General features: G+C 43.9%; 1 protein-coding gene across 2 annotated transcripts; it reads left to right on the forward strand.

The window, feature by feature from the left end:
* The first annotated feature begins 10,955 nt into the window (after nt 1-10,955).
* LOC141082230 (uncharacterized) lies at nt 10,956-23,445 on the forward strand. Of its 2 annotated transcripts, none has more exons than XM_073566167.1 (6): nt 10,956-11,101; nt 17,993-18,172; nt 18,256-18,379; nt 18,463-18,560; nt 18,759-18,849; nt 22,287-23,445. In XM_073566167.1, the coding sequence occupies exons 1-6, from the start codon at nt 11,024-11,026 to the stop codon at nt 23,306-23,308; spliced, it is 1,593 nt and encodes a 530-aa protein (XP_073422268.1). In that variant the 5' UTR covers nt 10,956-11,023; the 3' UTR covers nt 23,309-23,445. The 2 variants fall into 2 exon arrangements, with proteins under 2 accessions (XP_073422268.1, XP_073422269.1); XM_073566168.1 differs by having other exon boundaries at nt 22,290-23,445.
* The last annotated feature ends 48,644 nt before the right edge of the window (nt 23,446-72,089 follow it).

Here is a 72,089-nt window from a genome sequence, read left to right on the forward strand (position 1 = left end):
ACACACAGTATAATCTTCTCACAGTATCACCATCCCCCCACACTAAGTATAATCTTCTCACAGTACCACCATCACACCACACACAATATAATCTTCTCACAGTATCACCATCCCCCCCACACAGTATAATCTTCTCACAGTATCACCATCCCACCACACACAGTATAATCTTCTCACAGTACCACCATCCCACCACACACAGTTTAATCTCACAGTAACACCATCCCACCACACACAGTATAATCTTCTCACAGTATTACTATACCATCACACACAGTATTATCTTCTCACAGTATCACCATCTCACCACACACAATAAAATCTTCTCACAGTATCACCATCCCCCCACACACAGTATAATCTTCTCACAGTATCACCATCCCCCCACACTAAGTATAATCTTCTCACAGTATCACCATCCCCCCCACACAGTATAATCTTCTCACAGTATCACCATCCCACCACACACAGTATAATCTTCTCACAATACCACCATCCCACCACACACAGTTTAATCTCACAGTAACACCATCCCACCACACACAGTATAATCTTCTCACAGTATTACTATGCCATCACACACAGTATTATCTTCTCACAGTATCACCATTTCACCACACACAATAAAATCTTCTCACAGTATCAACATCCCCCCACACACAGTATAATCTTCTCACAGTATCACTTTCCCACCACACACAGTATAATCTTCTCACAGTATCACCATCCAACCACACACAGTATAATCTCACAGTATCACCATCCCACCACACACAGTATAATCTTCTCACAGTACCATCATCCCACCACACACAGTATAATCTTCTCACAGTATCACCATCCCACCACACAGTATAATCTTCTCACAGTATCTCCATCCCACCACACACAGTATAATCTTCTCACAGTATCACCATACCCCCACACACAGTATAATCTTCTCACAGTATCACCATTCCCCCTATGCAGTATAATCTTCTTACAGTATCACCATCCCACCGCACACAGTATAATCTCACAGTATCACCATTCCACCACACACAGGATAATCTTCTCACAGTATCACCATTCCACCACACACAGGATAATCTTCTCACAGTATCACCATCCCACCACACACAGTATAATCTTCTCACAGTACCACCATCCCACCACACACAGTATAATCTTCTCACAGTATCACCATCCCACCACACACAGTATAATCTTCTCACAGTATCACCATCCCACCACACACAGTATAATCTCACAGTATCACCATCCCACCACACACAGTATAATCTTCTCACAGTATCACCATCCCACCACACACAGTATAATCTTCTCACAGTGTCACCATCCCACCACACACAGTATAATCTTCTCACAGTACCACCATCCCCCACACACAGTATAATATTCTCATAGTATCACCATCCCACCACACACAGTATAATCTTCTCACAGTATCACCATCCCACCACACACAGTATAATCTTCTCACAGTGTCACCATCCCACCACACACAGTATAATCTTCTCACAGTATCACCATCCCACCACACACAGTATAATCTCACAGTATCACCATCCCCCACACACAGTATAATGTTCTCACAGTATCACCATCCCACCACACACAGTATAATCTTCTCACAGTATCACCATACCACCAGACACAGTATATTCTTCTCACACTATCATCATCCCACCACACACTGTATAATCTTCTCACAGTATCACCATCCCACCACACACAGTATAATCTTCTCACAGTATCACCATCCCACCACACACAGTATAATCTTCTCACAGTATCACCATCCCACCACACACAGTATAATCTTCTCACAGTATCACCATCCCACCACACACAGTATAATCTTCTCACAGTATCACCATCCCACCACACACAGTATAATCTTCTCACAGTATCACCATACCACCAGACACAGTATATTCTTCTCACAATATCATCATCCCACCACACACAGTATAATCGTCTCACAGTACCACCATCCCACCACACACAGTATAATCTTCTCACAGTATCACCATACCACCAGACACAGTATATTCTTCTCACAATATCACCATCCCACCACACACAGTATAATCTTCTCACAGTATCACCATCCCACCACACACAGTATAATCTTCTCACAGTATCACCATACCACCAGACACAGTATATTCTTCTCACAATATCATCATCCCACCACACACAGTATAATCTTCTCACAGTATCACCATCCCACCACACACAGTATAATCTTCTCACAGTATCACCATACCACCAGACACAGTATATTCTTCTCACAATATCACCATCCCACCACACACAGTATAATCTTCTCACAGTATCACCATCCCACCACACACAGTATAATCTTCTCACAGTATCACCATCCCACCACACACAGTATAATCTTCTCACAGTATCACCATCCCACCACACACAGTATAATCTTCTCACAGTATCACCATACCACCAGACACAGTATAATCTTCTCACAATATCATCATCCCACCACACACAGTATAATCATCTTACAGTACCACCATCCCACCACACACAATATAATCTCACAGTACCACCATCCCACCACACACAGTTTAATCGTCTCACAGTACCACCATCCCACCACACACAATATAATCTCACAGTACCACCATCCCACCACACACAGTATAATCTTCTCACAGTACCACCATCCCACCACACACAGTATAATCTTCTCACAGCATCACCATCCCACCACACACAGTATAATCTTCTCACAGTACCACCATCCCACCACACACAGTATAATCGTCTCACAGTATCACTATCCCACCACACACAGTATAATCTTCTCACAGTACCACCATCCCACCACACACAGTATAATCTTCTCACAGCATCACCATCCCACCACACACAGTATAATCTCACAGTACCACCATACCACCACACACAGTATAATCTTCTCACAGTATCACCATCACACCACACACAATATAATCTTCTCACAGTATCACCATCCCCCCACACACAGTATAATCTTCTCACAGTATCACCATCCCACCAGACACAGTATAATCTTCTCACAATATCATCATCCCACCACACACAGTATAATCATCTTACAGTACCACCATCCCACCACACACAATATAATCTCACAGTACCACCATCCCACCACACACAGTTTAATCGTCTCACAGTACCACCATCCCACCACACACAATATAATCTCACAGTACCACCATCCCACCACACACAGTATAATCTTCTCACAGTACCACCATCCCACCACACACAGTATAATCTTCTCACAGTATCACCATCCCACCACACACAGTATAATGTTCTCACAGTACCACCATCCCACCACACACAGTATAATCGTCTCACAGTATCACTATCCCACCACACACAGTATAATCTTCTCACAGTACCACCATCCCACCACACACAGTATAATCTTCTCACAGCATCACCATCCCACCACACACAGTATAATCTCACAGTACCACCATACCACCACACACAGTATAATCTTCTCACAGTATCACCATCACACCACACACAATATAATCTTCTCACAGTATCACCATCCCCCCACACACAGTATAATCTTCTCACAGTATCACCATCCCACCACACCGAGTATAATCTTCTCACAGTACCACCATCCCACCACACACAGTATAATCGTCTCACAGTATCACCATCCCACCACACTAAGTATAATCTTCTCACAGTATCACCATCCCACCACACACAGTATAATCTTCTCACAGTATCACCATCCCCCCACACTAAGTATAATCTCACAGTATCACCATCACACCACACACAATATAATCTTCTCACAGTATCACCATCCCCCCACACACAGTATAATCTTCTCACAGTATCACCATCCCACCACACACAGTATAATCTTCTCACAGTACCACCATCCCACCACACACAGTTTAATCTCACAGTAACACCATCCCACCACACACAGTATAATCTTCTCACAGTATTACTATACCATCACACACAGTATTATCTTCTCACAGTATCACCATCTCACCACACACAATAAAATCTTCTCACAGTATCAACATCCCCCCACACACAGTATAATCTTCTCACAGTATCACTTTCCCACCACACACAGTATAATCTTCTCACAGTATCACCATCCCACCACACACAGTATAATCTCACAGTATCACCATCCCACCACACACAGTATAATCTTCTCACAGTACCATCATCCCACCACACACAGTATAATCTTCTCACAGTATCACCATCCCACCACACAGTATAATCTTCTCACAGTATCTCCATCCCACCACACACAGTATAATCTTCTCACAGTATCACCATACCCCCACACACAGTATAATCTTCTCACAGTATCACCATTCCCCCTATGCAGTATAATCTTCTTACAGTATCACCATCCCACCGCACACAGTATAATCTCACAGTATCACCATTCCACCACACACAGGATAATCTTCTCACAGTATCACCATTCCACCACACACAGGATAATCTTCTCACAGTATCACCATCCCACCACACACAGTATAATCTTCTCACAGTACCACCATCCCACCACACACAGTATAATCTTCTCACAGTATCACCATCCCACCACACACAGTATAATCTTCTCACAGTATCACCATCCCACCACACACAGTATAATCTCACAGTATCACCATCCCACCACACACAGTATAATCTTCTCACAGTATCACCATCCCACCACACACAGTATAATCTTCTCACAGTGTCACCATCCCACCACACACAGTATAATCTTCTCACAGTACCACCATCCCCCACACACAGTATAATATTCTCACAGTATCACCATCCCACCACACACAGTTTAATCTTCTCACAGTATCACCATCCCACCACACACAGTATAATCTTCTCACAGTGTCACCATCCCACCACACACAGTATAATCTTCTCACAGTATCACCATCCCACCACACACAGTATAATCTCACAGTATCACCATCTCCCACACACAGTATAATGTTCTCACAGTATCACCATCCCACCACACACAGTATAATCTTCTCACAGTATCACCATACCACCAGACACAGTATATTCTTCTCACAATATCATCATCCCACCACACACTGTATAATCTTCTCACAGTATCACCATCCCACCACACACAGTATAATCTTCTCACAGTATCACCATCCCACCACACGCAGTATAATCTTCTCACAGTATCACCATCCCACCACACACAGTATAATCTTCTCACAGTATCACCATCCCACCACACACAGTATAATCTTCTCACAGTATCACCATACCACCAGACACAGTATATTCTCACAATATCATCATCCCACCACACACAGTATAATCGTCTCACAGTACCACCATCCCACCACACACAGTATAATCTTCTCACAGTATCACCATACCACCAGACACAGTATATTCTTCTCACAATATCACCATCCCACCACACACAGTATAATCTTCTCACAGTATCACCATCCCACCACACACAGTATAATCTTCTCACAGTATCACCATACCACCAGACACAGTATATTCTTCTCACAATATCATCATCCCACCACACACAGTATAATCTTCTCACAGTATCACCATCCCACCACACACAGTATAATCTTCTCACAGTATCACCATACCACCAGACACAGTATATTCTTCTCACAATATCACCATCCCACCACACACAGTATAATCTTCTCACAGTATCACCATCCCACCACACGCAGTATAATCTTCTCACAGTATCACCATCCCACCACACACAGTATAATCTTCTCACAGTATCACCATCCCACCACACACAGTATAATCTTCTCACAGTATCACCATACCACCAGACACAGTATAATCTTCTCACAATATCATCATCCCACCACACACAGTATAATCGTCTTACAGTACCACCATCCCACCACACACAATATAATCTCACAGTACCACCATCCCACCACACACAGTTTAATCGTCTCACAGTACCACCATCCCACCACACACAATATAATCTCACAGTACCACCATCCCACCACACACAGTATAATCTTCTCACAGTACCACCATCCCACCACACACAGTATAATCTTCTCACAGTATCACCATCCCACCACACACAGTATAATCCTCGCACAGTAGCACCATCCCCCCCACACATAGTATAATCTGCTCACAGTACCACCATCCCCCAACACACAGTACAATCTTCTGACAGTATCACCATTCCACCACACACAGTATTATCTTCTCACAGTATTACCATACCACCACACACAGTGTTATCTTCTCACAGTATCACCATACCCCCACACACAGTATAATCTTCTCACAGTACCAACATTCCACCACACACAGTATAATATTCTCACAGTATCACCATTCCACCACACACAGTATAATCTCACAGTATCACTATCCCACCACACGCAGTATAAACTTCTCACAGTATCACCATCCCCCCACACACAGTATAATCTTCTCACAGTACCACCATTCCACCACACACAGTATAATCTTCTCACAGTATCACCATCCCACCACACACAGTATAATCTTCTCACAGTACCATCATCCCACCGCACACAGTATAATCTTCTCACAGTATCACCATCCCACCACACACAGTATAATCTTCTCGCAGTACCACCATACCACCACACACAGTGTAATCTTCTCACAGTACCACCATACCACCACACACAGTATAATCTCACAGTATCACCATCCCACCACACACAGTATAATCTTCTCACAATATCACCATCCCACCACACACAGTATAATCTTCCCACAGTATCACGATCCCACCACACACAGTATAATCTTCTCACAATATCACCATCCCACCACACACAGTATAATCTTCTCACAGTATCACCATCCCACCACACACAGTATAATCTTCCCACAGTATCACGATCCCACCACACACAGTATAATCTTCTCACAGTATCACCATACCCCCACACACAGTATAATCTTCTCACAGTTCCACCATCCCACCATGACCACACACAGTATAATCTTTTCACAGTATCACCATCCCACCACACACAGTATAATCTTCTCACAGTATCACCATGCCACCACACACAGTATAATCTTCTCACAGTATCACCATACCCCCACACACAGTATAATCTTCTCACAGTATCACCATACCCCCACACACAGTATAATCTCACAGTATCACCATCCCACCACACGCAGTATAATCTTCTCACAGTATCACCATCCCACCACACAAAGTATAATCTTCTCACAGTACCACCATACCCCCACACACAGTATAATCCTCACACAGTAGCACCATCCCCCACACATAGTATAATCTTCTCACAGTACCACCATCCTCCCACACACAGTACAATCTTCTCACAGTATCACCATCCCACCACACACAGTATAATCTCACAGTATCACCATCCCACCACACAGAGTATATTCTCATAGTACCTCCATCCCACCACACAGAGTATAATCTTCTCATAGTACTGCCATACCCCATCACACAGTGTAAAGTTCTTACAGTACCTCCATCTCACCACACATGGTATAATCTTCTCATAGTACCGCCATACCTCCACACACAGTATAATCTTCTCACAGTGCTGTCATACCCCCACACACAGTATAATCTTCTCACAGTGCTGTCATACCCCCACACACAGTATAATCTCACAGTACCGCCATACCCCCACACACAGTATAATGTTCTTACAGTACCGCCATACCCCCACGCACAGTATAATGTTCTTACAGTACCGCCATACCCCCACGCACAGTATAATGTTCCTACAGTACCTCCAAAAATAAAATTAGAGATGAGCGAATATGTTCGGAAAATGATCGCCAAACATAAATTCGAATGAATATGGTACATTCTGATTCATGATTGGTAAAATGAGGATTTTCTTAACATCGGAAAAAGTCAGTAACATTCAGTAAAATATATAATAAAACCTGGTAATACATGTGCCACGTTTAGTAAAATCACAGCCACCAATGTGGGAAGCTGGGGTACAAATTCTGGCTCTGCCCTGTTTGACATAATATACCAGTAGTGGCCCATAACACTATGGTGCCTACCTCAATAATCATGAGAGTGTCTTAAACAAAAAGAGTCATGCCAGCTGGGACGTTGCCCAGATTACCAAGGTCCGCGTCAGATGTCGAGGAACCAGGACAATCTGATGATAAATGGGCTACTGGACCAAGCCATTCATGGACAAGGCAAGAGAACCTGGATCTGATGAAATGCTACTATAACAGCAGACCAAATGAGAAAGAATCTATGAAGCGTATGAGGAAATTCTGTGTGGATACAAGACCTGCATGTCCACTAACTGAGAAACAGCTAGTCACCCAACATTTCAATGTCATACAACTATCAGAAATACAGAAGAGTGTAAAGATCATGGTTAAGACCAAGCTGGACAAAGGCCTGACCCCAACTGAAGAGACTGCTAAACAAAGGCTTACAGCACTCGCTGCAAGACTAGGGAGATACACTAGAGAAGCTGAGGCCAAGAAGATAAATGCCCTGTTCTCCAAAGAACCATCCAAAGTGTACTCCCAACTACAGAGGAACAGCACAATGGCAGCAACTCCACCAATAGCAGTGATTGAACAATACTGGAGGAACATATGGGAGAAGGAAAAAACACAACACCATTGCATTGTGACTGCAAGATCTGAGAATGAAACATAGCCACCACCTAGAGCAAGAACCAATTACCATTAAAGAAGCAGACATCCATCAGCGGGTCAAGAACATGAAGAGTTGGACAGCACCTGGCCCAGACATGATCCTCACCTACTGGCTAAAGAAATTAATAGCGGTACATGAACGCATGGTGAAGCAGGCCACCACCCAGTTTGGCTAACAGAAGAACAGTGCTGATCATGAAGGATCCTAACAAAGGAACAGTTCCATCCACCTACTGCCCAGTAACCTGCCTAACAGCAACATGGAAACTTCTGTCAAGCATTATAGCCACCAAGCTACAGAACCATATAAACCAGTACATGAATCCAGCTCAGAAAGGTATTGGGACTTACACCAGAGGCTCTAAGCCCCAGCTCCTAGTAGATAGAGCAGTCGCTCAAGACTCAAGATCCAGACAGACCAATCTCAGCACAGCCTGGATTGACTACAAGAAAGCCTATGACTCAATGCCACACATGGACCAGTGAATGCTTGGCTCTCAACAATGTCAACAAATTAAGAACCTTCCTCCAAAACTCAATGGGGCTATGGAGAACAACATTATAAGTCAACTCAAGACAACTAGCTCAAGTGACCGTCCAATGCGGCATATACCAAGGTGATGCACTGTCCCCATTGCTGCTTTGCATAGGCTTGAAGCCCCTCAGTCAGATAATTACAGAGTCTGGCTATGGATACAAGTTCAAGAGTGGAAGCACCATCAGCCACCTCCTCTACATGGATGACATCAAGCTGTATGCGAAAAATGAACGAGACATCAATTCACTGATCCAACTGACAAGGAACTACAGAGAAGACATCGGGATGTCCTTCGGAGTGGAGAAATGCGGCCGGTTGGTAATAAACAGAGGCAAGGTAGTCAAGACTGATGGAGTGGAATTATCAGCAGGGCACATAGCAGATATCCAGACATGCTACAAGTACCTCGGCATCTCACAGGGATACGGTAACCATGATGAGGAGGCAAGGAAAGCAGCAATATCCATATACCATCAAAGGGTAAGACGGGTCTTGAAGAGCCAGCTCAATGGGAAGAATAAAATCCGTGCCATCAATATATACTCACTGGCTAACTGCAGAGTCAGGAGATATGATTCTGCCAAATATATATATATATATAGATAAATCAAGAAAAAAGGGCAGCACTACCAAAATAATATAGTAGGTGCAAAACCTATTCAACAGTGTCCAAACAGCCAAATTATCAAAAGGAAAAAAATAGGCAGCACTCAAATTAAATGTGAAAACAGTGGATACGTTACTGATCCTCAGGTGGCAACGGTTCAACGGTAACCCGTCTTTGTCAAGCCGTTTTCCTTTAGATATATAGATAGAGATTTTTTTTCTTTACGTTGGAGGGTCCAATTCCAGCTATTGCTGTGGGATCTGTGATTTCTATCTACTCCACTGTGTACAGGATAATAGAGTTTAATAAAGTAGTTATGGACGAGACGTAACTAACATTGTGCAGTGACTCTGCTTTCCATATAGTGACGGATATTTCTTGTTGCTGAAACTGTGATCTTTTTTTTCCACTTTAAACCTTTTTTAAACCCCTCTGATCAGTGCGATCATACAACATACAAGCCTCTAATGGCTCCGGTGATGCCCTGTACTGCTGTAGTGCCGTGTATCATCACTGCCTGTCAGTGTAATACTAACGGCCCCATACACATGAGATCAGAGTTGGCTGAACGGTCATTTGGCAGACGGCTATCTCTCCCGACTGCCCCATACACACAAATATTCCAGCTTTCCTGTGGTCTGTATGAGAGAGTCGCCTCCAGACTCCTCTAGCAGAGGATTATCTACAGGAAGAACACACGGATTATCCTCTGAAATTCAGGATGCCAGATCCTTCTCTGCCCTGACATCATCTGTCGGGAGGCCCCCAAATACATTATATGGTCGGCCAAACCCCCCGAAATCAGTGCTTTCATGGAGCTTTAGTCTAATGTGTATGGGGGCGTTATAAGGTAACTTATTGGACGCTGCCTCTGGCCCGACCTAATAGACCTTCGTACATTGCAGCCCAGACACCATTATTAGGCATGTAAGTATAGTAGTAACTAGGCCGCCTCATACTATCGAGTACTTGGAGGCGGGGAGCATTCAGCCAAACTGTCACACCTTCTTAGACGTCATGTTTGCTTTTCACATCAGCAAGTGGATTCTTATGATGCTACATCAGCTCATCTTCTCATTCAGGTCTCTACAATATCGGATCCTCTCAGTGAAGATCTTCTATAGAAGAGAATTTTCCTGATTTACCCATCAAAGATGGATATGGACAGAGACAAGATGGCGGAGAGGATATTACACCTCACCCTAGAGATCCTCTTCCGGCTTACTGGAGAGGTGAGAGATTCTGATGACGTCACATTGCATCATTTATATCTATGGGAATAACACATTGTTAGGTGCTGAGTTTCCCCCACTGTACAGGGGGAATCTCAAGCCATGTCCTCTGCGGTCTCCCATTCCTCTGCAGCTGCAGAGATTCCTGCTCAGCAGAGGCATCGGTCCAGGCGTCTTTCCCAGGATGATGCTAGGCATCTGGTTGCTCCTTCTGGCTCTGCTATAACTCCATGCTTGAGTCAGCAGCAAGTAGACACTTCTGGGACTAAGTCCTGTCTTTTGGGTACTTATCATGCCTATGGGACGACCTCACATTGGAGGTCGGAGGTCACATGCGCAGGTCCCGTTCCTGCTCGGATTTGTCCACTACTGGGAAGGTCCTGGAAGGACACCGCTATAAAAGAGTCACATGGCCACTCGGCCATATGCTAGTATAGACTCTTGTGCCTTATGGTGTGCATGATGACGGATGCTTTTTACTTCGAATGACTCATGAAACCCCTACCCTTGATTGTGTATGTTGTTAGGGTCTAGTGGTTGAAGTCAGGTCTGTCAGTGGCTAAGCTATATGCCACAGTGCATCCCAGTCCTCTGCACTTGCTAGCTTCCAACTGTGCCTCTCTGCTTAGGGCACTGTCCTACTGCGCCAGGTAGCAGTAACCGCCAGTGCGGCGCCGTGCGCAAAGCTATCGCTTTCCTCCCTACTCTGGGTGGTTAGTGGCTTCCGCCAGACTGGTGCAGTGCACTCTGGTGCGTTATTTCTCATTTGGTCTCTTGCTGGCTCTGCTACAGTGGCACCGAGCGCTAGAGGGGCTCTAATCCCATGTCCTTGGGGCGGAGTCCTGTGTTTGTATACTAGTGCTCATCCGGCCAAGCCCTGTGAGTTTAACAGGCTTCGGCACCTACATTGTGCGGTTCTGTGAATCAACAGCCCTCGTGTGTCTCTTTATTACTTGCCATATAGTCACCGCCATTACTGCGCAGCTGGTTTCCATCTCTGCACGGTGACCCCGGTGTTATGATTGAGTCACCGTAGGAGGCAAAAACAGAAATGCTAGCTAAGTCCAGAAAACCAAAGAGGTTGGCAGCTATCGGATTGCAGACCCCTGATCCTATCCACAACAACTAACAGTAGCCATGGGGGGTTCCTACGATGCCCTAGACCCCTCGATCACAGCCGGAGAATTAAATAGGCCTAAAGAAAGAAAGGGGAAATCTAAACTGCCCCAGAGCAGACCCCAAAGCAATAGGCAGCCCCCAACATATAATGACGGTGAAGCAAGATGAAATCACTAACACAGACAGAAAGATAGACTGAGCAAAGACAGGGCCCAAGCTAACTAGATAGGAAAGTACAGGAAGGCTGCTGTCTGCAATCCGTGAAAAACCCTATGAAAATAAGAGCCAACAGACTGACAGTAAAAAAGGCCCTGAAGACGCTAGGCTTCAAAAAAGCTATGTCAGTACTCAGGAATATTCTGAAGACAGTGCAACAGGCAAAAGGAGATTCAGCTCACCCCAGCAGGGAATGGCAGAATCCAGAAAAGCAAGGAAAACAAAAACAAAACACAAATGCTAACAGGCAAAGCAGAAAACTTAGCTTTAGAGGAGCAGGAATCAGACTGGTGTCCTAGAAGTCCACAGAGAAATCACCCGCAGGGCAGAAGGGTGTCGGCAGCCTTATATCCAGTCCGTGACTCCACTCAGCCAGTCATCCTCATTAGGCTCAGGTGCCTGATAATCAGGCTCATTACCTTCCTTTACCAGAATAGGGAGTTCACCAGACCTCAGTGACGAAGGGGAAAATGAACTCACAACAGTACCTCCCCCTTGAGGAGGGGTCACCGAACCCTCAACCACGCCACCAGGGCGATCAGGGTGAGCCCGATGAAAGGCACGCACCAATTTTTTGGCATGAATGTCAGAGGCAGAGACCCAGGAATTATCCTCCTGACCATAACCCTTCCACTTAACCAAATACTGGAGTCTCCGTCTAGCCAAACGGGAATACAGTATTTTCTCTACCTCATATTTCATGTTACCTTCAACCAATACAGGGTCTGGAGGTGCCACCCCAGGAACAACTGGTTCAACAAACCTCTTCAACAAGGACTTATGGAACACACTATGGATTTTAAATGTGATAGGAAGAGCCAATCGAAAAGAGACCGGATTAATAATCTCCAAAATCTTGTAAGGTCCAATAAATCTAGGCTTAAACTTAGGAGAAGCCACCTTCATAGCAATATTTTTTGATGATAACCACACCATATCACCAATCTTAAACTGGGGACCAATGGTCCTATGTCGATTGGAAAACCGCTGGGCCTTTTCCTGGGAGAGAGATAACTTATCCACCACTTGGTCCCAGATCTGGTGCATTCTCTCCACCACAGTGTCAACACCTGGGCAGGCAGAAGGCTCCACCTGCCCTGAAGAAAATCGAGGATGAAACCCAAAGTTACAAAGAAAAGGTGACATCAAAGTGGCAGAACTAGCTCTATTATTTAAAGCAAATTCGGCCAAGGGCAAAAATGAAACCCAATCATCCTGATCAGCGGAAATAAAACATCTCAAATACGACTCCAAGGTCTGGTTTGTTCTCTCTGTCTGCCCATTGGTCTGAGGGTGAAAAGCAGAGGAGAAGGACAACTGAATTCCCAGCTTGGAACAGAAAGTCCTTCAAAATCTAGACACAAACTGAACTCCTCTGTCAGATACAATGTTCTCAGGAATCCGGTGTAAGCGATCCACCTGTTGCAAAAACAGGGGCACCAACTCAGAGGAAGATGGCAACTTAGGGAGTGGTACAAGATGAACCATCTTAGAGAACCTATCACAAATCACCCAAATAACAGTCATTCTTTGAGAGACCGGCATATCAGAGATGAAATCCATTGAAATATGGGTCCATGGCCTCCTGGGGACCAGCAAAGGCATCAACAACCCACTAGAGCGAGAACAAGATTTAGACCGGGAGCAAGTCCCACAGGACTGCACAAAATTCCTGACATCATGAGACAAGGTGGGCCACCAAAAAGAGCGACTCACCAGATCTCTAGTACCAAAAATACCTGGATGACCAGCCAATACAGAGCAATGAACTTCAGACATCACTCTCTTCTTCCACTGGTCAGGAACATACAACTTTCCACTGGGACAACGCTCACGTTTGTCCTCCTGGAACTCTTGCAGAGCAAGTCTCAAATCGGGCGAGATGGCAGAAAGAACTACCCCTTCGCCTAAGATGGTAGCAGGCTTGGTCACCACAGGAGAATCAGCAAAGAAACTCCTAGAGAGGGCGTCTGCCTTGACATTCTTAGTTCCAGGAAGAAAAGAAACCACAAAATCAAAACGTGTAAAAAACAAGGCCCACCTAGCCTGTCTAGGGTTCAAGCGTTTAGCCGACTCTAGGTAAATCAAATTCTTGTGGTCAGTGAGGACCACAACTTGATGTTTAGCTCCCTCCAACCAATGTCTCCACTCCTCAAATGCCCATTTCATGGCCAACAGTTCCCGATTCCCCACATCATAGTTACGTTCAGATGGAGAGAACTTTCGGGAAAAGAAAGCACAGGGATTCATTTTAGATGTTACAGGATCCTTTTGGGACAAAACAGCTCCTGCACCAATCTCAGAAGCATCCACCTCTACCTGGAACGGGAGTGAGACATCAGGTTGCCGCAAAACCGGGGCGGAGGTAAATCTTCGCTTCAGCTCCTGAAAGGAAGCAACAGCCTCCGGAGACCAATTCAACACATCAGCACCCTTCTTAGTCAGATCAGTCAATGACTTGGCAATACTAGAAAATTTTGCTATAAATTTCCGATAAAAATTAGCAAAACCCAAAAACTTCTGGAGGGCCTTCAAAGAAGTGGGCTGAACCCAATCATAAATGGCCTGTACCTTGGCCGGGTCCATTTCAATAGTTGACGGAGACAAAATAAATCCCAAAAATGAAATCCTCTGTACTCCAAAAAGGCATTTCAATCCTTTGACATACAGGGAATTCTCCCTCAAGATCCGGAACACAGTCCGAACATGTTCCACATGAGAATCCCAATCCCTGGAGAAGATCAAAATATCATCCAGATAGATAATCAAAAATTTATCGACAAAGTCTCGGAAAATATCGTTCATGAAGCACTGGAAGACAGAAGGGGCATTAGTGAGCCCAAAAGGCATCACCAGGTACTCAAAATGTCCCTCCGGAGTATTAAACGCTGTCTTCCATTCATCCCCCTGCTTAATCCGGATAAGATTATACGCCCCCCTGAGGTCAAGCTTGGTAAACCAGCAAGCACCTCTAACTCTAGAGAATAGATCCGAAATCAGGGGTAACGGATACTGATATTTAATAGTAATTTTATTGAGGGCACGATAATCAATACAAGGCCTTAAAGAACCATCCTTTTTGGCCACAAAAATAAAAACCGGCACCTAAGGGTGAAGAGGATGGTCTAATATGACCCTTCTCCAACGCCTCCTTAATATAGGACTGCATAGCCTCGTGCTTGGGTACAGATAAATTGAAGAGCCGACCCTTGGGAAATTTACACCCCGGGCTTAGTTCGATTGCACAGTCATAACTCCTATGAGGAGGCAAAGACGCAGACTCATTCTCACTAAATACATCATAAAAGTCCGCCAAATAGTCAGGAACATCATGCGACTGAGGAGAGGTGGAAAAAACCGGAGCCTCACTAAAGGCACACCGACAACCCCAACTCACCACAGACACAGATTTCCAATCCAAAACTGGATTATGAATTTGCAACCAGGGAAACCCCAGAACAACGGCATCATACAGACCATGCAACACCAAAAATCTGCAATTTTCTTGATGGTCTGGGGCGACCCGCATGACCACCTGGGTCCAAAACTGAGGTTTATTTTTAGCCAAAGGAGTAGCATCAATCCCCCTCAAAGGGATAGGCGTCTGCAGAGGTGTCATCGGAAATCCACAACGTTTAGCAAAATCCAAGTCCATTAGGTTTAGCGCTGCAGATCAGAGTAATTGCCAGAAGAAATTTAGGTTGAACACCACCAACAGAAAACGTGTGTGCAAAGCGTTTCTCTCGTTTAGGACAAACAGAAATAATATGCGAGGCATCTCCACAGAAAAAACACAGCTTATTACGCCTTCTGAACTCCTGACTTTGCGCCTTAGACAAAACTCTATCACATTGCATAGGTTCAGACGTCTGTTCAACACCTCTCGTGCAATCCTGCGTTCACGTAAACGCCGATCAACCTGAATGGCTAATGACATAGAATCGTCCAGACCAGAGGGAACAGGAAATCCCACCATAGTATCTTTTATGGCTTCTGACAAACCCTTCCAAAAGAGAGCAGCCAAGGCATTATCATTCCAGGTAGTAAGGACCGCCCACTTTCGGAACTTTTGACAGTACAACTCTGCAGAATCTCGACCCTGGTTCAATGCCAACAGGGTCTTTTCAGCTTGATCAATAGCATTAGGTTCGTCATACAACAACCCTAAAGCTTGAAAGAATGCGTTCTTATTAGTCAGAATAGGATCATCTGGTTTCAAAGAAAACGCCCAATCCTGGGGATCGCCACGCAGCAAAGAGATGACAATTTTAACCTGCTGCGTGGAGCTCACTGACGAGTTAGGCTTCAAGGCAAAAAATAATTTACAATTATTTTTGAAACTCAAAAATTTAGATCGATCCCCAAAAAATACATCAGGTGTAGGGATCTTTGGTTCAACAGCATGCGAACGAGCAAGGTAGGGGGAAATTCCCCGCACTTCCGCAGCGAGTTGCTCCACACGATCAGACAATTGCTTTATCTCCATTGAGAGAAAAAAAATTTCCCCCTACGGCCTCAGAGATATAGAGGAAAGAATATACACACACTTTTTTTTTTTTTTTAAACACAATTCTTTCCTGCTATTGAGTACCCTAGGATCTGCGGTATGGCGGGTGATTCTGTTATGATTGAGTCACCGTAGGAGGCAAAAACAGAAATGCTAGCTAAGTCCAGAAAACCAGAGAGGTTGGCAGCTATCGGATTGCAGACCCCTGATCCTATCCACAACAACTAACAGTAGCCGTGGGGGGTTCCTACGATGCCCTAGACCCCTCGATCACAGCCGGAGAATTAAATAGGCCTAAAGAAAGAAAGGGGAAATCTAAACTGCCCCAGAGCAGACCCCAAAGCAATAGGCAGCCCCCAACATATAATGACGGTGAAGCAAGATGAAAACACTAACACAGACAGAAAGATAGACTGAGCAAAGACGGGGCCCAAACTACCTACATAGGAAAGGACAGGAAGGCTGCTGTCTGCAATCCGTGAAAAACCCTATGAAAATAAGAGCCAACAGACTGACAGTAAAAAAGGCCCTGAAGACGCTAGGCTTCAAAAAGCTATGTCAGTACTCAGGAATATTCTGAAGACAGAGCAACAGGCAAAAGGAGATTCAGCTCACCCCAGCAGGGAATGGCAGAATCCAGAAAAGCAAGGAAAACAAAAACAAAACACAAATGCTAACAGGCAAAGCAGAAAACTTAGCTTTAGAGGAGCAGGAATCAGACTGGTGTCCTAGAAGTCCACAGAGAAATCACCCGCAGGGCAGAAGGGTGTCGGCAGCCTTATATCCAGTCCGTGACTCCACTCAGCCAGTCATCCTCATTAGGCTCAGGTGCCTGATAACCAGGCTCATTACCTTCCTTTACCAGAATAGGGAGTTCACCAGACCTCAGTGACGAAGGGGAAAATGAACTCACAACACCCCGGGCTGTTAACGCACCTCATACCACCATACCGTTCCGCCAGCCCTTAACATAGATGGGCAGAACTAGAGAGGTGAGGACTCTGGAAATATATGTAGTGAGATTTATTAATGTGTCTCTCCATTACCAGGATTACACAGTGGTGAAGAAGACCTCTAGTGATCGCTGTCAGGACCCTGTGCCTGAGGGATGTGGAAGACCCCTGAGCCCAATCACGGAGCCTCCACCTCTCCCCCTGATCCATGAGGACATCAATGACCAGAATATCCTAGAACTCATCTACAAGATGATTGAGCTGCTGAGTGGAGAGGTGACACTGCTGGGAATGCTGGGACATTATACAGTAACACTATGAAGGGTTCGGGGGGATGACGGTATCATTGTATGTGTCAGGTTCCTATAAGGTGTCAGGATGTCGCTGTCTATTTCTCCATGGAGGAGTGGGAGTATTTAGAAGGACACAGAGACCTGTGCAAGGACATCATAATGGAGGTTCCCCAGCCCCTCACATCACCAGGTAATAGACAGGACTAAATACACACGGCCTATAATTATCTGTATGTAGAGAATGAATTCAGTCCCTGTATGTGTTTCCTCCAGATCTATCCAGTAAGAGGACAACACCAGAGAGATGTCCCCATCCTCTTCTTCTACAGGACTGTACACAAGAAGATCCCAGTGCTCCTCAGGATCATCAGGTAGATGGATAGAAGGTGTCAGGAGATCTCCCCTATGATGTGTAGACGGCTGTGAAGGTCTTGTGCTCAGTCTTGTTTTATCCACCAGTATTATATGTTTTATACTTGTGTAATGAGAACGGTGGAGATGGCAGGATTAGAGCTGATCATAGATGGGACTTCTCCATCTGTCTGTGACTTTTACAATATTTGTTTCAGGGTGAAGATCTGACCCATATTAAAACTACAGAGACATATGTGAGGGGTGATGAGTGGTGTAAAGAGGAGATTCCCACATATGACTACCCAGGTGAGTAGTAACAACTAAATGCAGAGAAGTCACAGATTCTTCTCAGTCACCGGCTGTGGCTGCTTTATCGGTGGTGTAGTCCAGCCGTATTACCATGATCACCATTTTGCCTCTAGACCACAACATTCTCCTCCACCCAAAACTGTTCAAATGACTTTGGACATCGAAAGCCCTTTTCTATAGAACTTACAACCTGGAGGATCCACCTACCTCCTGGTATTAGTGTGAGGGTGATCCCTTAAAGCAAGATTTATATGATACCGTTACCTGCTCAGATCTATAAACTACAAAGCCAAATAACAGCGTACGTAGAATGTGCTGACAGTGTTCAGAAGGGAAGGAGCGCCATTTAGCTATTTGAATAAAGATCTAGCTGGAATAGTTTGCAGACACAATTAGTCATGAGCTAGTATACTCGTTGCTCGGGTGTCCTCCAAGTATTTTGGCGTACTCGGAGATTTAGTTTTCGACATCTCAGCTGCATGATTTGTGACTTGTAGACAGGACAAATACATGTGGGAATTTCCTAACAAACAGGCATTACCAGATGTATTCAAGCTGTCTAGCAGTCGCATATCATGCAGCTGAGACGACAAAAACTAAATCTCCGAGCACACCAAAATACTCGGAGGACATCCGAGCAATGAGTATACGCGATCATCAAAAGATATCCACCATGAACATGCTTGGCACTATCTTTTCTGCTTTCCATATCCCAAGGATTGCCTTCCTCATCGCCCTTTAACACCGTTACATGGACCTACACTTACACTGGGACCCCTAGGCTTGGCCCATGGTGTTACCTGCTTTTCTGTGGTATTAGAGGGCAAGAAGAATAGTCAGGTAGCTGGGTCAGACCCAGAAGGACAGAATACAGAAACAGAAGACACAAGAGTAGTCAGTAAATGGGCCACGGTCACAGCAGAATACAAATACACAAACCAGGAGCTGAGGACTGAACCAGAGGAGAACAATGCTGTATCTGGCAGATTCCGGCCATGTGCTTTGAGCTTTAGTAGGGTGTTGTACTTTCCAATTGGCTGAAGTAGGGAGCAGATTACTCCAGCTGGACAGCAGGACCAGATCCCAGATTAGATTAGACACACCATATGCAGAAGCCCTAATATAACTAAATGACAGAATAGTCAATATCCCCATATAGTGATTCAATTTTATAAATTAATTCACTGAGGGTTATAATCTATACACATGTGGTCAAAATTGTTAGTACCCCTCGTTTAATGACAGAAAAACCCACAATGGTCACAGAAATGACTTGAATCTGACAAAAGTAATAATAAATTAAAAATCTATGAAAATGAACAAATGAAAGTCAGACATTGCTTTTCCACCATGCTTCTACAGAATTTAAAAAAAAAAATAAAATACATGAAATAGGCCTGGACAGAAATGATGGTACCCCTGAAAATAATGTGACAAAAGGGACATGTTACATCATGGTGTGTCCACTAATTTGCATCACAGGTGTCTACAATCCTGGAATCAGTGAGTGGCCTTTATAGAGGAGGCTACAGATCCTCCCTGTGCTGTTTGGTGACATGGTGTGTATCACACTCAACATGGACCAAAGGAAGCGAAGGAAAGAGATGTCTCAGGAGATTAGAAAGAAAATTATAGACAAACATGTTACAGGTAAAAGTTATAAGACCATCTCCAAGCAGCTAATGTTCCTTTGACTACAGTTGCACATATTATTCAGAAATTTAATATCCATGGGACTGTAGCCAACATCCCTGGACGTGACCGCAGGAGGAAAATTAATGACAAATCAAAGAGACGGATAATACGAATGGTAACAAAAGAGCCCAGAAAAACTCCTAAACATATTAAAGGTGAACTTCAAGCTCAAGGAACATCAATTTCACATTGCACCATCCGTCATTGTATGAGCCAAAGTGGACTTCATGGGAGACGACCAAGGAGGACACAATTGTTGAAAATAATCATAAAAAAGCCAGACTGGAATTTGTCAAACTACATGTTGATAAGCCACAAAGCTTCTGGGAGAATGTCCTATGGACAAAAATGGAACTTTTTGGCAAAGCACATCAGCTCTATGTTCTCAGACGGAAAAATGAAGCATATCACAAAAAGAAGACTGTCCCTACTGTGAAACAAGGAGGAGGCTCTGTTATGTTCTGGGGCTGCTTTGCTGCATGTGGCACAGGGTTTCTAGAATGTGTGCAGGGAACAATGAAATCTCAAGACTGTCAAGGGATTCTATAGAGAAATGTGCTGCTCAGTGTCAGAAAGCTTGGTCTCAGTCGCAGGTCATGGGTCTTGCAACAGGATAACAACACAAAACAGACAGCTAAAAACATGCAAGAATGGCTAAGAGGAAAACAATGGACTATTCTGAAGTGGCCTTCTATGAGCCCTGACCTAAATCCTATTGAGCATCTTTGGAAAGAGCTGAAACATGCCGTCTGGAAAAGGCAACCTTCAAACATGAGACAGTTGCTCTTGAGGAGTGGTCCAAAATACCTGTTGAGAGGTGCAGAAGTCTCCTTGGCAGTTACAGAAATTGTTTGATTGCAGTGATTGCCTCAAAAGGCTGTGCAACAAAATATTTTAGTTAAGGGAACCATCATTTCTGTCCAGGCCTATTTCATGAGTTTTATTTTTTAAATTCTGTGGAAGCATGGCTGAAAAGCAATGTCTGACTTTCATTTGTTCATTTTGATAGATTTTTGATTTATTTATTACTTTTGTCAGATTCAAGTTATTTCTGTGACCATTGTGGGTTTTTCTGTCATCAAACGAGGGGTACCAACAATTTTGACCACGTGTGTAGGAGTGAATATTTTGACTCCACAGCAACTTTCCGGAAATTAACACACAGTGGATGTTGGAGAGTGAAAATTACACATTTGCCATTTTCTTACCCAGCACATAGTGCCCAGATTGTGCTCCAGGAGACACACACCACAAATTAAGTGGGTTCTTCTCACTATAATATTGCTAAATACAGGGATCCCAAATGTTGTTTGCGCACACTGCAAGACTCCGAAGTGAGAGCGGATTTTGCTGGATTGGTTTATGGCAACCTTGTTGATTTTCAATAGCCTTTGAGCCACTAATAGTGTGGGAAACTCTGTTTTTCCACTGACAGATGATGGACCTGAGTGGGATCTTGTTTTTTGTGATATGAGAATTGGTATTATTTTCGCCTACACAACATTGATTGGTTTCTTTTTATTCAATATTTGGGAGGCAGAATGAACAAACAGTTGAACACCGCACACTACTGGTTCATCCAACAAGGTTTTCTATTAGACTGTGAACTGTCATTGTCTTGGTAAATAAATAAAGTTTTTTTACATAGCTTGCTATTTTTATGGACAGTGTAAGTAGAAATGTTCAAAAATATAAAACTCGGATATTTTATTAAAAATAATAATTGCTTTTTATCTTAGCAGATGACTGTAACAGTAGATTAGAGGGACAGCTGACATCTTCAATTTTTAAATCCGAAGATCTTGAGATCCTACAAGATACAACTGAAGTGATTACTATTACTCTAGATATGCCATCATCCATTCAGAGCAAAGATCTGTCATCTGATCTTATGAAACAGGTCCCATCTTCTGATTCATTACTGACTACTAAGGAAAATCAAAGTCACAAAAGAGGCAATAAAAAACAAACTGCTGCTAAAGGAAAGAAGTCATTTTCATGTTCAGACTGTGGGAAATATTTTACATGGAAATCACATTTTGTTAACCACATGAGAATTCACACAGGGGAGAAGCCTTTTTCCTGTTCAAAATGTGAGAAATGTTTTGCACGTAAATCACATTTTGTTACTCACCACAGAACGCACACAGGGGAGAAGCCTTTTTCTTGTTCAGAATGTGGGAAATGTTTTAACCAGAAATCACATTTTGTTAATCACCAGAGAACTCACACAGGGGAGAAGCCTTTTTCCTGTTCAGAATGTGGGAAATGTTTTAGCAATAAATCAGATTGTGTTAATCACCATAGAACTCACACAGGGGAGAAGCCTTATTCTTGTTCAGAATGTGGGAAATGTTTTGCACGTAAATCACATTTTGTTACTCACCAGAGAACTCACACAGGGGAGAAGCCTTTTTCCTGTTCAGAATGTGGGAAATGTTTTAACCAGAAATCACATTTGGTTACTCACCAGAGAGCTCACAAAGGGGAGAAGCCTTTTTCCTGTTCAGAATGTGGGAAATGTTTTAACAATAAATCAGATTGTGTTAAGCACCAGAGAATCCACACAGGAGAGAAGCCTTTTTCCTGTTCAGAATGTGGGAAATGTTTTAACAATAAATCAAATTGTGTTAAGCACCAGAGAATCCACACAGGAGAGAAGCCATATTCATGTTCAGAATGTGGGAAATGTTTTAAATGGAAAATAAGTCTTGATAGCCATCAAAGAACCCACACAGGAGAGAAGCCTTTTTCCTGTTAATGTGGGAAATGTTTTAACCAGAAAGTGCTTCTTGTTAGGCATCAGAGCAGTCACATAGAGGAGAAGCTTTTTTCATTTTCTTAATGTGGGAAATGTTTTACTTGGAAATGAACTGTTAATAAACATCAGAGATGTCACATAGGGGAGAAGCCTTTTTTGTGTTCATAGTGTTGGAATAGTTTTAACCAAAACTGAATCTTCTTAAATGGGTTGTCTCTTGTCATTCCTCATGTTTACTGACAAAAGTATAAAACTAAACTTTATTCCAAATGTAAAACTATACCCATAATTCACCCCCTGAAGGTTAGTCAGTAGGTGACTAATAGAAAAAATATGTACCCCACGTCTCAGTATATAGGGTGAGGTGACATATACACACTCACTCTCCAAGCCTCTCATTTCTACGGGTTTCATCGTCCTCACCAAAGGCGACTCATCAGGACACTATTTAGTTGAGCGAAACGGGTAGAAAAATTTCAAAAGTCGCCGACTTTTGGCAAAGTCGGGTTTCATGAAACGAAACCCGACCCTAGGATGAGTTCGGCCACGAGGTCGGCGACTTACGCACCAAAGTCGCGTTTCAAAAGTTTGTTTTGCGCTCTTTTTCAGCCAATCAGGATCCACGGACACTGTGGGCAACGTGATGACATAGGCACGGGTCACCACCATCTTTCAGAAGGGCATGCAAGTGATTGGCTTGCTTTGGTGGGCATCACAGGGGGTATAAAAGGGCGTGCACGCCGACCGCCATCTTACTTCTGCCGATCTTAGCATAGGGAGAGGTTGCTGCTGATTCTGTAGGGAGAGCGTTAGGCAGGGAAGAAGAAAAAAAAACTGCTTCTGCTGCTAGCGATTGTGCCTGTACAACACACCAGTCACTGTGTGTGCAGTGCAAGGGGAGGCTATATTGTGGTGTATCAGTGGTGTTGGTTGTTGGGCTGCCTTCTAAGGCTTCCTGACAGCTGCATTGCTGTTTACCCACTGCTCTGCAAACTGTTTTTTTAAAAGCAATCCCAATGTTTTTTTTGTCCTGCTGAGGTACTGAGCGTGCATTTTTTCACACCATACAGCGGTGCACGCTCCTCACACAGTACCGTGTAACGGCTGTTATCACAGCCACAGTGAAGCTATCTGTGTCACTCTGTGAGAATAAGTCGAGGACATGTTCCGTTCTTACAGACCTGCACTCTAGGGAGATTCCTACTCTGCCCAATTCTACATACACCTTGTAGTTTGTGATACACTAGCCAATTTCTGCCTGTGACATAGCGCTGTGATATTCAGTGGGCCTCACACAATCCAAAAGTGTCCAGTGTCCACAAGTGTCTGCAGAAATTCAAAATCTCCCTTATCCTCTAGTCACTTTGGTCACAGCTGTGCCATCGAGCCTGTGACATAGCGCTCAGATATTCAGTGGGCCTCACACAATCCAAAAGTGTCCAGTGTCCACAAGTGTCTGCAGAAATTCAAAATCTCCCTTATCCTCTAGTCACTTTGGTCACAGCTGTGCCATCGAGCCTGTGACATAGCGCTCAGATATTCAGTGGGCCTCACACAATCCAAAAGTGTACAGTGTCTGCAGAAATTCAAAATCTCACTTATCCTCTAGTCACTTTGGTCACAGCTGTGCCATCGAGCCTGTGACATAGCGCTCAGATATTCAGTGGGCCTCACACAATCCAAAAGTGTCCAGTGTCTGCAGCAATTCCAAATCTCACTTATCCTCTAGTCACTTTGGTCACAGCTGTGCCATCGAGCCTGTGACATAGCGCTCAGATATTCAGTGGGCCTCACACAATCCAAAAGTGTCCAGTGTCTGCAGAAATTCAAAATCTCACTTATCCTCTAGTCACTTTGGTCACAGCTGTGCCATTGAGCCTGTGACAGCGCTCAGATAGTCAGTGGGCCTCACACAATCCAAAAGTGTCCAGTGTCTGCAGAAATTCAAAATCTCACTTATCCTCTAGTCACTTTGGTCACAGCTGTGCCATCGAGCCTGTGACATAGCGCTCAGATATTCAGTGGGCCTCACACAATCCAAAAGTGTCCAGTGTCCACAAGTGTCTGCAGAAATGCAAAATCTCCCTTATCCTCTAGTCACTTTGGTCACAGCTGTGCCATCGAGCCTGTGACATAGCGCTCAGATATTCAGTGGGCCTCACACAATCCAAAAGTGTCCAGTGTCTGCAGAAATTCAAAATCTCACTTATCCTCTAGTCACTTTGGTCACAGCTGTGCCATCGAGCCTGTGACATAGCGCTCAGATATTCAGTGGGCCTCACACAATCCAAAAGTGTCCAGTGTCTGCAGAAATTCAAAATCTCACTTATCCTCTAGTCACTTTGGTCACAGCTGTGCCATCGAGCCTGTGACATAGCCCTCAGATATTCAGTGGGCCACACACAATCCAAAAGTGTCCAGTGTCTGCAGAAATTCAAAATCTCACTTATCCTCTAGTCACTTTGGTCACAGCTGTGCCATCGGGCCTGTGACATAGCGCTCAGATATTCAGTGGGCCTCACACAATCCAAAAGTGTCCAGTGTCTGCAGAAATTCAATATCTCCCTTATACTCTAGTCACTTTGGCCACAGCTGTGCCATCGAGCCTGTGACATAGCGCTCAGATATTCAGTGGGCCTCACACAATCAAAAAGTGTCCAGTGTCTGCAGAAATTCAAAATCTCACTTATCCTCTAGTCACTTTGGTCACAGCTGTGCCATCGAGCCTGTGACATAGCGCTCAGATATTCAGTGGGCCTCACACAATCCAAAAGTGTCCAGTGTCCACAAGTGTCTGCAGAAATTCAAAATCTCCCTTATCCTCTAGTCACTTTGGTCACAGCTGTGCCATCGAGCCTGTGACATAGCGCTCATATATTCAGTGGGCCTCACACAATCCAAAAGTGTCCAGTGTCTGCAGAAATTCAAAATCTCACTTATCGTCTAGTCACTTTGGTCACAGCTGTGCCATCGAGCCTGTGACATAGCGCTCAGATATTCAGTGGGCCTCACACAATCCAAAAGTGTCCAGTGTCCACAAGTGTCTGCAGAAATTCAAAATCTCCCTTATCCTCTAGTCACTTTGGTCACAGCTGTGCCATCGAGCCTGTGACATAGCGCTCATATATTCAGTGGGCCTCACACAATCCAAAAGTGTCCAGTGTCTGCAGAAATTCAAAATCTCACTTATCCTCTAGTCACTTTGGTCACAGCTGTGCCATCGAGCCTGTGACATAGCGCTCAGATATTCAGTGGGCCTCACACAATCCAAAAGTGTCCAGTGTCCAGTAGTGTGGGAGAAATTCAAAATCTCCCCTGTCCTATAGACACCTTGTACCTTGTTTTACATTACTATATAGTTTGTTGGATTTTGTCTACATTTCTACCAAAAATGAAGAAGGCTGGTGGAAGAGGCCGTGGAATTGGGCGGGGGTTGGCAGCTGGTAATGATGGTGTTGGTAGTGGATCTGATGGTAGTGGCAAGAGCAAAATAGGACCGAATGCAGGAGGTGTTGAGCCTGCGTCATCGTCTGGCTCCAAAAGGCTTCGAAGGCTTAGTTTTCTAGGAGTTGGCAAACTGCTTTTAAAGCCAGAGCATCAGGAAAAGTTTTGTCTTACATTGCTGACTCAGCCTCCAGCTCTATCGCCTCCTCTTCTTCAGTTGTAAAAAGTAAAAGCACTGAGTCGTCATTGGAGGCTCATGTTCATGAACCACACCTTTCCTTGTGTCCTTCACCCCAACCAAGATTGAAGGATGACGCAGGCCATACTACTGATTACTCCATGGAGCTGTTTTCACATACCATGCCTGGATTATCAAGTCAAATGGTGAATTACCCAGGCCAAGATGAATCTGACATGGAGTGCACTGATGCACAGCCGCTGATGGATGATTCTGCTGGTACATTCACTCAGAGCACTACATTGTCCTCGCAGTGTACAGAGCCAGATTCTGACCCTGATGAGACTCAGGTGCCCCTTCCCGCACACTATACCACCATACACGGTGACACAGAGGAAGGTGCACATGACATTGAAGAGGAGGTGATGGATGACCCAGTTGTTGACCCAGATTGGCATCCATTGGGGGAAGAGGGTGCTGCTTACAATAGCTCAGATGAGGAGCATCCACAGCAGACATCGACATCGCAACAGCTGTTATCTGGCAGGCCCGGAGCACTCCAAAGACAGGTTCCAAAAATCAAAAGAGTTGCTGGACAGCTTGTCCAGAGGGTCAAAAGATCACAGCGTGCTAGGCCGCAAAATGTCTGCCAAAGTAGGAAGAGTGCAGTGTGGCACTTTTTTGAAAAAAAAATCCTCATGATCAGGCCAAGGTTATCTGTAAGAAGTGCGCAAAGACTTTTAGCCGAGGGAAAAATCTGAAAAATTTGAATACCAGTTGCATGCTTAGACATTTAAACACCATGCACTTGCAAGCGTGGACACAACACCAAACCTCAAGTGCCACATGTGCAACTGATCACAACGAAGGTAGTCAGCAAGGCTACATTGTTTCCCCCACTGTAAGCCCACCGGTTAGCACAGCAGCAAATGTTGAGGTGTCGTTGCAAGGCCACAGCAGTCAGGGAATCCCACTGTTATATCAACGAAAGACTGATTCTAGGCCATCAGAAAGAACACCAACTCCATCACCATCATCAACCCTCTCTCAGTCCGCCCTGTCCACCGCTACTTCCACCATATGCAGCTCTCAAGTCCAGCTCACCCTCCCAGACACTATGAGTAGGTCAAGAAAGTACTCAGTCTCTCATCCGCGTACACTGGGTTTGAACGCCCACATTGCCAAACTAATCTCGTTTGAGATGATGCCCTTTCGGTTGGTGGAAAGCGCAGCTTTCCGCGAACTCATGGCCTATGCAGTACCACGCTATGACCTACCCAGTCGCCACTTCTTCTCTCGCAAAGCCATCCCAGCCCTCCACCATCATGTGAAAGACCGCATTGTCCATGCACTCAAGCAGTCAGTGAGCGGAAAGGTGCACCTCACAACTGATGCATGATCCAGTCGGCATGGCCAGGGCCATTACGTGTCCATCACTGCGCACTGGGTTAATGTGGTGGATGCAGGGTCCACAGGGGACAGCGGTGGTGGGACAGTGCTGCCTAGCCCACGGTATAGGAAACAGTTGGCTGTAGGCGTTCGACCCTCCTCCTCCTCCTCCTCCTCCAGAAGCGAAAGCTCGTCCACAGAGCGCAGTCGTACGAGCAATCCATCTGCAGCTGCCACTGTTGCACATGAGGTGTCCCCCTATCGAGCAGCTAGTGGAAAGCGTCAGCAGGCTGTGTTGCAGATGATGTGTTTGGGCGACAGACACACCGCCGAGGTGCTGGCCGAGTACTTGAAGCGACAAACTGAGTCATGGCTGGGCAGTGTACATCTTGAGGCAGGCAAGGTAGTTAGTGATAACGGCTGTAATTTTGTGGCAGCCATAGCCCTTTCAAAACTCAGCCACATACCTTGCTTGGCTCACACCTTGAACCTGGTGGTGCAGTGCTTCCTCAAAAATTATCCAGAGTTAACAGCCCTGCTCCAGAAGGTGCGAAGACTGTGCGCGCACATCCGCCGGTCGCCTGTACACTCCGTTCGTATGCAGAAGCTGCAGCGATTGCTCCACCTTCCCAACCACCGCCTCATTATCGACATTGCAACAAGGTGGAACTCCACCCTGCACATGGTGGAGCGGCTGTGCGAGCAGAGGCAGGCCATAATGCATTTGTGGGAGGATACACGGCCAGGCACTTTGAGAGCAGACATGGAGTTGACAGGTGTGCAGTGGTCGAAGCTGAAAGACCTCTGTAAAGTCCTTCAGTGTTTTGAGGAATGCACACGGCTGGTAAGTGCAGACGACGCGATCCTAAGCATGAGCATCCCACTTATGCGTCTGCTCATGCAAACTTTGACGCACCTTAAGGAGCAGGCTTCTGCAGCCAATGTTGATGAGGAGGAAGAGGAGGAGGGAATCCTTGATGACATTCAGCCATTGTCTGCTCAGGGACCTCTCCTGGACGAGGTGGAGGAAGAAAAGGAGGAGGAGGAGGAGGAGGATGATGGGGATGATTACTTAGGGGAGGAGGATGCATCTCGTGGGGCAAGTGAAAATGTTGGCGTGGCAAGGTCTGGTACAGGGTTTGTGCGTGACTGGAGGGATGTGGATTTGCCAGAAAGTGCTCCTCCACCCAGCACTCGCAGTGCATCATTGACACCGGGAACATTGGCCCACATGTCAGATTATGCCTTGCTGATCCTAAAAAGGGACCCCCGCATTGCCAAAATGATGAACGATGACGACTACTGGTTGGCCAGCATCCTGGATCCACGCTATAAAGGCAAATTACAAAACATCATGCCACAGGAGAACCTTGACCTAATATTGGCTAATAAACAAGCAACTCTGGTAAATCGGTTGCTTGAGGCATTCCCAGCACACAGCTGCGGTGATGGTTCTCACACGAGCCGTACGGGCCGGGGGCAGCTTGCCAGAGGTGTTTGTGGTGCACACAGCAGAAGTGGCGTTGGAGACAGGGGTTTCATGACAATGTTGTGGACTGATTTTTCAAGTACCGCTCACACAACTGGTAATACTGCATCGATGGAAAGTGACAGGAGACAGCAGTTGTCAACTATGGTTACAAACTACTTTTCCTCCCATATCGATGTTCTCCCACACAGGTCATTCCCCTTTGACTATTGGGCCGCTAAACTGGACACCTGGCCTGAATTGGCACAATATGCCTTACAGGAGCTCGCTTGCCCAGCTGCAAGTGTGCTATCGGAAAGAGTCTTCAGTGCAGCTGGATCAATCCTGACAGAAAAAAGGACCCGTCTGTCAACCCAAAATGTGGATGATCTAACCTTCATTAAAATGAACAACGCATGGGTTTCCAAGGATTTTGTCCCACCTTCCCCTGATGACACATAGGGTGACAGAAAAATGGCTTGCTTTGGTCCACCTCTTCCTGGGACTTGACCTATTTCACCTTTTGCATCAGCTGAATGTCCAACATCAACATATGCCACTTTCTAAAACTCCCTAACTGTGCTGCCTCCCCCCCATGGCCGGGGTCACCACCTAGCGCACGACACCGTGCGAGTGCCGTTGCCCTGGACAGGTGGGTAGGCCGACTCTTGGGCGCGGGCACTGGCACAGGGTCCCTCATAGTGCAATCAAGTGTTTCTGACGGTGGTGGTGCACACCCGCCGTCAGACACACCGCCGTACTATGAGGGGCCCAGTGCCAGTACCGACGCCCACGAGTGGGCCCCCCTTGCTTGGGCAGGGCCCCAGCATTTGAAATCTTTACCTCTCCCTGCTCCTCCGCTGTGTAGTCTGGGCCGTTAAATCCATACTGTGCCTGACACCGTTTGAGCCTGCCTCCTGATGAATAGACATATATTTTGAATGTGTACGCTATCCATACATGTTATCCGGGGATACGGTACCCTTTCTAACCTTTGTGCAATCACGTGCAATCTATACTGGGCCTAACACCGTCTGAACCTGCCTCCTGATGTATAGACATATATTTTGAATGTGTACGCTATCCATACATGTTATCCGGGGATACGGTACCCTTTCTAACCTTTGTGCAATCACATGCAATCCATACTGGGCCTGACACCATTTGAGCCTGCCTCCTGATGTATAGACATATATTTTGAATGTGTACGCTATCCATACATGTTATCTGGGGATATGGTACCCTTTCTAACCTTTGTGTAATCACGTGCAATCCATACTGGGCCTAACACCGTCTGAGCCTGCCTCCTGATGTATAGACATATATTTTGAATGTGTACGCTATCCATACATGTTATCTGGGGATACGGTACCCTTTCTCACCTTTGTGCAATCACGTGTAATCCATACTGGGCGTGAGAACGGCTGGCGAGCTGTTAAGCAAGCTACAGCACCTGTGGTTTGCACACGTAAGTTTTTCATTTTTTCAGGAATGACGGTTAGGCCTAATTCCGGAACTGCGGTTGACCTGCACTTACTGGGAAATCATTGTTCGCGGGTAATAATTGTAATCAGTGATCCCCATCACTAACGTTGTTCAGCGGGTTATCTGCACCTGTAAGCGACAAACGCTGGCCTTTTCAGTGTAGCGCACATGCAGCCACGGACATGTAAGGGCATGACACACCAGTTATTGGCCAATCTCATGTGCCAGAGCCTCACGTGTCCCTCTAGTAAGCCGGACTCGGACCGCGGGGCATGACGGAGTCTCGTTCGTTAACGGAATTAAGCTTGCAATGTGTGCATCTGTTCTGTAGCTGGCATGTTTGAGGTTTCCCAGGTGGAGTCGAATTTAACTGTAGGCTCCACTCCTGGTGGTGCCCTTCTGGACAATCCTTTAAGGTTCAGCTTTGCAACCATACTGCCCACGTAAAACAAACACTTTGCCTTCATGAACGCTGTTTTGAGGGTCATGACTCGTGGGAATAACGCCGCCCAATCAGTTAACCTGCTAGAGAGATCGTTCATTGCTCCCAAGCATGACATCACACTCCCTAGGAGGAAGGTAATGCCACTGTGGCGACCGTACTCCTGGGGGCGACACAAGTGCACTGATGCCCAGCCACTGCTCGATGAATCTGCTGGTACATTGACCCAGACCACTACATTCCCCTCGCACGCTACACGGCCTGAATCTGACCCTGATGAAACTCAGGTTACCCTTCCCATATACAGTTCCATCTTACACGGTGACAAAGAGGAAGCTGCAGATGAAAGTGCAGGTTCGGCCCACCCGCCATCAGACACACCACCGTACTATCAGGGGCCCTGTGCCAGTGCCATCGCCAACGAGTGGGCCCCCCCTGCTTGCTCAGGATCACAGCACTTGCAAAGTTGAAATACTGTGCAGTGAGATGGAAGATGGGGATGACGAGGAGTCCAGACAAGTACAGGGATTCCCTAGCGAGGAGACTTATTTGATTGTTTTCAATGTTGGGACAGCAATTTTTGGGGAGCACTATACTCTGGAGAATGATAGATGGGGCCCACCATACACTGGAACATTCCAAAGGTGGACATCAGACACTGGAGCAGCATTTACAGGGCCCATTATACACTAGAGCATTAGAAATGGGGCCCATTATGTTTGGAGTATTATTTGGGCCCATAAGACAGTGGAGCTTCATCCATGGGGACCAACATATACTGTAGCATTATGTGGAGCTCATCATATACTGTTTCAAACATTATATGGGACCAATGATTCTGTATGGAGAAATAGATGGGCCTCGTCATGAGATGTAAAAAGTGAAGTATTTTTCATTGTACTATACCGCTATTTCTCTGCCGTATCGGAGCATGATGAGTTGTGGTATGTGTTAAAGGGGCGCTCTTTCGCCCAGGGCACATGAAAACCTGGAGCCAGCCCTCCCCCCACAACTGTAGCCAAATAACCCCCATTTTTCAGTGCGTAACTTGTATTATGAAGTTAATTAAGGTTGACAAGCTTAAGTAAGAAGAATTGATGCTTTTGACATTCAAATGAGCACTGTAGGTGTGTTTCCTGTCCTCCTCTCACTGCCGACTTTTATTCCCCATTGACTTACATTGGGTTTCGTGTTTCGGGACGACCCCGACTTTTCCCTATAATCGGACGATCTTGCTCGACCCGACTTTTGGAAAAGTCGGGTTTCATGAAACGAAACGCGACCCTAAAAAACCAAAAGTCGCTCAACTCTAATATTGACCTATATTCAAGCGAGACTAGACAAAAAAAACTAAAATCATGTATCATGTTATGCGAAACAGTCAGAAAATTAGCCACATATTGGCAGATCCCAGACCTCAAACTATATACTTGGTAAGTTTATAAGCCACTCCAGTGTCAGGAGTAGATAGTATGTGAAAATACAATATAATTCTTGTGTTTTTCTCCTATAGGGATTGCCCTAGTTTGGTAATGTAACTGCTGTTAATTAGTAGTGCAGACAAATTGTCCTAGACTAAACTTAGTCTTCATATAAAACACAAGCCGCGGAGACACCATCACATGTTTCTCAACGCAAGCAATGACTAGCCAGGTCTTTCCCCGGGAAGGAACAACCACGGGAAGGGCAGTCTCCAATGAAGGAAACCACCTATGCCAAAACATGGTATCCATCCACAGACAGCTGTTTCAGGGTATTGCCCCTCATCAGTGTGGAGTAGGAAACTGGCCAGTAGGAGCAATGCCTAGTAAAAGACTATGAAAAATGAGGATGAATGAACTCATGGAGATCAACATCCAACACTGCGGAGACACCATCACATGTTTCTCAACGCAGTGATTCTAGAGCAATGCCCCCATCCCTTATGGGAAATATGCAAAAACAAACAAAACAAGCCACGGAGACACCATCACATGTTTCTCAACAAAAGCAATGACTAGCCAGGTCTTTCCCCGGGAAGGAACAACCACGGGAAGGGCAGTCTCCAATGAAGGAAACCACCTATGCCAAAACATGGTATCCATCCACAGACAGCTGTTTCGGGGTATTGCCCCTCATCAGTGTGGATTAGGAAACTGGCTAGTAGGAGCAATGCCTAGTAAAAGACTGTGAAAAACGAGGATGAATGAACTCATGGAGATCAACATCCAACACTGCGGAGACACCATCACGTGTTTCTCAACGCAGTGATTCTAAAGCAATGCCCCCATCCCTTATGGGAAATATGCAAAAACATACAAAACACAAGCTGAGGAGACACCATCACGTGTTTCTCAATGCAGTGATTCTAGAGCAATGCCCCCATCCCTTATGGGAAATATGCAAAAACATACAAAACACAAGCTGCGGAGACACCATCACGTGTTTCTCAATGCAAGCAATGACTAGCCAGGTCTTTCCCCTTGAAGGAACAACCACGGGAAGGGCAGTCTACAATGAAGGAAACCACCTATGCTAAAACATGGTATCCATCCACAGACAGCTGTTTCAGGGTATTGCCCCTCATCAGTGTGGAGTAGGAAACTGGCCAGTAGGAGCAATGCCTAGTAAAAGACTGTGAAAAATGAGGATGAATGAACTCATGGAGATCAACATCCAACACTGCGGAGACACCATCACATGTTTCTCAACGCAGTGATTCTAGAGCACTGCCCCCATCCCTTATGGGAAATATGCAAAAACAAACAAAACAAGCCACGGAGACACCATCACATGTTTCTCAACAAAAGCAATGACTAGCCAGGTCTTTCCCCGGGAAGGAACAACCACGGGAAGGGCAGTCTCCAATGAAGGAAACCACCTATGCCAAAACATGGTATCCATCCACAGACAGCTGTTTCGGGGTATTGCCCCTCATCAGTGTGGAGTAGGAAACTGGCCAGTAGGAGCAATGCCTAGTAGAAGACTGTGAAAAATGAGGATGAATGAACTCATGGAGATCAACATCCAACACTGCGGAGACACCATCACAAACAGCTGTCTGTGGATGGATACCATGTTTTGGCATAGGTTGTTTCCTTCAATGGAGACTGAACCCCCAAGTTCTTCACAGAAGTTTATAATGCAGAGCCGTGAAAGTAAAAAATAATTTTTTTCCACCAAAATCGCTTTTTTCCACAAAAATGAATTTTTAGCCCTATTTTCCCAAGGGTAACAGGAGAAATTAGACCCCCAAAGTTGTTCACCAATTTGACCAGAAAAAGATAGCAGCGCCCACCGGAGGGCCCGAGGACCACCGGGAGGTACGGGAGGATCGGGGACCCTAATTCTCTCTCATCTGATGTGCGATCACATCAGAGGAGAGAGAAATTAAATGGCACATCAGATTTTTTTTTGTGGTCGCCTTTATAATGTTAATAACGGTGATTGCAACCCCAGGGTTGGTAAAAAACTGACCCGAATCATGTTCTCTAGGGTCTCGGCTACCCTCGGTAATCCAGCTCTGGGAGGGGCTATACACTTTATCCACAGCGCTGTGGTTCAAGTACCCTTAACTGCCACCATTAAAAGGCGTATTGGCGGTCTTTAAGGAGTTATTCTATATTTGTAGTTTTCAGTTAATTAGATTCCTGTTCTCTGGGGCGGGGCTGTGGGCGGGGCTGTGGGCGGGGCTTTATGTGGTGCTCTGATTACATATTCATCTGTATTGGCTTATGACAGTTCGCTGACCCCTCACTGACCTGCCCCCATTATTACATAATGCATATAATAGCAGAAACATGTGATGGTGTCTCCGCGGCTTGTGTTTTGTATGTTTTTGCATATTTCCCATAAGGGATGGGGGCATTGCTCTAGAATCACTGCGTTGAGAAACGTGATGGTGTCTCCGCAGTGTTGGATGCTGATCTCCATGAGGTCAATCATCCTCATTTTTCATAAACTCAGTCTTCAGACGGCCCAATATGTACCACTCAGGGAAAACTTACCTGCTCCAAAGATCATTAGCAGCTTCTAACTAATGGCCATGCTGCGGTCTGTCAGGGAATGAGTGCAATATCGTTATAGAGACTAGGGATATGTGCAGTCATAATGTCTGGGAGATCTGTGCCATTATTTAGTACGAATATGGAAATTATCTCTGAAAGGTAAGTGTTCCCTGAGCGGTATATACTGTATTGTCACATACTATCTATTCCTGACACTGGAGGGGCTTATAAACTTACACAGTATATAGTCTGAGGTCTGGGGTCTGCCAATATGGGGCTAGTTTTCTGTTTCGGATAACATGATACATGATTTTAGGGTTTTCTTCATCTAGTCTCGCTTGAATATAGTTCAATATTAAATAATCTCCTGATGAATGAATCCAATGAATATTCATTTATCATAAGTAGCTGCACACGTGACCGCCGGCAGCAGCAGGAAGTCGGTGGCTGACTCTGCGCGCTACTGAAGAGCAATGAATACTCACTGCGATCTCCGATGAACAGTCCCGGCGAGTACTCCGGCAGCTGTGCTCTGCTTGTGAGCAACGCATGAGGTCCCTGCCATGTGCTGCTTACAAGCATGAGGCTGTGTGCTCAAGTTGCGTTTTTTAAGCGTTTCTGCCTCGGCAGAAAAACTTAACGCTATAAAAACGCATTCCCATGCAATCATATGGGAATCACCAATTGCTGTGCCCATGCCGCATATTTTTTCTCTGCGGAATCACATCGTGGTAAAATCCGCAGCATGTCCATTAATTTTGCGGAATCGCGGCAATTGCGCCACCATAGGATTGCATTGAAACGCTCACTTTACGCATGTGGCTATGCCCACCATGCGTAAAGTGAGTCCTTCATGTGCGGATGGTACCCACGGTCTGGAGGAAAGGAGACTCTCCTCCATGCCCTGGGTACCATATTCCTGTGAAAAATAGAATTAAAATAAAAAATCGGGATATACTTACCCTCTGTCAGCTCCCGGAGTCCTCCCGGCCCTCAGCGGCGTGCCAGCAAGTTCCGTTCCCAGGGATGCATTGCGCAAATGACCTTTGTAACGTCACGGTGGCGTGACCGCTACGTCATCAGACATTATTCGTGCAATGCATCCCTGGGAACGGAAGTTGCTAGCAGCGTCGCTAAGGACCGGGAGGACTACGGGGGTCGACAGAGGGTAAGTATATCTCTATTTTTTTTAAATTATTTTTAGCATTCTCATGGGGCCAATCATACTAGAATAGGGATGGGGCCCTGCATACCAGGACAGGATGGGGGCCCTGCATACCAGGATAAGGATGGGGCTCTGTATACCAGGATGGGGGTGGGGGCCAATTATACCAGGATAGGGATGGGGCCATGCATACTAGTATAGGGATGAGGGTGATCATTCCTGCCAGGATAGGGATGAGGGATCCATGTGTACCAGAGTAGGGATAAGGGGGCCATGTGTCTCACGATGGGGGTGAGGGGACCATATATCATAATCCGCTGGCGTGCTGGCTCCACTTCTGTGGTGTTGAGACTCACTGTCCCGGGGCATATGTGAGGTTCTCACATCACACGAGCCCTGCACCCAATCAGCGGCAGCTTCACTGTTCCTTCCTTCAGACATATTGAACATCAACAGGAAGCCAGGGCTGCGGCTGCTCTCTGACGGCCTCATGATGATGGATTTGTCCGAAGGTGGGGACAGTGACGTCAGCGCTGATTAGGCACAGGGCTCACATGACGTAAAAACCTCAAAAGAGACCCAAGAAAGAAAGTGCCAACACCACTGAAACGGAGCCAGCATGGGAGGTTTGTATAAGTGTTTTTATTGTAACAGGACCAAACATGAGGAATGAGAAGGGGTTGTCCAACTAGTTGTCAACCTTTTTAATCCTCAAAAATCCCACACAGAGAAAAGTCATTATTATACCTAGAGTGTGAGAAATGAATTACAGGAAAATCGCATTTTGTTGATCATCAAAAATAACTCAGACGGGAAGAATCTATATATATTATTCACAAATTGTACAAAAACATGATGCACGCGGCGTGCGTTCAAGGGAGGAATATTATATGGGAGTTTTATAGGATAAATTCAAGGTGAGAATATTATATGGGAGTTTTATAGGATAAATTCAAGGTGAGAATATTATATGGGAGTTTTATAGGATAAATTCAAGGGAGGAATATTATATGGGAGTTTTATAGAATAAATTCAAGGTGAGAATATTATATGGGAGTTTTATAGGATAAATTCAAGGGTGGAATATTATATGGGAGATTTATAGGATAAATTCAAGGTGAGAATATTATATGGGAGTTTTATAGGATAAATTCAAGGTGAGAATATTATATGGGAGTTTTATAGAATAAATTCAAGGTGAGAATATTATATGGGAGTTTTATAGGATAAATTCAAGGTGAGAATATTATATGGGAGTTTTATAGGATAAATTCAAGGTGAGAATATTATATGGGAGATTTATAGGATAAATTCAAGGTGAGAATATTATATGGGAGATTTATAGGATAAATTCAAGGTGAGAATATTATATGGGAGTTTTATAGGATAAATTCAAGGTGAGAATATTATATGGGAGTTTTATAGGATAAATTCAAGGGAGGAATATTATATGGGAGTTTTATAGAATAAATTCAAGGTGAGAATATTATATGGGAGTTTTATAGGATAAATTCAAGGGTGGAATATTATATGGGAGATTTATAGGATAAATTCAAGGTGAGAATATTATATGGGAGTTTTATAGGATAAATTCAAGGTGAGAATATTATATGGGAGTTTTATAGAATAAATTCAAGGTGAGAATATTATATGGGAGTTTTATAGGATAAATTCAAGGTGAGAATATTATATGGGAGTTTTATAGAATAAATTCAAGGTGAGAATATTATATGGGAGATTTATAGGATAAATTCAAGGTGAGAATATTATATGGGAGATTTATAGGATAAATTCTAGGTGAGAATATTATATGGGAGTTTTATAGGATAAATTCAAGGTGAGAATATTATATGGGAGATTTATAGGATAAATTCAAGGTGAGAATATTATATGGGAGATTTATAGGATAAATTCAAGGTGAGAATATTATATGGGAGATTTATAGGATAAATTCAAGGTGAGAATATTATATGGGAGATTTATAGGATAAATTCAAGGTGAGAATATTATATGGGAGTTTTATAGGATAAATTCAAGGTGAGAATATTATATGGGAGTTTTATAGGATAAATTCAAGGGAGGAATATTATATGGGAGTTTTATAGAATAAATTCAAGGTGAGAATATTATATGGGAGTTTTATAGGATAAATTCAAGGGTGGAATATTATATGGGAGATTTATAGGATAAATTCAAGGTGAGAATATTATATGGGAGTTTTATAGGATAAATTCAAGGTGAGAATATTATATGGGAGTTTTATAGGATAAATTCAAGGTGAGAATATTATATGGGAGTTTTATAGGATAAATTCAAGGTGAGAATATTATATGGGAGTTTTATAGGATAAATTCAAGGTGAGAATATTATATGGGAGTTTTATAGGATAAATTCAAGGTGAGAATATTATATGGGAGTTTTATAGGATAAATTCAAGGTGAGAATATTATATGGGAGATTTATAGGATAAATTCAAGGTGAGAATATTATATGGGAGATTTATAGGATAAATTCTAGGTGAGAATATTATATGGGAGATTTATAGGATAAATTCAAGGTGAGAATATTATATGGGAGTTTTATAGGATAAATTCAAGGTGAGAATATTATATGGGAGTTTTATAGGATAAATTCAAGGTGAGAATATTATATGGGAGTTTTATAGGATAAATTCAAGGTGAGAATATTATATGGGAGATTTATAGGATAAATTCTAGGTGAGAATATTATATGGGAGATTTATAGGATAAATTCAAGGTGAGAATATTATATGGGAGTTTTATAGGATAAATTCAAGGTGAGAATATTATATGGGAGTTTTATAGGATAAATTCAAGGTGAGAATATTATATGGGAGTTTTATAGGATAAATTCAAGGTGAGAATATTATATGGGAGTTTTATAGGATAAATTCAAGGTGAGAATATTATATGGGAGTTTTATAGAATAAATTCAAGGTGAGAATATTATATGGGAGTTTTATAGGATAAATTCAAGGGAGGAATATTATATGGGAGTTTTATAGAATAAATTCAAGGTGAGAATATTATATGGGAGTTTTATAGGATAAATTCAAGGGTGGAATATTATATGGGAGATTTATAGGATAAATTCAAGGTGAGAATATTATATGGGAGTTTTATAGAATAAATTCAAGGTGAGAATATTATATGGGAGTTTTATAGGATAAATTCAAGGTGAGAATATTATATGGGAGTTTTATAGGATAAATTCAAGGTGAGAATATTATATGGGAGGTTTATAGACTAAATCAAATACCAAGATAAAATAAACGACCCAAAACAAACATTTATCAGTAAAAATAACTCCTCTTTATTAGGTAAAGTATGAAAGAATTGCGCCATTTTCCGATACCCGTCACATCTCCATTTTTCATGATCTCGGGTTGGGTGAGGGCTTATTTTTTGTGTGACGAGCTGAGGTTTTTAATGATACCATTTTGGTGAAGATACGATCTTTTGATCACCCGTTATTGCATTTTAATGCAATGTTGTGGCGATCAAAAAACATAATTCTGGCGTTTTGTTTTTTCTCATTTTGCCGTTTAGCGATTGGTTTAATTCTTTTTTTATATTGATAGATCAAGTGATTCTGAAGGCGTCGATACCAAATATATGTATATGTTTTATTTTCTTTGTATTGTTTTATTTTGAATGGGGTGAAAGGGAGTGATTTGAACTTTTATTTATTTTTTATATATTTTTTAAAAACTTTTTTTACTTTTGGCATTGTGAAGATATACAGCATTGTATCGTAATTATCCAGATGACTATTTTTAGCAATGAAGAATAATAGAATGTTATCTGTATGTTGGCTTTCAAATTTAAGTGTTGATTTCTGGTTGGTCAAGAAAACAGACTTTTGTTTGTGTAAGCCGGTATTATTGACTTTTATTGTGCGCTTATCCTTGATCACTAGTGATGTTTGCTGATATGCTAATTATACATTGTGTTATGGAGCCAGTCTGTTGACCTCTAAAGCAGAGAGGGAAAAACTATGCAAATAGTTTTTTTTTAACTTCTTTATTAGATGATTTGACACGTTAATATGCAATCAAACATACACAGAAACCATACATTCTATGCATATATCCAGACAATATAATGTTGCTCTCATCCACTTTCAATTTAACCTTTTGAAGGTTACAACAACACTTCATTCGAACCTTATGCAGAACTAGAGATGAAACTATAAACAGATATTATGACCTCAAGATCCCCAAGTTACCAGCTACCTCCTCAAGATTGTGCCACATTGTACCTTTACATGCCACCATTAATTGCCTGATCTCTGCTTGTGGATAACTACATTCAATAAAAGTCCTTTATTTTTGAAAACTGTTTCAATATTCTTTTCTTTTTGGGATTCTTTATCTATTTTGTCCATGAACATTAGGGATTTTATAGTATCTATCAGATCTGAAACACTCGGTGGTTTCTGAGGGATGTTATTCTGGATTATCTCAATGAGAATAACTGTGTAACGCCATATCAGCATGGGTTTATGAGGAATCGCTCCGGTCACACCAATCTAATCAGTTTTTATGAAGAGGTAAGCTATAGACTGGACCAAGGTGAGTCATTGGACGTGGTAGATCTTGACTTTTCCAAAGCGTTTGGTACCGTGCCACACAAGAGGTTGGTACACAGAATGAGAATGCCGGGTCTGGGGGAGAATGTGTGTAAATGGGTAAGTAACTGGCTGAGTGATAGAAAGCAGAGGGTGGTTATAAATGGTATATTCTCTAACTGGGTCGCTGTGACCAGTGGGGACCACAGGGGTCGGTGTTGGGACCTATTCTAATCAACATATTTATTAACGATCTGGTAGAAGGTTTACACAGTAAAATATCGATATTTGCAGATGACACAAAACTATGTAAAGCAGTCAATACAAGAGAAGATAGTATTCTGCTACAGATGGATCTGGATAAGTTGGGAACTTGGGCCGAAAGGTGGCAGATGCAGTTTAACAATGATAAATGTAAGGTTATACACATTGGAAGAAGGAATCAATATCATCATTACACACTGAACGGGAAACCACTGGGTAAATCTGACATGGAGAAGGACTTGGGGATCCTAGTTAATGTTAAACTTACCTGGAGCAGCCAGTGCCAGGCAGTGGCTGCCAAGGCAAACAGGATCATGGGATGCATTAAAAGAGGTCTGGATACACATGATGAGAGCATTATACTGCCTCTGTACAAATCGCTGGTTAGACCGCACATGGAGTACTGTGTACAGTTTTGGGCACCGGTGCTCAGGAAGGATATATTGGAACTAGAGCAGGTACAAAGGAGGGCAACAAAATTAATAAAGGGGATGGGGGAACTACAATACCCAGAGAGATTAGCAAAATTAGGATTATTTAGTCTAGAAAAAAGACGACTGAGGGGCAATCTAATAGCCATGTGTATGTATATAAGGGGACAATACAAATATCTCTCCGAGGATCTGTTTATACCAAGGAAGGTGACGGTCACAAGGGGGCATTCTCTGCGTCTGGAGGAGAGAAGGTTTTTCCACCAACATAGAAGAGGATTCTTTACTGTTAGGGCAGTGAGAATCTGGAATTCCCTGCCTGAGGAGGTGGTGATGGCGAACTCAGTCGAAGGGTTCAAGAGAGGCCTGGATGTCTTCCTGGAGCGTAACAATATTGTATCCTACAGTTATTGTTAGGTTCTTTAGAAGGACGTAGATCTGGGGATTTATTCTGACAGAATTTTATAGGCTGAACTGGATGGACTAATGCCTTTTTCCGGCCTTTCTAACTGTGTTACTATGTTACTTTGTTCTCCACCCAGAGTCTCAAGATACATTTCTTAGCTGCCAGCAGAACAATATGTACTGCATCGGGGGCAGAACAATATGTACGGCATCGGGAGCAGAACAATATGTACGGCATCAGGAGCAGAACAATATGTACGGCATCGGGGGCAGAACAATATGTACGGCATCGGGAGCAGAACAATATGTACGGCATCAGGAGCAGAACAATATGTACGGCATCGGGAGCAGAACAATATGTACGGCATCGGGAGCAGAACAATATGTACGGCATCGGGAGCAGAACAATATCTACGGCATCGGGAGCAGAACAATATGTACGGCATCGGGAGCAGAACAATATGTACGGCATCAGGAGCAGAACAATATGTACGGCATCGGGAGCAGAACAATATGTACGGCATCGGGAGCAGAACAATATGTACGGCATCGGGAGCAGAACAATATCTACGGCATCGGGAGCAGAACAATATGTACGGCATCGGGAGCAGAACAATATGTACGGCATCGGGAGCAGAACAATATGTACGGCATCAGGATCAGAACAATATGTACGGCATCGGGAGCAGAAGAATATGTACGGCATCGGGAGCAGAACAATATGTACGGCATCGGGAGAAGAACAATATGTACGGCATCGAGAGCAGAACAATATGTGCGGCATCGGGAGCAGAACAATATGTATGGCATCGGGAGCAGAACAATATGTACGGCATCGGGAGCAGAACAGTATGTACGGCATCGGGATCAGAACAATATGTACGGCATCGGGATCAGAACAATATGTACGCATCGGGAGCAGAACAATATGTACGGCATCGGGAGCAGAACAATATGTGCGGCATCAGGATCAGAACAATATGTACGGCATCGGGAGCAGAACAATATGTACGGCATCGGGAGCAGAACAATATGTGCGGCATCGGGAGCAGAACAATATGTACGGCATCGGGAGCAGAACAATATGTGTGCCATCGGGAGGAGAACAATATGTACGGCATCGGGAGCAGAACAATATGTACGGCATCGGGAGCAGAACAATATGTACGGCATCGGGGCAGAACAATATGTACGGCATCAGGATCAGAACAATATGTACGGCATCGGGAGCAGAACAATATGTACGGCATCGGGAGCAGAACAATATATACGGCATCGGGAGCAGAACAATATGTGCGGCATCGGGAGCAGAACAATATATACGGCATCGGGAGCAGAACAATATGTACGGCATCGGGAGCAGAACAATATGTACGGCATCGGGAGCAGAACAATATGTACGGCATCGGGAGCAGAACAATATGTACGGCATCGGGGCAGAACAATATGTACGGCATCAGGATCAGAACAATATGTACGGCATCGGGAGCAGAACAATATGTACGGCATCGGGAGCAGAACAATATATACGGCATCGGGAGCAGAACAATATGTGCGGCATCGGGAGCAGAACAATATATACGGCATCGGGAGCAGAACAATATGTACGGCATCGGGAGCAGAACAATATGTGTGGCATCGGGAGCAGAACAATATGTATGGCATCGGGAGGAGAACAATATGTACGGCATCGGGAGCAGAACAATATGTACGGCATCGGGAGCAGAACAATATGTACGGCATCGGGGGCAGAACAATATCTACGGCATCGGGAGCAGAACAATATGTATGGCATCGGGAGCAGAACAATATGTGCGGCATCGGGAGGAGAACAATATGTACGGCATCGGGAGCAGAACAATATGTACGGCATCGGGAGCAGAACAATATGTGCGGCACCGGGAGCAGAACAATATGTACGGCATCGGGAGCAGAATATGTACGGCATCGGGAGCAGAACAATATGTACGGCATCGGGAGCAGAACAATATGTGCGGCATCGGGAGCAGAACAATATGTACGGCATCGGGAGCAGAACAATATGTACGGCATCGGGAGCAGAACAATATGTACGGCATCAGGATCAGAACAATATGTACGGCATCGGGAGCAGAACAATATGTACGGCATCGGGAGCAGAACAATATGTACGGCATCAGGATCAGAACAATATGTACGGCATCGGGAGCAGAACAATATGTGCGGCATCGGGAGCAGAACAATATGTACGGCATCGGGAGCAGAACAATATGTACGGCATCGGGAGCAGAACAATATGTACGGCATCAGGATCAGAACAATATGTACGGCATCGGGAGCAGAACAATATGTACGGCATCGGGAGCAGAACAATATGTACGGCATCGGGAGCGGAACAATATGTACGCATCGGGAGCAGAACAATATGTACGGCATCGGGAGCAGAACAATATGTACGGCATCGGGAGCACTATATATGTTATTATTTGATTCACTTATCAGGCTAATGAAATGAATATCACATGCCTGTACATTTTTGGGTATCCCACCCTTCCAGATTATCTGTTTGTAGTTAATTACCTCGGCCCAGAATCTTTGAATAATTGGACATTGAAATAGCACAGAAGAGGACTTAAAAATCCTCCAATAATAGAAAACAGCAAAAGAGCAAAAAGGTTTACCCGTCCAGGCCTCCAGACAAATGCACTATCAGGATGCAGTGGACCCATATAGTTAAGATGGCAGCAACACAGGTGCAAGAATGCCGATGACACAACCGCTCACAGCGGAGGGGGAGGTTGCCTGGTATGTTAATGCACAATAAAAAACTTGTATGCGGAGCTGTTCACACTATGGCAATGCACAGCATCCAGGCCAGCCTAGTAGTGACACCCTTCTATTAGATCAGGCGGGCTGCCCAGCACCATCAAAATGCATGGCATGTGAAGAGACACCGCAGTTTACAAGACCAAATGGGTACAACTGCACCCTGAATAAAAAGTGCAAAAAACACATTACAAAATGTGGAGTATTAGCTGATATTTTGGCCAAAATAAGTGAGCCCGTAACCTGCGCCAAAGGTCTCCACGTTTACGGGTACCTAACACTAAATCCTAACACTGAACTGCATCCTGCAAAAAATGATATACAGTCATGGCCAAAAGTATTGACACCCCTGCAATTCTGTCAGATAGTATTCAGTTTCTTCCTGAAAATGATTGCAAACACAAATTCTTTGGTATTATTATCTTCATTTAATTTGTCTTAAATTAAAAAACACAAAAGAGAATGAAGCAAAAAGCAAAATATTGATCATTTCACACAAAACTCCAAAAATGGGCCGGACAAAAGTATTGGCACCCTCAGCCTAATACTTGGTTGCACAACCTTTAGCCAAAATAACTGCGACCAACTGCTTCCGGTAACCATCAATGAGTTTCTTACAATGCTCTGCTGGAATTTTAGACCATTCCTCTTTGGCAAACTACTCCAGGTCCCTGATATTTGAAGGGTGCCTTCTCCAAACTGCCATTTTTAGATCTCTCCACAGGTGTTCTATGGGATTCAGGTCTGGACTCATTGCTGGCCACCTTAGAAGTCTCCAGTGCTTTCTCTCAAACCATTTTCTAGTGTTTTTTGAAGTGTGTTTTGGGTTATTGTCCTGCCGGAAGACCCATGACCTCTGAGGTAGACCCAGCTTTCTCACACTGGGCCCTATATTATGCTGCAAAATTTGTTGGTAGTCTTCTGACTTCATAATGCCAAGCACACGGTCAAGCAGTCCAGTGCTAGAGGCAGCAAAGCAACCCCAAAACATCAGGGAACCTCCACCATGTTTGACTGTAGGGACCGTGTACTTTTCTTTGAATGCCTCTTTTTTCTCCTGTAAACTCTATCTTCATGCTTTTGCCCTAAAAGCTCTACTTTTGTCTCATCTGACCAGAGAACTTTCTTCCAAAATGTTTTAGTCTTTTTCAGGTAAGTTTTGGCAAACTCCAGCCTGGCTTTTTTATGTCTCGGGGTAAGAAGTGGAGTCTTCCTGGGTCTCTTACCATACAGTCCCTTTTCATTCAGACGCCGACGGATAGTACGGGTTGACACCGTTGTACCCTCGGACTGCAGGGCAGCTTGAACTTGTTTGGATGTTAGTGGAGGTTCTTTATCCAACATCCGCACAATCTTGCATTGAAATCTCTTGTCAATTTTTCTTTTCCGTCCACATCTAGGGAGGTTAGCCACAGTGCCATGGGCTTTACACTTCTTGATGACACTGCGCACGGTAGACACAGGAACATTCAGGCCTTTGGAGATGGACTTGTAGCCTTGATATTGCTCATGCTTCCTCACAATTTGGTTTCTCGAGTCCTCAGACAGTTCTTTGGTCTTCTTTCTTTTCTCCATGCTCAATGTGGTACACACAAGGACACAGGACAGAGGTTGAGTCAACTTTAATCCATGTCAACTGGCTGCAAGTGTGATTTAGTTATTGCCAACACCTGTTAGGTGCCACAGGTAAGTTACAGGTGCTGTTAATTACACAAATTAGAGAAGCATCACATGATTTTTCGAACAGTGCCAATACTTTTGTCCACCCTCTTTGTTATATTTGGTGTGGAATTATATCCAATTTGGCTTTAGGACAATTCTTTTTGTGTTTTTTCATTTAAGACAAATTAAATGAAGATAATAATACCAAAGAATTTGTGTTTGCAATCATTTTCAGGAAGAAACTGAGTATTATCTGACAGAATTGCAGGGGTGTCAATACTTTTGGCCATGACTGTAAGTGCAAAAAATTAATGCATACAATGCCCTTATCATATCATTTTTTGCAGGATGCAGTTGGGCCTCTTTCTGTTGGCTTGGTCTATTGGGGCGTCTGTCACTGTGTGTTGCATATTTTAGTGCTGTAGCAGCCCGCCTGCTAATACTATGGGCATCATTAATAGGTTGCAAGCCAGACACTTTGCACCACACTTATATATGTGTGACTGACGTCCTATGCAAGCCTTATCTATGTGCATTTTTCCTACTAGGCAGCCAACCCCACCATGATTTGTTAGGTGTGGGGTGGCTGTTTTTATCAGTAGTTTGCACCTGAGCTGCCCCTTGCCTCTATTAGTGGAGGCCTGCTGCATCCTGCTATATGTGCATCTGTCATCAGACAAGGTTCTGGTAAGGCCATATCTTGTTGTGTGAGTTTTTTTGAATTTTTTCTATGTTAGCTGTTTTGATATTAGTGTTAGGGACCTGCAATATCATGAGGAGCCTTGACTTTGGCTTGCAGGCTATATCTATTTTGGCCAAAATATTAACCAATACCTCATTTAATGTACTCATTGTTTGCATTAATTTCTTGCACTTATCATATCATTTTTTGCAGGATGCAGTCAGGCCTCTTTCTGTTGGCTTGGTCTATTGGGGCATCTGTCACTGTGTGTTGCATATTTTAGTGCTGTAGCAGCCGGCCTGAAAGTGCTATGGATATGCATAGGCAGCCTCAATAGTAAAAAGTTGGTCACACTTGTCAAACACTACAGTATGTTTGACGAGTGTGACCAAGCTGTCAATCACATTCCTAGTGATGCTACAGATAGCTTGGAATGCGCTTGAATTCCGCACGTAAAAATCGTGTGAAAAACAATTCGCATGCATTTTTCCCACGGCGGGAGTTGCGGAAATGCTGTGGACATTTCCGCAACATTTCTGCAACGTGGGCACATAGCCTCAAAGTCATGCAAAACTAACCATTTTTAGCAAGTACATTCTCCCAAACAACGAGAGGTTTAGATTTCTCCATCTTTCCAATTCTAACAATATTTTTTCAATTAAACTAGAATCATGTAATCTATATAGAGATCGAGCATCTCTCCCTATTTTCACCCCTAAGTAGGTTATATGTTTCTGTGCTACTGAGACTCCAGCAGTTATCTCAGGATCAGCTATTTTTTGTGTCAGATATAAGGGCTGGCATTTACTTACATTTACTTTGTATCCTGAATATGAGCCAAAATATGTCAATTTATCGAGTAATCCCTGCAAGTGTCTCCCCGGGCCTGCCATAAACAACAGCATATCGTGTGCAAAACATGTTAGTTTAACTCCTACATCCCCCATCTTTATGCCTTCGAAATACTCTGAATTAATCAAAAATCGGGCAAGAGGTTCTATGGCTAAGGTGAACAGTACCGGTGATAGTGGCGCCCCTGCCTTGCTCCCTTTATGCAGGTGAATTGTCTCAGATAGAAAACCTGGGGGGTGAATCTTGGCCTGTGGTGCAGTATACAAAGCAGTAAGATCATTTCTACAAGTCCCTGTTATTCCAAACTTATCCAATACATTATATAACCATCCCTATTGTATGTTATCAAAAGCTTTCTCAGCATCTAGTGCCAAGAGAGCGGAATTTTCCTTCCCTTTCCCTTCCCGATAGAGACGATCTTGGACCGCTAATACTGTTCTAATATTTAATACCGCTGCCCGTTTTTTATGAAACCTACTTGATGTGAGCCGATCAAGTCTGGGAATAATTCAGCGAGTCTATCCGCCAATATTTCTGACAGAATTTCTATATCCTGGTTTATCAGCGGAATCAGTCTATATGACCCTGGCTCTCTCATCTTTTCCTTGTTTGTGGAGAACTTTAATATAAGCCGTGTTTCCCGAGCAAAATGGTGTTTTGTAACGTGAAATTAAAAACTTTGACTAGAGTATTAGTTATATCATCCTTCAGCAATTTATAGAATTCCCCTGGAAGTCCACCCGGGCCGGGGCCTTATTACTCTTCACATGTGTGATCGTTTTGACTAGTTCTTCTTTCTTTATTAATCCGTTTATCTTATCTCTGTCTGTTTCATTAAGCTGAGGCAATTGTAAGGAGGCAAGAAAGCGAGTCCCCTCCGCCATAGTCGGGTCTCCTTCTTTGTATAAGGCTGAATAGAAATTGCTAAGAATTTTAGTTATTTTTTGGGGTCACCCTGTATAATACCCTCAGAGTCTCTTACATTATATAAGGGATGAGCCTTTTACCTCTAGCCATTTTTTTCATAAGAGATCCGGCCTTATTCCCAAATTTAAAGAATTCTGCCCATTTTCTTTGCCCCTCTGATTTTTCTGATTTTTCCAACCAAAGGTCAAACTCTGATTTGGATTGTAACCTTCTATCTCTATTGGAAACTGGCGGATTATTGATATATTCTGTGTAACTTACTCTAGTTTTCTGACTTGCTTCATTATCGGCTATCCTCGTTTTCTTTTATAAAGAATTGACATCTCCAATTATTCTCCCCCTCACAACAGCCTTTGCTGTATCCCAGTATAAATGCACTGAACCCCTATGTTCTCTATTATCTAAGTCAAAGTCTAACCACCAATTTTTTTTGATTTTTTGAAAATTTTCATCTTGTGCCAAGAACATCGGAAATCTCCATAAGATATCAGAGCCTTTTGGGAAAGTGTGATGCAAGGATAACGAGACCGGGGTATGATCCGAAATAATTAGATCTAGAATGTTAATATCATTCAGCCTATTCACCAAGTCTTGAGAGATCAGAAAATAATCTATTCTAGACCAAGAGTTGTGAACCTGTGAAAAATGAGTAAATTCTCGATCTATTGGATGAGATGTACGCCAGATATTTATCAACCCAGTGCTAGGAATGGTGCCACCACTCTGTCACTTGATCTACTACTGTCTGTCTGTTTCACTCTAGATCTATCTTCAATGTTACTCACAACTGTGTTATAATCACCACCAATGATTATCTTTTCCTCCTCGTCATCCAATATTTGAGTTTCCAGCTCTCTAAAAAAAGCTTTATTGTTCCCATTTGGAGCATATATGTTATATAATCTAACCCTGCCCACCGGGGTGCCTAATAATACTCTTATCTTCCTTCCAGATTTATCTGAATCCCAAGATATTACTTTACACTTCGCCTGTTTGCTTATTAAAATAAGTACACCTGCTATCCTATTCACCGACGGAGATCCCAAAACAGAACCCACCCACATTATATCCATCCTGCAGAAATCTTGCTCTTTTATGTGCGTTTCTTGTAGCATCGCAATGTCTACTTTAAGTTTCTTAAGGTGTCTGAAAACCACCATTCTTTTTTGTGGGGACTGAAGCCCTTTGACATTCCATGTTACTACTTTCATATTAAATGTATAAAAAGAAATTAAATATTTTTTAACGAAACAGTCTGTTGAATTAAACAGTTTAAAACCTAAAGAGTATTAAGTCTTTTTTTGACCTCACTTTATTCGCACATGTATCTGTGGGCACTCTGTAAACCCAGCCTTTCACCAAAGCTAGACTTTCCCCCCTCCTTTAGAACTCAGCCTCCATCTCCTCCATTTTAACCCCCAAAATCAAACATATCATACAATTTATTATTTTGCAATGCGTGCCTTAGGAGAAAAAAAAGAAAAAATGTGCCATCTTCTAACAGATTTTGCCATCACCTCTTAATACGACAGATTGTTATAGTCTCTCTCCATCTGGGTCTCATCCAGGGACTCATCCGCCATTATTCTGAAGCAACTTCTTTATATATTCTCTGGCCATGTCCGGTGCATTAAAGCATCCTCTACCTCCTTCTGGGGGAAATATCTTCAGAGTAGCAGGAAATTGCAGCGCGAATCTGACCTTTTTTCCCACCAGTTCAGTACACAGATCACTAAATGCTCTCCTTTTCTTTGTGACTTCTACGGAATAATCGTTGAATAATAAACCTTTGTAGCCTCTAATAGTGATTTGAGTCGACTTTTTCTGTAAAGTTGTAGAAGGGCAGATTTATCCACAAAGTCCAGATATTTCACAATTACCGGTCTCGGTCTACTAGAAGGAGAGGGAGAATTGTGCTGCTGCGGCAGAGGTGGACCCACTCTGGGGGCTCTTTCTACTTTCATACTGTTTTCTATCCCCAATGATCTGGGAAGTTCCTCCATACAAATCTTCATTAAATGAGTAGGGGGGATAGATTCTGGGAGACGTATTATCCTTAGATTGTTTCTCCTCGATCTGTTTTCTAGATCATTTACTTTTTCAGACAATTGCAGGCTCAATTTTGTGGCTTTTCTCAGCTTTAGTTGTATATTCTGAAGTTCATCCTCTGCTGCACTCAATCTGTGCTCAGCTATATCAAGCCTTTCAGACCGCTGGGTGATGGAAGCCTGCGGCTGCTGCAATGATGCAGAAACTGTTTGTTCGAGACTTTTTTATGTCTGGTGCCAATATTTTAGCCACCTCTGCAGCCAGAGCTTTATATGGTATATTAAGTCCTGCTGGTAGTTCCCCCTCTTCCTCCCCCGTCTGTATCGTATGCGGTGCTGTGCCCGGGGACTTACTAGATTTCTTTGCTTTTGGTGCATCCGGCGCCATCTTGTTGCACGCCTCTAGTGGTGTGTGGGGATTAAAACTTTTCCAGGACCCGCTTCTGTTAAGAAATCTCTCCATACGCCGATGGAGATGTCTGGAGAGTCTCACTGACAGACAATTAGCCAGTCGCAAGGTTGAATAGGTCCCAGGAATCACACTGGCAGAAGCTGGTTTACGGAGCTCTTGTCACACCGGAAGTTCCTGATATGTGTTTTAGCGCATTTATAAATATTTATATCCCTGTTCATTTTAGTTAACATTTAACAAAATTCAGTAAAAATACCTATTTGAATAAAAAGCATAGTGAGCTCCTACTTCACTGCCAGAAGAGCAAGCACCGAGAACGGAGAAAAAGAAGGAGCCGATCGCCACATCAGATGGAAGCTCTGGGAAGGAATTCCCCTTAGTGCCGAGCTCAAAGAGTAAGATCAACTCAATTCAATAATGTCTCACATTTCACTCTGCTCACAACAGCATGAACAGGAAACCAGAGAGGTAATATACCAGGGTCGTGGACAGGAAACCAAAGAGGTAATATACCAGGGTCATGGACAGGAAACCAGAGAGGTACTATACCAGGGTCATGAACAGGAAAGCAGAGAGGTAATATACCAGGATCATGGACAGGAAACCAGAGAGGTAATATGCCAGGGTCATGGACAGGAAACTAGAGAGGTAATATACCAAGATCATGGACAGGAATCCAGAGAGGTAAGATATCAGGATCATGGACAGGAAACTGGAAAGGCAAGATATCAGGATCATGGACAGGAAACCGGAGAGGTAAGATATCAGGATCATGGACAGGAAACAAGAAAGGTAATATACCAGGGTCATGAACAAGAAACCAGAGAGGTAATATACCAGGGTCATGAACAGGAAGCCAGATAGGTAATATACCAGGGCCGTGGACAGGAAACTAGAGAGGTAAGATACCAGGGTCATGAACAAGAAACCAGAGAGGTAATATACCAGGGTCATGAACAGGACGCCAGATAGGTAATATACCAGGGCCGTGGACAGGAAACTAGAGAGGTAATATAACAGGGTCATGGACAGGAAGCCAGAGAGGTAACATACCAGGGACATGAACAGGAGACCAGAGAGGTAATATAACAGGATCATGGACAGCACACCAGAAAAGTAATATACCAGGGTCATGGACAGGAAACCAGAGAGGTAATATACAAGGGTCAAGGATAGGAAACCAGAAAGGTAATATTCTAGGGTCATGGACAGGAAACCAGAGAAGTAATGTACCTGGGTCATGAACAGGATACTAGAAAGGTAATATATCAGGGTCATGGACAGGAAACCAGAAAGGCAAGATACCAGGATCATGGACAGGAGACCAGAAAGGTAATATTCCAGAGTTATGGACAGGAAACTAGAGAGGTAAGATACCATGGTCATGGACAGGAAAACAGAGAGGAAATATACCAGGGTTATGGACAGGAAACCAGAGAGGTAAGATACCAGGGTCATGGACAGGAAACCAGAAAGGAAATATACCAGGGTCATGGACAGGAAACCAGAGAGGTAAGATACCAGGATCATGGACAGGATACCAGAAAGGTAATATACCACGGTTATGGACAGGAAACCAGAGAGGTAAGATACCATGGTCATGGACAGGAAACCAGAGAGGTAATATACTAGGGTCATGGACAGGAAACCAGAGGTAAGATACCAGGATCATGGACAAGAAACCAGAGAGGTAAGATACCAGGATCATGGACAGGAAACCAGGGTCATGGACAAGAAGCCAGAGAGGTAAGATACCAGGATCATGGACAGAAAACCAGAGAGATAATATACTAGGGTCATGGACAGGAAACCAGAAAGGTAATATACCAGGGTCATGGACAAGAAACCAGAGAGGTAATATACCAGAGTCATGGACAGAAAACCAGAGAGATAATGTACCAGGGTCATGGACAGAAAACCAGAGAGGTAATATACCAGGGTCATGGACAGGAAACCAGAAAGGTAATATACCAGGGTCATGGACAGGAAAACAGAAAGGTAATATACCAGAGTCATGGACAGGAAATCAGAGAGGTAATATACCAGGGTCATGGACAGGAAACCAGAAACGTAATAAACAAGGGTCATGGACAGAAAACCAGAGAGGTAATATACCAGGGTCATGGACAGGAAACCAGAGAGGTAATATACCAGGGTCATGGACAGGAAACCAGAAAGGTAATATACCAGGGTCATGGACAGGAAAACAGAAAGGTAATATACCAGAGTGATGGACAAGAAAAAAGAGGTAATATACCAGATTCATGGACAGAAAACCAGAGAGGTAATGTACCAGGGTCATGGACAGAAAACCAGAGAGGTAATATACCAGGGTCATGGACAGGAATCCAGAGAGGTAATATACCAGGGTCATGGACAGGAAACCAGAAAGGTAATATACCAGGGTCATGGACAGGAAAACAGAAAGGTAATATACCAGAGTCATGGACAGGAAATCAGAGAGGTAATATACAAGGGTCATGGACAGGAAACCAGAAACGTAATAAACAAGGGTCATGGACAGAAAACCAGAGAGGTAATATACGAGGGTCATGGACAAGAAACCAGAGAGGTAAGATACCAGGGCCGTGGACAGGAAACCAGAGAGGTAATATACCAGGGTCATGGACAGGAAAACAGAAAGGTAATATACCAGAGTCATGGACAGGAAATCAGAGAGGTAATATACCAGGGTCATGGACACGAAATCAGAGAGTTAATATACCAGGGTTAGGGACACGAAATCAGAGAGGTAATATACCAGGGTCATGGACAGTAAGCCAGAGAGGTAATATACCAAGGTCATGGACAGTAAGCCAGAGAGGTAATATACCAAGGTCATGGACAAGAAACCAGAGAGGTAATATGCCAGGGTCATGGACAGGAAATCAGAGAGGTAATATACCAGGGTCATGGACAGGCTACCAGAGAGGTAAGATATCAGGCTCAAAATTATGAGGTCCAGAATAAATGTTTGAATCATTTCTTATGTACTGATGTGTATTTTTGTGGCAATTTAAATGTATAAATATTTTAACCATGTTAATGTTATGTAGATTTTATTTTAGTTGTTTAAATGAAAATAATTATAAACTCAAACTTCACAGTGTGAGGAGCAGGTGCAGAGGGCAGTAAATCACCAGAATGAGCCGAACGCTGCATCACTTCAGAAAGTGAGGTGAACGGAGTCCAATATTTTGGGATTCCATTCTGCTCACTAATAGCAGTATGGGCCGGAGACCAGAAGCACAGAGTACTAGGGCACAGAGAGAAACATGGGTTCCAGGACATATGGGCCCCGATATCCTGTTAAAAAACTAGAAATCAGGAATATCAAGGAATTTATGGAAAAAAGAAGACAAGAGAAAATGTTGATGGGTAAGTTTTTCATATTAGGCTCAATATATACCTGGCTTGGTTTTAATAAGGTGGAAATATAATTTTCCCACCAGGTTCAGGAATTGTCAAGGAAGTTATCGATTGTAACCAGAACCTTTGAAATTTCGGGATATTACAGACCCGCTTTTTAGTTTGACATATGTTAAATCTACCGATCTGAAAGAACAGCTGCCCATAATAATATATGCTATTCACAATACTGGACGTGAGGCACCATGTATCTTATCAATGGTATCTAGTGGAGCAGAAGCTATCCTCCAGGAACACAGACCGATATAGTATATCATTACTCTGCAGATAGCTTATCACTATAGTCGGATGGTAGATATATATCTAGATGGGAAAAGATGGCTGGGGGGGAAAGGGTGAGGATGGAAGTAAGATGGGGAATTGTGGCCAGGGAGAGAGCACAGTAGGAGCTCATCCGCGCTGATTCTACCGGCAAGAATCTTCTTATGGGAGACAAAGAGGGGGAAATACAATATATTTGATCATATATATTATATTTATACCTAATTTATAACCCACTTGCTGATTGTCTCTCTTAGGCCAGACACATCCACAATCACAGGGAGTGAGTGTGAAGACAAAATAGTATTGTGACCCGGTCACTGCTTCACATAGAGTCTTCATTGCTAGTGCACAAATCCAGAAGCAGGAGAACGTGGCGAACCCCACAATGTCCACATACCAAAGAGGCACACACAGACAAGACCGATCTATAGAGATGGAACATTACCCAGAGGCGCTCTTTTAAGCACGTTTCGCTTGTAATGCTTCCTCAAAAAGGGGTTTCTACAAGAGAAACGCGGGTAATGTGCAGTTTGCCCCGTTCTGCTGCTTCTGGATTTATGCACCAGCAATGAAGACTCTATGTGAAGCCGTGACCGTGTCATGCCCATAATGCCACACATGCCCTATGGAATCGGCTTTATTACATTCATTGTTTGTACTATTTTTTGATTGTTTCCATGAGCACTGTCACTTTATGAGTCTACAATGTAATATTTATTCCTGTGTGGATTGTAAACACGTTCTATATATTCTTTGTATCTGGGTTTATTGTGAATTGCTATTTACAATTCGGCGGAGACCTTACACCTGAGATATGTGACGATATAGGATGATATGCTATATACAGTGCCTTGCGAAAGTATTCGGCCCCCTGGAACTTTTCAACCTTTTCCCACATATCGTGCTTCAAACATAAAGATACCAAATGTAAATTTTTGGTGAAGAATCAACAACAAGTGGGACACAATTGTGACGTTGAACGAAATTTATTGGTTATTTTAAATTTTTGCGGAAATGCAAAAACTGAAAAGTGGGGCGTGCAATATTATTCGGCCCCTGTAACTTAATACTTTTTTGTGCTCCCTTTTGCTGCGATTACAGCTGCAAGTCGCTTGCGGTATGTCTATCAGTTTTGTACATCGAGAGACTGAAATTCTTGCCCATTCTTCCTTGGCAAACAGCTCGAGCTCAGTGAGGTTGGATGGAGATCGTTTGTGAACAGCAGTTTTCAGCTCTTTCCACAGATTCTCGATTGGATTCAGGTCTGGACTGTGACTTGGCCATTCTAACTCCTGGATACATTTATTTGTGAACCATTCCATTGTAGATTTTGCTTTATGTTTGGGATCATTCTCTTGTTGGAAGACAAATCTCTGTCCCAGTCTCAGGTCTTTTGCAGACCCCAACAGGTTTTCTTCAAGAATGGTCTTGTATTTGACTCCATCCATCATCCCATCAATTTTCACCATCTTCCCTGTCCCTGCTGAAGAAAAGCAGGCCCAAATCATGATGCTGCCACCACCATGTTTGACAGTGGGGATGGGGTGTTCAGGGTGATGAGCTGTGTTGCCTTTATGCCAAGCATATCGTTTGTTAGTGTTGCCAAAAAGTTTGATCTTGGTTTCATCTGACCAGAGCACCTTCTTCCACATGTTTGGTGTGTCTCCCAGGTGGCTTGCTGCAAACTTTAAACAACACTTTTTATGGATATCTTTGAGAAATGACTTTCTTCTTGCCACTCTTCCATAGAGGCCAGATTTGCGCAGTGTACGACTGACTGTTGTCCTATGGACAGACTGTCCCACCTCAGCTGCAGATCTCTGCAGTTCATCCAGAGTGATCATGGGCCTCTTGGCTGCATCTCTGATCAGTCTTCTCCTCGTTTAAGATGAAAGTTTAGAGGGATGGCCCAGTCTTGGTAGATTTGCAGTGGTATGATACTCCTTCCATTTCAATATGGTCGCTTGCACAGTGCTCCTTGGGATGTTTAAAGTTTTGGAAATAATTTTGTATCCAAATCCGGCTTTAAACTTCTCCACAACAGTATCACGGACCTGCCTGTTGTGTTCCTTGGTCTTCATGATGCTCTCTGTGCTTCAAACAGAACCCTGAGACTATCACAGAGCAGGTGCATTTATACAGAGACTTGATAACACACAGGTGGATTATATTTATCATCATTAGTCATTTAAGACAACACTGGATCACTCTGAGATCCACAATGAACTTCTGGAGTGAGTTTGCTGCACTGAAAGTAAAGGGGCCAAATAATAATAATATTGCACGCCCCACTTTCCAGTTTTTGTATTTCCACAAATATTTAAAATAACCAATAAATTTCGTTCAACTCCACAATTGTGTCCCACTTGTTGTTGATTCTTCACCAAAAATTAACATTTGGTATCTTTATGTTTGAAGCATGATATGTGGGAAAAGGTTGAAAAGTTCCAGGGGGCCGAATACTTTCGCGAGGCACTTTAATTGTTATACTTCTTCCATATGGACTTTCCACTTACAATTATATATATATATGTAAAGGATTTTTCTAAACTATACTTTGGGGCAGATTTAGATACGTTTTATATACATACCTGATGATTTTTCTCTGCATAATCTCTTCTTTTTACATTTTTTATGTGTTTTGTTGAAATACAGATATATTTCATACTGAAATGTTGTTTATGGGAGTAACGTTTGTAGGCTGTGTTTTTGTTTTCTACTACTGAATATATGGAGGACCTCATTTGGGCTTTTTATATATATGGTTAGACAAACGAACTACATATAGCAGCAAAAGGTGTATACATGATAACCTCATACTGCAGGGAAGACATGTATTCTAGAATACTAAAGAAAGTGATAATACAAAATGACAATATTTAGGAGTATTTCACCAAACCCCATTACAATCCATAAATCCCCATGTCCCTTTTAACTAATGTCATTACTCACATAACTCTTCACATATTGACTACTGTATTGTCCTCATCACAGACACTACTTACTACCATGTGACACCATTATTTACTCTCACAATGCCCTGCAGCTACTCCTATTAACCCTTGTGTATGCCAACCATACCTGCTAATGGCTCTGATGTCATTTATGTCGCCATTCTGGCTAGAGCTCCCATAAGGTCATCTCATTAGCTGCAAAGTTAGTTAGCGAAAGTTTTTCTAAGATGGCAGCTCAGTCTGACATGGCTGTTCAATATATTTACTACTGATCATTCTCGTACAATGAGTGCTTTTTAACATGGCCAAACATGAGGAATGACAAGGGGTGTTAGGAATCTGGGTCATTCTGTTATGGAAATATATATGTATTTCATATAGATCTCACTTGCCTGCTATAGGCTATATACTCCATATACTGCTATATACTCATGTATTCTTATATACTCATATATACACAGATGCATATTCACAGTTTGAACCTTGTAACTAGTTGGTGGAAATGACCTACTGCCCCCCCCATGAGAGAGTCTGGGGAGCAGATGGTATCTTATGATAGCATTGTCTTGTGATATTTGTCCCAGACATAGAAAGAGGAAGTTTAGGCCAGATGTGCCAGCCGATATCAGAACATTGCTGACATTGTAAGACAAAGAGCAGTATATCATCTGATGCTTAAGTCACCTTAGGTCGACACCCATATATGTTTATGCATTAAAACTGACCAATTAGCTAAGAAGTAAAGCCTTTCTGTACAACTGATAAAACCAAGTATATTGAATAAACTTCCAGAGTTTTGCTGGGAGGTATTGCTGCCAACCACGTCTGGAATCTTTCCTTCTTTGAGCGCTCAATAAGACTCTGTCTAATTAGGACAGGCCACAGTATGCACAGGGGTAAATCTACCCAAATCAAAAGTAAATCCACAACAATTCTATGCTTATGCAGCAACCCAGATTCTCACATTTGTCTCCAGAGGCTAAGTCCTTTTTCCCTGCTACTGAGCATGCTCACGGGACGAGCTCTCACTGGAGTTCAGGAGTCAGGTGCTCAGGTCCTGCCCCTGATTTGATTGGTTATGCTCGGGGCTCTGGAGATTTCCGGCAGGTCCCGTACGCTATAAAAAGTGCGCATGGCCGCTATGCCATGCGCTAGTATTTTCTATACTTGCTGCTGTATGTTTGATGATGGATGCTTGGTCTGGTGTATGACTTATTATGAAACCCCTTCCCTCGGTTATTACGAGTATGTGAGTGATTGGGTCAGCCAGTAGCAGCGCTAGCGCCAGCACGCTCAAGCTTCAGCCATCTCAGCAGCAAAGCGTCCTGCATCGCGCTTGTGTTATTACGGTTGCAGACTTCTGTGGCGTTCGCAGTTGCGACGCCGTGCACACGCTCATTCACGGTAAGTCCATTTGGTTGTAGTGCAACTTTAACTACTCCTGTGTTCAGCTACCGTACGTGTGCCGCTGTGTCCCTGTGTGTTTAACAAGCTCAGCGCTACCTTTTCCTTATTTTTCTGTTGTCCTAGTAGTGGTCAACACCTTTAAGAAGATACAATTTTGAGGTAAAATATTTCCAACATTTTGAACATGAAAAAAGCTTCTCCCCGTATGACTTCGCTGATGTTTATTAACCCCTTCCTGACATCAGACGTACTATCCCGTCCATGGGACCCGGGACCCTATGCCCATGGACGGGATAGTACGTCTAGCGCGATCAGCGGCGCCCACATGGTGAGCGCCGCTGATCGCGGCCGGGTGTCAGCTGATTATCACAGCTGACATCCGGCACTATGTGTCAGGGGCGGTCACGGACCGCCCCCGACACGTTAACCCCTTGCATACCGCGATCAAACATGATCGCGGTGTACCGGGAGTTAAAGGGAAGCATCGGCAGGGAGGGGGCTCCCTCCATGCTTCCCTGAGCCCCCCATGGCAGCGCAATGTGCAGCGCTGCTGCGGGGGACTCCTTTCCTCCAGGCCCCCGGATCCAAGATGGCGACGGGGGCCTTCGGGGGCCTGGAGGAAGCTGGCTTCCTCAGTGCCTGCAAAGCGCAGGCATGAGGAAGCCTTGTGCACTGCCTGTGACAGATTGCTGATCTGTCACAGTGATCTGTGATGTGACAGATCAACGATCTGTCACAGGACAGTGATGTCCCACCTGGGACTATGTAATAAAGTAAAAAAAAAATTAAAAAAAAGTGTAAAAATAATTTAAAAAAAATCGCCAAATAAATTAGTAAAAAAAAAAAAAAATATTCCCCAATAAATTCATTTTTTGAAAATAAAAAAAACCCAAAACAATAAAAGTACACATATTAGGTATCACCACGTCCGTAACGACCCACCCTATAAAACTGTCCCATTAGTTAACCCCTTTAGTGAACCCCTTAAAAAATAAAAATAAAAACGAAGCAAAAAATAATGATTTATTATCATACCGCCAAACAAAAAGTGCAATAACGCGCGATCAAAAAGACGCATATAAATATCCATGGTACCGCTGAAAACGTCATCTTGTCCCGCAAAAAACGAGCCAAACACAGCATCATCAGCAAAAAAATAAAAAAGTTATAGCTCGCAGAATAAAGTGATGCAAAAATAATTATATTTTATATAAAATAGTTTTCATTGCATAAAACCGACAAAACATAAAAAAACGACCTAAATGAGGTATCGCTGTAACCGTACTGACCCGAAGAATAAAACCGCTTTATCAATTTTACCGCACGCGGAACGGTGTAAACGCACTCCCCCAAAAGAAATTCATGAAACGCTGGTTTTTGTTCATTCTGCGTCCCAATAATCGGATTAAAAAGCGATAAAAAAATGTCACGTGCCCGAAAATGGTACCAATAAAAACATCAACTCGTCCCGCAAAAAATAAGATCTCACATGACTCGGTGGGTCAAAATACGGAAAAATTATAGCTCTCAATATGTGGTGATGCAAAAACTATTTTTACAATAAAAAGCGTCTTTTAGCGTGCGACAGCTGCCAAAAATAAAAACCGCCATAAATAGTAAATCAAACCACCCGTTATCACCCCCTTAGTTAGGGAAAAATAATAAAATTTAAAAAATGTATTTATTTCCATTTTTCCATTAGGGCTAGGGTTAGGGTTAGGGCTAGGGTTAGGGTTAGGGATAGGGTTAGGGCTAGGGTTAGGGCTGAGATTAGGGTTAGGGGTGTGTTGGGGTTCGGGTTGGAGTTATAATTGGGGGTTTCCACTGTTTGGGCACATCAGGGGCTCTCCAAATGCAACATTGCGTCTGATCTCAATTCCAGCCAATTCTGAGTTGAAAAAGTCATATGGTGCTCCTTCCCTCCCAAGCTCTGCCATGCGCCCAAACAGTGTTTGACCCCCACATGTAGGGTATCAGCCTACTCAGGACAAATTGCAAAACAATTTTTTGGGTCCAATTTCTCCTGTTACCCTTAGGAAAATAAAAAATTGGGGGCAAAAATATCATTTTTGTGGAAAAAAATGATTTTTTTTATTTTCACGTCCGAGCGTTATAAACTTCTGTGAAGCACTTGGGGGTTCAAAGTGCTCACCACACATCTAGATAAGTTCCGTGGGGGGGTCTAGTGTCCAAAATGGGGTCACCTGTTGGGAGTTTCAATAGTTTAGGTACATCAGGGGCTCTCCAAACGCACATGACTCCCGCAGACCATTCCATCAAAGTCTGCATTCCAAAATGGCACTGCTTCCCTTCCGAGCCCCGACGTGTGTCCATACAGTAGTTTTCTCCCACATATGGGGTGTCAGCGTACTCAGGACAAATTGGACAACAACTTTTGCGGTCCAATTTCTACTGTTACCCTTGGGAAAATGAAAAAATTGGGGACTAATTGATCATGTTTGTGGAAAAAATACGATTTTTTTATTTTCATGCCCGGGCATTATAAACTTCTGTGAAGCCCTTGGGGGTTCAAAGTGCTCTCCACACATCTAGATAAGTTCCTTAGGGGTTCTCGTTTCCAAAATGGGGTCATTTGTGGGTGTTTCCACTGTTTAGGTACATCAGGGGCTCTCCAAAGGCAACATGACACCCGCAGACCATTCCATCAAAGTCTGCATTCCAAAACGTCACTACTTCCCTTCCGAGCCCTGACGTGTGTCCATACAGTAGTTTTCTCCCCCAGTTGGGGTGTCAGCGTACTCAGGACAAATTGGACAACAACTTTTGGGGTTCAATTTCTCCTGTTACCCTTGGGAAAATAAAAAAATTGGGGACTAATTGATCATGTTTGTGGAAAAAATACAATTTTTTTATTTTCATGCCCTGGCATTATAAACTTCTGTGAAGCCCTTGGGGGTTCAAAGTCCTCACCTCACATCTAGATAAGTTCCTTAGGGGGTCTAGTTTTCAAAATGGGGTCATTTGTGGGGGGTTTCCACTGTTTAGGTACATTAGGGGCTTTCCAAAGGCAACATGACACCCGCAGACCATTCCATCAATGTCTGCATTCCAAAACGTCACTACTTCCCTTCAGAGCCCTGACGTGTGTCCATACAGTAGTTTTCTCCCACATATGGGGTGTCAGCTTACTCAGGATAAATTGGACAACAACTTTTGGGGTTCAATTTCTCCTGTTACCCTTGGGAAAATAAAAAAATTGGGGAATAATTGATCATGTTTGTGGAAAAAATACGATTTTTTTATTTTCATGCCCTGGCATTATAAACTTCTGTGAAGCCCTTGGGGGTTCAAAGTGCTCACCACACATCTAGATAAGTTCCTTAGGGGGTCTAGTTTTCAAAATGGGGTCATTTGTGGGGGGTTTCCACTGTTTAGGTACATTAGGGGCTCTCCAAAGGCAACATGACACCCGCAGACCATTCCATCAATGTCTGCATTCCAAAACGTCACTACTTCACTTCCGATCCCCGACGTGTTCCCATACAGTAGTTTTCTCCCACATATGGGGTATCAGCATACTCAGGACAAATTGGACAACAACTTTTGGGGTCCAATTTCTCCTGTTACCCTTGGGAAAATAAAAAAATGGTGACTAAAAGATCATGTTTGTGGAGAAAATACGAATTTTTTATTTTCACGCCCGGGCGTTATAAACTTCTGTGAAGCACTGGGGGGTTCAAAGTGCTCACCTCACATCTAGATAAGTTCCTTAGGGGGTCTAGTTTTCAAAATGGGGTCATTTGTGGGGGGTTTCCACTGTTTAGGTACATTAGGGGCTCTCCAAAGGCAACATGACACCCGCAGACCATTCCATCAATGTCTGCATTCCAAAAAGTCACTACTTCACTTCCGATTCCCGACGTGTTCCCATACAGTAGTTTTCTCCCACATATGGGGTATCAGCATACTCAGGACAAAGTGGACAACAACTTTTGGGGTCCAATTTCTCCTGTTACCCTTGGGAAAATAAAAAAATGGTGACTAAAAGATCATGTTTGTGGAAAAAATACGAATTTTTTATTTTCACGCCCGGGCGTTATAAACTTCTGTGAAGCACTGGGGGGTTCAAAGTGCTCACCACACATCTAGATAAGTTCCTTGGGGGGTCTAGTTTCCAAAATGGTGTCATTTGTGGGGGGTTTCCACTGTTTAGGTACATCAGGGGTTTTCCAATCGCAACATGGTCTCCGATCTCAATTCCAGCCAAAAACGTCAAATGGCGCTGCTTCCCTTCCGAGCTCTGCCATGCGCCCAAATAGTGGTTTACCCCCACATGTGGGGTATCAGCATACTCAGGACAAATTGCACAATAACTTTTAGGGTGCTGTTACCCTTGGAAAAATAAGAATTGAGGGTGAAAAGATCATTTTTGTGGAAAAAATATGATTTTTTAATTGTACGGCTTTATGTTATAAACTTCTGTGAAGCCCTTAGGGGTTCAAAGTTCTCACCACACATCTAGATAAGTTCCTTAGGGGGTCTAGTTTCCAAAATGGTGTCATTTGTGGGGGGTTTCCACTGTTTAGGTACATCAGGGGTTTTCCAATCGCAACATGGTCTCCGATCTCAATTCCAGCCAAAAACGTCAAATGGCGCTGCTTGCCTTCCGAGCTCTGCCATGCGCCCAAATAGTGGTTTACCCCCACATGTGGGGTATCAGCATACTCAGGACAAATTGCACAATAACTTTTAGGGTCCTGTTACCCTTGGGAAAATAAAAATTGGGGTGAAAAGATAATTTTTGTGGAAAAAATATGATTTTTTAATTGTACCGCTGTACGTTATAAACTTCTGTAAAGCCCTTGTGGGTTCAAAGTTCTCACCACATATCTAGATAAGTTCCTTGGGGGGTCTAGTTTCCAAAATGGGGTCACTTGTAGGGGGTTTCCACTGTTTAGGTACATCAGGGACTCTCCAAACGTGACATACTATGAAAAGTATAATATTACAGGGTATATACACTAGTCTCCTTAATATTGCGTTGATCCAGGGAGCTAGTCTGATTGCCGTATGTGGAGTCGGGAAGGAATTTTTTTCCCCAATGTGAAGCTTACTGTTGCCACATGGGTTTTTTTTGCCTTCCTCTGGATCAACATGTTAGGGCAAGTTAGGATAGGATATGGGTTGAACTAGATGGACTTAAAGTCTCCCTTCAACCTTAATAACTATGTTACTATGTTACATGGCGTCCGATCTGAATTCCAGCCAATTTTGCATTGAAAAAGTCAAACGGCGCTCCTTCCATTCTGAGCTCTGTCATGTGCCGAAACAGTCGTTCCCCACCACAAATCAGGTATCAGCGTACTCAGGACAAATTGCACAATAACTTTTGCAGTCCAATTTCTCCTGTTACCCTTGGTAAAATAAAAAAAATTGAACCTGAAGTATTTTTTTTGTGAAAAAAAGTTAGATGTTCATTTTTTTTTAAATATTCAAAAAAATTCCTGTGACGCACCTAAAGGGTTAATAAACTTCTTGAATGTGGTTTTGAGCACCTTAAGGGGTGCAGTTTTTAGAATGGTGTCACTTTTGGGTATTTTCTATCCTATAGACCCCTCAAAGTGGCTTCAAATGTGATGTGGTCCTAAAAATAAAATGTTGTAAAAATGAGAAATCGCTGGTCAACTTTTAACCCTTATAACTTCCTAACAAAAAAAAATTTTGGTTCCAAAATTGTGCTGATGTAAAGTAAACATGTGGGAAATGTTAGTTATCAAGTTTTTTGTGTGCCGTATCTCTGTGATTGAAGGGCATAAAAATTCAAAGTTGGAAAATTGCGAAATTTTCAAAATTTTTGCCAAATTTCCGTTTTTTTCACAAATAAACGCAAGTTATTTGAATGAAATTTTACCACTAACATGAAGTACAATATGTCACGAGAAAACAGTGTCAGAATCACCAGGATCCATAGAAGCGTTCCAGAGTTATGACCTCATAAAGGGACAGTGGTCAGAATTGTAAAAATTGGCCCGGTCATAAACGTGCAAACCACCCTTGGGGGTGAAGGGGTTAAGAGTTGATTTCAGTAGAAAACATTTCCCACATTAAGAACAGGAAAAAGGTTTCTCCCCTGTTTGAGTTTTTTGCCCTGATGACATTCACCCTCGGGTATTATGGGAGTTAAGCAATGTGATAGACAGGCCTCTATTCCTTATATTTAAAGACTCTATAGAAACAGGGTCTGTTCCTTTTGATTGGCGGCAAGCAAATGTGGTACCAATATTCAAAAAGGGGTGTAAAAGGGAACCTGGAAACTATAGGCCGGTAAGCTTAACATCTGTTGTGGGTAAAATTTTTGAAGGGTTTCTAAGGGATACCGTTATGGAATATCTCAATGTTAATAAATGTTTAACTCCATATCAGCATGGATTTATGAAGGATCGCTCCTGTCAGACTAACCTGATCAGCTTCTATGAGGGTGTAAGCTCTCAAATGGACCCAGGAGAATCATTGGATGTCATTTCTCTCGACTTCACTAAAGCATTTGACACTGTCCCACATAAAAGATTGGTAAGTAAGATGAGAAAGCTTGGGCTAGGGGAAAAAGTGTGTAGATGGGTAGGTAGCTGGCTTAGTGATAGAAAACAAAGAGTGGTTATTAATTGTGCATACTCAGATTGGGCCAGGTGTTATGAATGAGTCACCGGAGGAGGAAAAAACAAAAATGCAAGCTAAGTCCAGAAAACAGGAGATGTTGGTAGCTAGCGGATTGCAGACCCCTTGTTAGGAATCTGTGTCCTGTAATACGTATGCAGAGATCCAGATCCTCACATTTGTCTCCAGAGGCTAAGTCCTTTCAGCCAGCTTCTGTGCATGCTCCCATTGGAGTTCAGGAGTCAGTTGCTCAGGTCCTGCTTCTGATTCCATTGGTTCAGCTCAGGGCTCTGGAGATTTCCGGAAGGTCCCGGTCACTATAAAAAGTGCACATGGCTGTTCCGCCATGCGCTAGTATTTTTCATACTGCTGCTGTGTGTATGGTGACGGATGCTTGGACTGGTGACTGACATTATGAAACCCCTTCCCTCTGATAATACGTTTGTGTGAGTGATTGGGCATCAGCCACTATTAACGCCAGCGCGCTCAAGCTTCATCTTTGCCAGCAGCTAGCGTCGTGCATTGCGCTTGCAGCATAGCCATGCTTTTCCTGCGGCTCAGCTATCGCCGCGCTGCAGTTGCAGTTTGTTGGACGTTCGCAGTTGCGACGTTCCGCTTTTCAGTTTACGGTAGGTCTAGATGGAAAGTCCTGACGTCTAAGGCTACTCCTGTGACTTTTAAATACCGTGTCTGCTCCGCTGGAGTCTGTGACCTCGAACAGACTCAGTGGTTTTGCATGCTTTAAAGCTTGCAGCTCTGTGTCTCTAACAGAGCTTGCTTTAGTGCACTGGGTGCAGTTAAAACCCTGTGCACATTACCGCCCTTGTGATCTGCCCCTCTAGCATCGGTTTTTACACCTGCCACACGGTGGACCCCGGGCGGCGAACACGCTTTATTTATATTTTTATTTAGCGTGTTCCGCCGTCCCTAACACAATACTAGCGCCAGGGTCTGGCTAGAGATGGCAGATCAGCAGCAGCTGTTACAGCTTGTGCGTCAGCTCGAGGCTCGTCTTGCTACCCTGGAGAGGTCTCTCGCAGCTGCGCAGGCTACAGATGCTGCCGTACAGGCACTCACAGATGCGGTAGGACGTATGTCCATGTCCGCCCTTGCACCGACAGTTACGCGCCTCCCGTTGCCCGATAAATATGCTGGGGATGGCGCCTACTGTAGGGGTTTTATCAGCCAGTGCTCGATACACCTGGAGCTGCTGACTGCGCAATTCCCTACGGAGCGGGCTAAGGTGGCTTTTGTTATCTCCCTACTGTCTTGCAAGGCGCTGGAATGGGTTACGCCTCTGTGGGAGCTTGGTGACCCCGAGATTCGGTCCCCGGCTAACTTGCTTACTGCCATCAGGCAAGTTTTTCTCGGTCCTCGGGTCACGCATGATACGTCCCTGCAGTTACTCGCCCTTACTCAGGGGTCACTCTCGGTTAGCCAGTATGCCGTCCATTTTCGGACACTGGCGTCTGAGTTGGAATGGTCCGACAAGGCCCTAATCCCCGTTTTTTGGCGAGGTCTAGCGGAGCATATGAAGGATGCTCTCTCTACTAGAGAGATTCCCACTAGCTTGGAAGAGCTAATCTGAGTCTCCTCACGTATCGATCTCCGTTTTTCGGAACGCGGTATGGAGCGGGCTCACTCCAAGCACAAATCCGTTTCGGCTTCCAAATTTTTTGTACCCCTTGAGTTAGACGAGCTGGAGGTTCTACCTCCTGAGCCCATGGAGGTGTCTCGCACCAACTTTAATACAGACTCTGACCAGGAATCCATCTGCGGTTGTCACCATGTCTGTGCGGTTTCTCCGGAAGCCAGCTCCCCACAAAGGTTGGAGTCTGAACCGGCTGTCGAGACCTTTGTCCCTCCTCATCTCAGGGCTCAGGTGCTCACCTGGGCGCATGCGCCTAACACGCACCACCATCAGGGCTATATGCAGATCTCAAAACTGTTGGCTGATGTGTATTGGTGGCCCCATAGAGTTCGGGACATAAAAAAATTTATTCAGGCTTGCACCTTATGTGCTCAGTCTAACCCTCCTAGACAGAGGGTGGTGACATCTGCCGACACACGGCAGCGTGCCTCTGTCACTCCCGCTCCTACTATCTCCCAAGTGTCCCTCTTGAAATCTGGTGACCCTGGTTCCTCTGATGCCTTCCAGGTGTCTCGGGTTACTATAACCCCTACCTGGACACCAAGCTCGCCCTCAGACGAGTTTGAGCCCTATGCCACCGTAGGGCACAAGGTATTCCGGAGGGCTCGGGGAGGAGGGGGCCTTAGGAGGGGGGGTAATGTTAGGAATCTGTGTCCTGCCATACTTATGCAGAGATCCAGATCCTCACATTTGTCTCCAGAGGCTAAGTCCTTTCAGCCAGCTTCAGAGCATGCTCCTGGAATGTACTCCCATTGGAGTTCAGGAGTCAGGTGCTCAGGTCCTGCTCCTGATTCCATTGGTTCAGCTCAGGGCTCTGGAGATTTCCGGAAGGTCCCGGTCACTATAAAAAGTGCGCATGACTGTTCCGCCATGCGCTAGTATTTTTCATACTGCTGCTGCGTGTATAGTGATGGATGCTTGGACTGGTGACTGACTTATTATGAAACCCCTTCCCTCTGATAATACGTTTGTGTGAGTGATTGGGCATCAGCCAGTATTAGTGCCAGCGTGCTCAAGCTTCATCTCTGCCAGCAGCTAGCATCCTGCATCGCGCTTGCAGCATAGCGGTGCTTTTCCTGCGGCTCAGTTATCGCTGCGCTGCGGTTGCAGTTTCTTGGACGTTCACAGTTGCAACGTTCCGCTTTTCAGTTTACGGTAGGTCTAGATGGAGTAGTCCTGACGTCTAAGGCTACTCCAGTGACTTTTAAATACCGTGTCTGCTCCGCTGGAGTCTGTGACCTAGAACAGACTCAGCGGTTTTGCATGCTTTAAAGCTTGCAGCTCTGTGTCTCTAACAGAGCTTGCTTTAGTGCACTGGGTGCAGTTAGAACCCTGTGCACATTACCGCCCTTGTGCTCTGCCTCTCTAGCAGCACTTTTTACACCTGCCGCACGGTGGACCCCGGGTGGCGAACACCCTTTAATTATATTTTTATTTAGCGTGTTCCACCGTCCCTAACCCCCCTGATCCTATTCACAACAACTAACAGTAGCCGTGGAGCGTTCCTATGGTGGTCCAAGATGCCTCTTCACAGCCGGAGAACTAAATAAGCCTAAAGAAAGAAAGGGGAAATCTAAACTGCCCCAGAGCAGACCCCAAAGCAATAGACAGCCCCCAACATGTTTTGTCAGTGAAAACAGATGAAAACACAAACACAGACAGAAAGACAGGCAGAGCAAACAATGGGGCCCAACTAACTAGATAGGAAAGGACAGAAAAGATGCTGGCTGCAATCCGCAAAAACCCTGCCAAAAATGTCCCAACACGTCTGAGAGGAAAAAACGGCCCTGAAGTCACTAGACTTCAAAATCCCTATATCAGCACTCCGATATATTCTGAAGACAGAGCAAAAGAGATTTAACCGATCAGGGACAAAAATGGAAATTCAGCAGAGCCCCAGCCGGGGCTGGCAGAACACAAAACTAAGCAAATCAGACAAAATCTTATGGAACAATAACAGAGCAAAACTTAGCTTTAGAAGACAGGAACTGAACTGGAGGCCAGAGCTCAGAGCAGAGAAATCACCAGCAACCCTACAGGGCGTCGGCTGCCTTATATCCACTCAGAGATTCCGGATGTCCAATCGCAATCCCCCTGTTCAGGTGACAAGTTTCTCCCATCCAAATCAGTTTCACCACCTCCTTTCACCAGCAGAGGGAGTTCATCGGACATCAAAGGTGAACGAGAAAATGAGCTCACAACAGTACCACCCCCTTGAGGAGGGGTCACCGAACCCTCATCCACGCCACCAGGCCGATCAGGATGGGCCCGATGAAAAGCATGAACCATTCTTTCGGCATGAATATCAGATGCTAAGACCCAAGAATTATCCTCCTGGCCATAACCCTTCCACTTAACCAGATACTGGAGTCTCCGTCTAGCCAGACGAGAATCCAGTATCTTCTCAACCTCATATTCCACAATACCTTCAACCAATACAGGGTCAGGAGGTGCCACCACAGGAACTACTGGTTCAACAAACCTCTTCAACAGAAACTTATGAAACACGTTATGGATCTTAAATGTAACAGGAAGAGCCAATCGAAAAGAGACCGGATTAAGAATCTCCAAAATGTTGTAAGGTCCAATAAATCTAGGTTTAAACTTTGGAGAAGCCACTTTCATAGAGATATTCTTTGATGACAACCAAACCATATCACCCACCTTAAACCGGGGACCAATCGTCCTATGCCGGTTGGAAAACCGCTGGGCCTTTTCCTGGGAGAGAGACAACTTATACACCACTTGGTCCCAAATCTGGTGCATTCTCTCCACCACAGTGTCAACACCTGGGCAGGCAGAAGACTCCACCTGCCCTGAAGAGAATCGAGGATGAAACCCAAAGTTACAAAAAAAAGGTGACATCAAAGTGGCAGAACTAGATCTATTATTTAAAGCAAATTCGGCCAAAGGCAAAAATGAGACCCAATCTTCCTGATCAGTAGAGATAAAACATCTCAAATAAGACTCCAAAGTCTGGTTTGTTCTCTCCGTCTGCCCATTGGTCTGAGGGTGAAACTCAGAGGAGAAGGACTACTGAATTCCCAGCTTGGAACAAAAAGTCCTCCAAAATCTAGAGACAAACTGAACTCCTCTGTCAGATACAATGTTCATAGGAATCCCATGCAAGCGAACCACCTGTTGCAAAAACAAGGGCACCAACTCTGAGGAAGATGGCAACTTAGGGAGTGGTACAAGATGGACCATCTTAGAGAATCTATCACAAATCACCCAGATAAGTCATTCTCTGAAAGACAGGCAGATCAGAAATAAAACCCATTGAAATATGGGTCCATGGCCTCCTGGGCAAAGGCATCAACAACCCACTAAAGCGAGAGCAAGGTTTAGACCGGAAGCAAGTCCCACAGGACTGCACAAAATTCCTGACATCACGAGATAAGGCGGGCCACCAAAAAGATCGACTCACCAAATCTCTAGTACCAAAAATACCTGGATGACCAGCCAATGCGGTGCAATGAACTTCAGACATTACTCTCTTCCTCCACTGGTCAGGAACATACAATTTTCCAATGGGACAACGCTCAGGTTTGTCCTCCTGAAACTCTTCCAGAGCACGTCTCAAATCGGGCGAGATGGCAGAAAGAACTACCCCCTCACCTAAGATGGTAGCAGACTTGGTCTCAATAGGAGAATCAGTAAAGAAACTCCTAGAGAGGGCGTCTGCCTTGACATTCTTAGTGCCCGGAAGAAAAGAGACCACAAAATCAAAACGTGTGAAAAACAAGGCCCACCTAGCCTGTCTAGGATTCAAGCGTTTGGCCGACTCAAGGTAAATCAAATTCTTGTGGTCAGTGAGGACCACGAC

Source organism: Dendrobates tinctorius, unplaced genomic scaffold, assembly GCF_039654945.1.
Source record: "Dendrobates tinctorius isolate UK_male_01 unplaced genomic scaffold, ASM3965494v1 ptg000017l, whole genome shotgun sequence".
Lineage (NCBI taxonomy): Eukaryota > Metazoa > Chordata > Amphibia > Anura > Dendrobatidae > Dendrobates > Dendrobates tinctorius.

Bases quoted from the DNA above. Each gene is read 5' to 3' on its own strand.
- LOC141082230 (XM_073566167.1), top strand. From the start codon at position 11,024: ATGGATATGGACAGAGACAAGATGGCGGAGAGGATATTACACCTCACC. The intron at 11,102-17,992 runs GTGAGAGATTCT...CTCCATTACCAG, and splicing joins TCTTCCGGCTTACTGGAGAG to GATTACACAGTGGTGAAGAA. The intron at 18,173-18,255 runs GTGACACTGCTG...TGTATGTGTCAG, and splicing joins TTGAGCTGCTGAGTGGAGAG to GTTCCTATAAGGTGTCAGGA.